Raw genomic sequence first — 72,089 nt, 5'->3', positions numbered from 1 at the left:
CCATCTTGCAGCTATAGAACTTGTTGGAGACTTCATATCTCTCAACTCGGGCATTTGCTTGAAATATTAGCTTCAACTCCTGGAACATCTCATATGCTCCATGATGTTCAAAACGTCTTTGAAGTCCCGATTCTAAGCCATAAAGCATGGCACACTGAACTATCGAGTAGTCATCAGATTTAGCTTGCCAGACGTTCATAACGTTCGGAGTTGCTCTCGCAGCAGGCCTTGCACCTAGCGGTGCATCAAGGACGTAATTATTCTGTGCAGCAATGAGGATAATCCTCAAGTTACGGACCCAGTCCGTGTAGTTGCTACCATCATCTTTCAACTTAGCTTTCTCTAGGAACGCATTATAATTGAAGGGAACGGTAACACGGGCCATTGATCTACAACATAGATATGCAAAAACTATCAGGACTAAGTTCATGATAAATTTAAGTTCAATTAATCATATTATTAAAGAACTCCCACTTAGATAGACATCCCTCGAGTCATCTAAATGATCACGTGATCCATATCAACTAAACCATGTCTGATCATCACGTGAGATGGAGTAGTTTTCAATGGTGAACATCTCTATGTTGATCATATCTACTATATGATTCACATTCGACCTTTCAGTCTCCAGTGTTCCGGGGCCATGTCTGTACATGCTAGGCTCGTCAAGTTTAACCCAAGTATTCCGCACGTGCAAAACTGTCTTGCACCCGTTGTATGTGAACGTAGAGCTTATCACACCCGATCATCACGTGGTGCCTCGGCACGACGAACTATCGCAACAGTGCATACTCAGGGAGAACACTTATACCTTGAAATTTAGTGAGGGATCATCTTATAGTGCTACCGTCATACTAAGCAGAATAAGATGCATAAAAGATAAGCATCACATGCAATCAATATATGTGACATGATATGGCCATCATCATCTTGTGCCTTTGATCTCCATCTCCAAAGCACCATCATGATCTCCATTGTCACCGGCTTGACACCTTGATCTCCATCGTAGCGTCATTGTCGTCTCGCCAACTATTGCTTCTACGACTATCGCTACCGCATAGTGATAAAGTAAAGCAATAACATGGCGATTGCATTTCATACAATAAAGCGACAACCATAAGGCTCCTGCCAGTTGCCGATAACTTTTACAAAACATGATCATCTCATACAATAACGTATATCACATCATGTATTGACCATATCACATCACATCATGCATGCAAAAGCAAGTTAGAAGTCCTCTACTTTGTTGTTGCAAGTTTTACGTGGCTGCTACGGGCTTCTAGTAAGAACCGTTCTTACCTACGCATCAAAACCACAACGATTTTTTGTCAAGTGTGCTGTTTTAACCTTCAACAAGGACCAGCCGTAGTCAAATTTGATTCAACTAAAGTTGGAGAAACAGACACCCGCCAGCCACCTTTATGCAAAACAAGTTGCATGTCTATCGGTGGAACCGGTCTCATGAACGTGGTCATGTAAGGTTGGTCCGGGCCGCTTCATCCAACAATACCGCCGAATCAAAATAAGACGTTGGTGGTAAGAAATATGACTATGATCGCCCACAACTCTTTGTGTTCTACTCGTGCATATCATCTACGCATAGACCTGGCTCTTATGCCACTGTTGGGGAACATAGCATGCAATTTCAAAAAAATTCCTACAATCACGCAAGATCTATCTAGGAGATGCATAGCAATGAGAGGGGGAGAGTGTGTCCACGTACCCTCGTAGACCAAAAGCGGAAGCATTAGCTAAACACGGTTGATGTAGTCGAACGTCTTCGCGATCCAACTGATCAAGCACCGAACGTACGACACCTCCGAGTTCTGCACACGTTCAGCTCGATGACGTCCCTCGAACTCTTGATCCAGCAAAGTGTCGAGGGAGAGTTTCGTCAGCACGACAGCGTGGTGACGGTGATGGTGATGTGATCCGCGCAGGGCTTCGCCTAAGCACTACAACAATATGACTGGAGGAGTAAACTGTGGAGGGGGGCACCGCACACGGCTAAGAGAACAATTGTTGTGCTTTGGGGTGCCCCCTTGCCCCCGTATATAAAGCAGAGAGGGGAGGAGGCCGGCCCTAGGGGGCGCACCAATTGGGGGGAAACCTACTAGGACTCCTAGTCCTAGTCGGTTTCCCCCTTCCTTCTCATGGAGGGGGAAAGAGGGAAGGAGAGGGAGAGGGGAAAGGAAAGGAGGGCCGTGCCCCCTCCCCTTGTCCAACTCGGACTACCCACGGGGGGGCACCCCTTGTGGGCTGTCCTATCTCTCCCCTATGGCCCATAGTGGCCCATTACTTTCCCCGGGGTGTTCCGGTAACCCCTTGGTACTCCGATAAATATCCGAAACGCTTCAAAACCATTCCGGTGTCCGAATACTATCGTCCAATATATCAATCTTTACCTCTCGACTATTTGGCGACTCCTCGTCATGTCTGTGATCTCATCCGGGGCTCCGAACAATCTTCGGTGACCAAAACACATAACTCATAATACAAATCGTCATCGAACGTTAAGCGTGCGGACCCTACGGGTTCGAGAACTATGTAGACATGACCGAGACACATCTCCGATCAATAACCAACAGCGGAACCTGGATGCTCATATTGGTTCCTACATATTCTACGAAGATCTTTATCGGTCAAACCGCAATGACAACATATATCATTCCCTATGTCATCGGTATGTTACTTGCCCGAGATTCGATCGTCGGTATCCTCATACCTAGTTCAATCTCGTTACCGGCAAGTCTCTTTACTCGTTCCGGAATGCATTATCCCGCAACTAACTCATTAGTCACATTGCTTGCAAGGCTTATCGTGATATGCATTACCGAGAGGGCCCAGAGATATACCTCTCCGATACTCGGAGTGACAAATTCTAATCTCGATCTATGCCAACCCAACAAACACCTTCAGAGAGACCTATAGAGCATCTTTATAATCACCCAGTTACGTTGTGACGTTTGATAGCACACAAGGTGTTCCTCCGGTATTCGGGAGTTGCATAATATCATAGTCAAAGGAATATGTATAAGTCATGAAGAAAGCAATGGCAATAAAACTTAATGATCATTATGCTAAGCTAACGGATGGGTCTTGTCCATCACATCATTCTCCTAATGATGTGATCCCGTTCATCAAATGACAGCACATGTCTATGGTTAGGAAACTTAACCATCTTTGATTAACGAGCTAGTCAAGTAGAGGCATACTAGGGACACTTTGTTTCGTCTATGTATTCACACATGTATCAAGTTTTCTGAATAATACAATTCTAGCATGAATAATAAGCATTTATCATGATATAAGGAAATATAAATAACAACTTTATTATTGCCTCTAGGGCATATTTCCTTCTGTAACCATGTCAACAAAACCACCAGGGAGAGGTTTCCTATACATGTCATTGTAGCGCTGGATATCCTCCTGGGTGGCCTTGTCGTCTGCAGAGCAGAAGCCCCCCATCTGTAGAAGGACAAACAAAGCCTTCTCCATGGGCAGGAGGTCTCTGGTTGATTTTGCAGTGAGTCTTCCACTGTGGCGCGCCGCACCCAGCCCCGCCATGGAGCTGGGAGTCCTTCCCGGCGTCGATTGGGGCAGATCCGAGGCCGGCGACGGCGTGGCTGGGGTCATGTCAGAAGGCGGCACAGTCGGCGGCGCAGGAAGGAAGAGCGGTGGGGGTGGGGGGCAGATAGCTCTTGGAGAAAGGCGGCGAGTGGGTCAGCTGCCTGGGCCACTTCCGCTTGCCCAAGGCCTTGGTCCTGGGCTGGGTTACGAATGGCACAAGCAAGCCCATTGAGGAAGCAAGCAGCCCATCATGAGTGGGAGCCTGGTTCGGAACAGCTCGTACCAATTCATCCCCTCCCATCAGCAGGCGAGGCATCAGGCCCGCGAGTCTTGTCTTCCACCACAGCTGCTGCGGTCAGTCCCCCCTGCAGCATGGGGTCCTCATGAACAGTGGCATCCACATTTCCTGGGTCAGCATCCGGTCCTCACGTCTTCCAACAGCAGCCCCACATGTATCTTGGATAATAGCATGGTCCACCTTTTCCTTGCCCAGGTTGCAGGGTGCCATGTGCTCAGCCAAGCCAACATCACTTTTAGCAAGGGAATGGCAATCTGTCGGCTGGCCAAACTCGGATTGCAGCAGAACAGGGACATGCATCGGGGGAGCGCCCACGTCCATGTGGCAGGTCATCACTGGAGCCAGGACGAAAGCGGAGAACGGATCTGAGGCCGTGCCGCCCAAGTCCGTTAGGGCAGCATCAAGGAGCGGCGCCTGTCCGTGGGACAACGTCAGGTCGTCGGGCGGCATAGCCGGTGGCCCGCTCCGGCATGACTGGAGCTTGGTCCACCTTGGCTGCGACTGTCATACAGCCGGCGAGTCCATTGCTGCTGCCGTCCATGGGCGCCGCCAAGCCGGCCGCTGCCCGCTCCATCGTCGCTACCAGCATCGGGGAAGCACAGCCGCGAGTGGGCTGACGTCCTCGGAGGCGGGGGAGGGAACTCACTAGCTTCATACCCTAGGTACCAACGGTATCCCCAGCGTGTCGGCCAGGGGGGTGGAGGAGATCTCAGAAGGTAGACCGCTAACATCGCTGTGGTCGCTGCCAAAACTCTCCGGGCTTGAGGAAGAGCGACGAGTGAAGTCGATGACTCTGTCCAGGTGGATCAGGACGTTGTGGGCGAGCAGCTTGACCTGTCCCCAACGCATTGGCGCCTCGTCGAACATGCCAAGGTCGGGGTAGTGCATGTCCGGCGAGTCCCTTTCTCTCGGCTCCTCGAGACGCGGGATGCCATGGGTGCGCAGCTTGGTGACGTCGTCCATCCACACCCAAAGCCTAACACAGCCCGATTCCTCCTCGAAGCAGATCTCAGAGTCAAGGCCTTCGATGAGGTTGGAAGGGTCGAACAGCGGCTTGATGCTCTCAATGTCCCAGGCATGCCCTGGGACTCCCTCCAGGCACACCCGGACTCTGTAGAGCAGTTCAGCCTGGGTGGCTCTCAGGAAGCATGACCAAGGAGAGAGCAGGAAGGAGATGCCCCCAGGTGGAGCGGCCCTTGGCAATGGCAGCGTCGCGGGCGCGACCATCCTCGAAGATCATCGGATACTCTCCCGTGGCCCGCATGGACACCTTCACCGCCTCCAGATTGACCCTGAACCGCATCGCCATGGCCTGTGACCCACAATAGTGGCCACCACCGCATTCCTGTAGAGGTTGCACTCCACATCGGCCAGCATGGCCGACCTCGGAGCCGTAGCCACGATGAGGCCACGGCGGGACTCTACATCAGCAGCAGGCGCCTTCATGTCGCGTCGCACAGGCTCTTGAAGGCGCACAGCACACGGAGGCGGGGGGCCTGGAGGCAGCGGAGGCAGCGACATCGCGGGGGCACTGGTGCGCGGTGCGGTAGGCTTGGGGGTGGTCGACGGAGGGCACCGGCGCGCTTTGTGGCCCGTGCTCCCACACAGCAAGCACCTGGCCTTGCCACGGCAGTCAGCGATGCGGTGACCCTTCCTCAAGCACCGGAAACACTTGCCCCAGGCTTTGCGGAGAAGGAGCGCTTTGAGAAGTGAAGGTGGAGAAGGCAGATGCTGGAGTGGGGGTCGCGGAGGCCGGGGATTAGTAACGGGCCATCCTCCTCTTCCCACTAGTCTCCAACTACCGCCATCAATGCCCGGAGGCGCCAGAGAGGCATCAATGCCGCCAGACCGCGTAGGGGGATGGGAAGGCACAGAGATGATAGACCGGAGGCGCGGACGAGCGGTCGCATCGGTAGTGTCGGGAACGCATGCCATTGAAGGCGTGGCGGCGGCAGGCAGGAGCAGGGCGTCACGGTAGGGGGAGGGCGTGACGGGCGGGGCAAGCACGTAGAGGGCGGCAGGAGATGTCAGATTTGAGGGGAGGACACGCAGATCCGCCAGAGGGAGAGGAGGCTGGGAGGAGGAGGACGAGGGGTCCGCCATAGGAGAGCCGCGCCGCCGGCGAGGCGCCAGCGCGCAAGGGCGGGAGAGGGGAGAGGGGAGAGGCAGCTGTGAATCTGAGGAGTTGGCCAAATGCTTCATGGAATATGGAGTTCCTGGTTGCATTGTTCAAGAGTGACTGTTGAGTCCATGTTTGTGTTAATGAGTCCATGTTTAAACCTCATACAAGAAAAAAAAAGCAAGAAAATCAAATATAGAATGAAAGAAAATAGCAAAAAGAAGACGCAAACATGTAAAAGGAGCTTGCTGAGTATAAGAGCATCCAGGACTTGACAAATCCAACTCCTCAAACGTGACCGGGCACGTCCGTTTTGACCCCTCATTTTTCATGCAAAATAACCACACCCCCTACTTTGTCAGGGTATGCAAAACAGAACCGAAAACCAAAAACCGAACCAAAAAACCAAACCGAACCAAAATTTTGGTTTTTCAGTTTTCGGTTTCAGTTTTGAAATTTACGAACCATTTGATTCTCGGCTTTTTCGGTTTTGAAATTCTCACGTGTTGCTGGCTACGTGCTGGGACTATTCTCACGTGGTGGGACTATTCTCAAAAATATATATAGGAGCCAGTTTTTTCGGTTTCAGTTCGCGTGGTGAGAATAGTCCCATTTCGCATGGTGGGACTATTCTCATGAGGGGGGACCAAAGTTTCACGTGTTGGGACTATTCTCAAAAAAAAATATAGGAGCCATTTTTTCGGTTTTAGTTTTGAAATTTACGAACCATTTGAGGCAACAACCACAGTGGAGATTATTCATGTGTTAGGCTAGCGGGCTGAAGCTTGAGTAGACTTGATAATTAATTTTGTGCACGTGGGCTTGCTGTTGTGATGAGTCAATTAAGGTCTCTTTTTTGAGAAATTTAAGTCTTAGTTATTTGGAGACAACACCAATTTTCTTTTGAGAAAAAAATATATGTAATTCAAATTCACGTCAACTTTGGTTGTTTTTGTTATTACTGAAACCAAACCGAAACTAAATGGTTATTACTCAAACCGAACCGTATTTTGTATGAAACCGTATAAACTGAAGTATAAAAACCTTATAAAACCGAAAACCGTAAACCGAACCGAATGAAACCCAAAAAACCGAATGCACAGGGTGACTACTTTGAACCCCCGCTTTTGCTTTTACATGCAAACATTACATCGAACACTCTGCGTGCGACACTGTCGGATCTTCCGGAGAGCACGCACAGCAGCAACATCACCTGAACACACTGCAGCTCACTCACTTCCAGCCGGAGAACGCATCCAACGAAAGCACACGATGCCTGGCCTGGCCGAAGCGCCCATGCAGCAGCAGCGCATGCTGCCTGGCCGGCCGGAGGTGAGGTGGGACGGCGCGAAATCAAAGGAAGGAAACCAGCAGCAGCTAATAAATCCTGAAGAAATTAGACCAAGTGATTTGCATGCATGGTTGGCTGGTGGCCGCGCGCAATGCAGCGATGGATGGAGCACGACAGAACACACAGGCAGCAGCGGTCGGAGGATTGAGCCCGAGCAGCGCGCACATCCAGCCCGGAGGCTGGTGGCCTGCGCACGCCCGCGCGGCTACGGCGTCCGTCTAGCATGCCCGCAACGCCCCGCGCGGCTGCGACGGCCGGCCAGCGCGCCGGGGACGGCCACGCGGCTGCTGCTGCGGCCAGCCAGTGACGCACGGGGTCGCCGGCCTCCTCCGCGGCTCCGCCCACGCCGGTGCATCCTCCCCCGACGCAGAGATGAGAGAGAGCTTTGTGTGGCTGCAGGTGGGGCTGCTGTGACGTGGGTTTAAGGTACGCCAGGTCAGTCCGGACGTTTAGGGAGGAAGTAAGGGGTCTGGCTGGGTCATTTTTTTTTACCGGACACTGACTAGGCGGATGTTTCGGTTGTTGAGGAAATAGAGGGCCGACTGTAGATGCTCTAACACTTGGTAAAGTCATTTTTTTTTCTGATTGATATGTGATATGTGTGCTTGCCTCTGATTGGTTGAGAGGTAGTGCCACACACCTCTCTCTACCTTATCCACCGCACACGCACACAAGCCATGGCGGCCACTCCTAGCCATGACAGGCCGGTCACAAAGGCGGAGGGACCTACCTTCTTCGCCACACACGCACGCAAGCCACGGCGGCCACTCCCAGCCATGACACACGCACGCACGCGTAGGGCATGTATCCGATACCGGGTCCACTCCTTCCACTCCCTACTACGATGATAACCACGAGTCCACCTTCGCCTCCATCGGGTCCGATGCCAAGCAGGGCTAAAACAACTCTTCATGCTCCATGGAGAGCCTGCCTCCATCATGTTTGCCTCAGCAACTCTTTATTTGTGCTATTGATGCTTTCCATCCCCTCGCTCACCAGAGGCCTTGTGGTGCTCCTCCGGGAAATCCGCCTCCTTGAGCCCCTCCATTCCAGGGCTTGGTTGGTGGGGCACCAATTCCACCACCGAGGGAGGTCCAGGGAGTGCCAAGGACAGTGCTAGGGACAACGACTCATGTGAAGTAGAATATTTTTTAAAATTTTACTAAATTTGTTTCCCGAGTGTAATACTTGGGGAAGAAATTACCCATGGCCGAGGACAACGGTATTGAGGAAGAGCGTGCACGTCCGCGCCCCTTCGCACGAGGCACCCGAGAGGCTACCACCTCCATGTCCCTCAAGATGGCATCCCCCACGCCACCACCAGCCGAAGTCAGCGCCAGGCACCACAGGTGCTCCGACAGCGAGCACATGTTGGGTGTCCTGGTAGTTGGGAAGGCCGAGAGGACCTGCAGGTTGTTAGGAGAAGCCGCGGACTGCTGGTCTCACTGTCCATGTTGGGGAGCTAGGGGAGAAGAGCACCACGGTCTCCGTCAAGAGGGAGCTTGGCGGTAGCGTAGATGCCTCCTCGAGCATAGCCCCGATGCCCACCATCTCAACCGTGGCAGGGGATGTGGCACCCTTTGTAGAGTTGTGGGGCGGCAGCTTGGGGGAGGCGACGTCGGTGTCGGCGATGTCGTCGACATCCTCGCCCGAGCCCAGGGACTTGTCCTGGTGGCGGTGATGCCCCTCGCGCCCGCCACCACCACCCCCACGGCCCCGACACTGGGTCGAGTCATTTCCTTCCTCCGGTCGTAGAGCGTCCCCACAGTCCACTCCCTCCATCGAGATCTAGAAATCGTAGCCAATGTCATTGAAGAAGACTCTAACTGTTGTTTGTTGTTTGTATTCATCTGTGGTCTTCACCTTGACCCCCACTGCGTCGCCCTTGAAAAGAGAGCACGTCCATCACCACGATCTTGCCAAGGATCCGCGACATGTTCCGAATCACCCTTTCCATCTTGCATTTGGAGGGAGATTGCAGACCGACACCGTCTCAAGGACAGCCACAGCCAGCGGACCCACATTAGGAACCAAGATGTTGATAGTCAGCTTGTTGAGCGTCAGCGTGAGCTCCGCACTATGTATCCCATAACGGAGGCTCATCGGGTCGGGGAAGATTGTCGTGGACAACCGGTCGAAGAGTTGGGTGACCACGCAATCCCAATTCGGGTGGAACAAGTGGCGAAGCTCGTCGGTGATGGTGGCCGGGGACGCCGTCTTGTTGTCTGATACGTCTCTAACGTATCTATAATTTTTGATTGCTCCATGCTATTATATATTCTATTTTGGATGTTTAATGGGCTTTATTATACACTTTTATATTATTTTTGGGATTAACCTATTAACCCAAGTGATGCGGAGCATCCCTCGTCCATCCACATGGACACGCCATCACCATCGCAAGCACCGAGAGGACCGGCGACAAGAGCACGTGCACGCAACATCGACAACGAGGTCACTTCTTTCCTCTTCGAGTCTCGTTCGGAATCACTTATGAATCGGGTCCTACCTCAAACGGAGATGTTATGCATTCTTAGGTACTTGGGAGATCGTCACGAGGAACAGGAGGGAAACACCAAGTTCACCCGGAGACACAAGCACCTACGGTCGAGGAGAAGGAGGAGGAAGCGAGAAGAGAGAAGGAGGAGTGGCTCTGGACACTCCGGGTGCCCGGGCACTTTGGCCCCGGAGGCCCGGCCCCTCCCTGGCGCAGCTCCAGCCAGCCCCGGGTGCCCGGCCTGCAGCCTCGGGTGCCCGGCCTCTCTTGGCCCAGTGCGGCCCAGGCCACCCCCCGGGTGCCCGGCCTCGGGTGCCCGGCCAGCCACCAGGCCACAGGCCGCCGACCCGGGTGCCCGCACCTTTGGCCCCGGGTGCCCGGCCTCTCCTCCCTGGGCGCCAGCAGCGCCCCCCCCCCCCCCCCCCGCGGTGCCCGGGCTGTCACCCCCCGGGTGCCCGGCCCCCTTCAGCCACCCCTCGGGCGGTGGCCCTGACCGGTCCGGGTGCCCGGCCGATTTTACCCCGGGTGCCCGGACCCCGCCGTATGCCTGCGTGCATTTTGTGGTCTTTGACCATTGTACCCCTCTCTACCTCATGTTTCGCCTCTAGACTATAAGTACCCCCACCTAGCTCATTTAGGAGGATAGGAAAGTATATGATAGACATATGTGAGCTTTGCTCCATGGATCCACTCCACTAGGAGATCAAGACCTCCTCTTGGAGTGACCAACCTCAAGACCCCCTCATGGGTGGCCCCCTTCAAGACCTCATTCCTCATAGGATTGGGATGAGCTAGTACCTTGTATCTTTCCTTTGTTGTCTTTGAATCATTGTATCTCTCTTTGTGTGATTGATCTAGCATATGTGTGATTGGATCTAGTCAATTTGAGTGTTTTCCCTCTCTTGTGTTCTTCCTGTTCTTCGTGTTCTTGGGGATTTCCCCTCCAATTCGTGAAAGATCTCCATCTAGGGTTCCACCCTACAACATCTTGGTATCACGAGCCACGTTTATCACGAATTTGGAGTCCCCCCCCCACCGTTTGCTAGCCTAATTTTGTTGTGTTCTTCCCCAATTTCGAAAATTCCCCACCAAAAATAGCCCCAAATTTTTTTGTGATTCGTTGGTTTGATGAGGTTTTGTTGGATTTGATCCATGGCTTTGCTTGGTTTCAAGTGGATCTAGCATTCCCCCATCCATCTCCACCTTTCCCTCCATGAAATCCACCAATTTCTTCCACTTTCCCACGAATTTCCGCCCGAATCCGACACCCCCGGGCACCCGGACCTCAAACACCGGGCACCCGGACCCCCCCCCCCCCCACCCCCGCCGACCACCCCGGGTGCCCGCAGCCCAAACCCCGGGCTCCCGCACCCCCGGGCTGTTTGCCTCGGACCACCCCGGGTGCCCGCACCTTCCCCCCCGGACACCCGCACCCCCCAGAATCAGCCGCGTGCACTTTACGTTTTCACTCATAACTTTCACTCCCGAACTCCGATTTGGGTGTTCTTTGGCTCGTTGAAAAGCTAGAGACGTGCCCAAGCTGCTCATCTTGGTTTTACCACCATTTGACTCCATCAAAAATTTGGCATTTTGGCATCTTTGCATAGGCCATCCACCACATCACCCACAAAACCACCATAGCTTTCCGCAACCTAACCCAATTTTTGCTCCATATAGCATTTGTGGTTGCTTGAGGGGTGACTTGAGTCTCCTAAGGTGTTTCGGCTACTTAGGGATGGTCGCTTAGTCATCAACCACCACCACCACTTCCGCATTGCTAACTCCGGAACCACCATCGCATTCCGCCACCACCATTTGACATTTGCCTTTGGAGATTTTATGTTTGCGGTTTTTACCATTTCCTAAGGTGTTTCGGCTAATTAGGGACGGGTCTACATCATCTTGGTATCTACATCAAGAACACCACCACTCATCATCGCCACGAGGTCGCTTCGACATCGACCACTTCACCATTTTGACGCCCTAACCGTAAGCAAGAACGGTAACCTCTATATCATCTTGGTATCGTGGTATCCCTTCATTGTACATTCTTGCCATTACATTGTTAACCCCTTAGCCCATTTTGCGTCACTTGCCCATCGAGACTAGCCTTTGAGTATTGCCGGCAACGTTACTTGTGCACATTAGTGATCCATACCTTCCATTGCATACATACCATATCATATTGGTATCATCATATCATCACTTGTGTCACAAGATTGTTCCCGCATATACAAAATTGCTATCTTGGTTTGTGCATGTCGCATAGTGGCCATATAAAAAAAAAAAGAGAATAAGCTTTTAAGCAAAAAGGAAAAAAGAGAGCAAAGAGCTTGTAAGCAAGAGCCATAGCATCGCCACATTGCATACCATATTACCATATTGATCATCTTGGATCATCGTGTGCGAAACACCGGAACATCATACACATAGCATACTTGGGATAGAAAGCTCATACATTTTGCATCTTATAGGTTGTGCACAAGTGTCGTATCCGCCTATTGAGCAATCGTGCTAGCGTCTCTCTAGAGTTGTGCAACACGAGCGTTTTCCATGGATTCCACATTTTGTGCGCATTCATTGGTTGCACGACCCCATTTATCTATCCGTGTGTGTGTTTCCGTGTGCCGCATATTGCTATTGGTCTACTTGTTTCACTTGCGAATTTGTGAATGTTTTCCAACATTTTTGACTCTTGCTAACATTTTGCATCAAATTTTTGTGCCACTATCCTCACCGAGCTCCACCATAAGCCTTACTTGTGTAGGTGTGAGAATTGACAAGATCCGGTACCAATTGTGCTATTTCCTTGATACATTATTGAGTGATCATTGATCCATCTTCAACATTGGAATGGTACATTTGGTCTAGTTCTTTCCTTTCTTCCACTCACATTTGCTCGAGTCTTGTGATGGATAGGCAAGGCATTTCATCTCCGGTCTTCCACGACAACGACAACGCGAACAACTACATCACCACAACGCCCATCTTCGGACTACAACGAGCAATGCAAGGCATGGAGCGACTCGCCATCGACATTCGCCAAAACGAAGCAAGGATAAGGGACTACCTCGACACCAAATTGGCCGAACAAAGGGATCAAGTACGAGACATGGTGGCCAACTACAAGTCTTCTTCACCTTCATCATCTTCAAGGCGGCGACGCTCAAGTGGCCAATCTTCGGAACGTCATCGAGCTCAAGCACTACAACACCATCAAGATGAAGATGCTCGCGATGCGTACACCTACAAGTCCCAAAAAGCTCTACATCAAGCGACGGCCAAACTTCACGAGCACAAGAGAAGACCGCGAGACAAGCACCACCAAGACGGAGCTACGACTACTACGACCACTTCGGCATCTTCGCCAAGTGTCATCAAGGCATCTTCGCCTTTGGATGTATGGCATCTTCGCCTACCTCCGACGAGTACGCCTACATCGTCCTTCCTCCACGGCGACGGTGACGAGATGATCGAGCATGGGATTTTCCCTTCGGTCATGGAGGAGAGAGATGGTGTGCCATCTTTGGCCTTCATCCACGGCGACAACGACGAGATGGTTGAGCATGGGATTTTCCCTTCAACCATGGCGACGTATGATGACTTGAGTGACTTAGGCCACCATATGGAGAGTGAGAGTGCCTTCACCACTAGCCCCATATATGATAAGTTGCCACAATTCCCATGTGAGGAGAGCCACAACCCCCACCACTTGAGTGAGATGAGTGACTCCACCATATGTGACATTGAGTGCACCTACCTTGAGGGAGTGAGTGAGCCACCACCACATAGAGAGAGTGAGGAAGTTGATAGGGCAAGTGAGGCCATTTGCATTTCTAACAACTTGACCTCTACCTCTATTGTGTCTTCTCATTTGGTGCTAGGTCCCATATATGATGACGCGCCGATCCGCGACGACTTCGTCCTTCCTATGGACAAGACGATGGCCATGGTGGAATATGATGCACCCCCCACATGGTTCCATCAAGTTGATGAGGATGCCCACCATTTGGTCTTTGCCACCTCACCTACACCACTTGAGTGGAATGAACAAGGTAACATAGGTGAAGGTGATGCTCTAGTCCCACTAGTGGACACTCTTGACATTGATTGCTTGCATGATGTTGATCCACCTATTGCCATGCTTCATGCTAGTTCGACTTCCCCATGCGATGATTTACCCATTTATGATGGGTTTGATGATTGCCATGTGGAGTCTATTAGTCGTGATGCCATGTTACATAGGATTTCTTGTGATAATTCTCTCGGTCACATCATGTTTGACAATCCGCTTGACTTGTCATATGCTATGCATGAGATCAACAATATGTCATATTTGCAATCTCATCGTAGTGACTATGCATATGCCATTAAAATTAACCCAATTTGCACATATGGCATAGATGACAAGCCCATGGTTATTGACATTTGTTTTTCTTGTGATGATATTGATATGCTCCCTTTGCATCATTTATCCTATATTCCATGCCATGACCACCTAGCTTTGGATATGCATTGTTTTGGATGTTGTCCATATTCTTCATGTGATGTTTCCATTAATTCTCATGAGGAGACCCCCATAGTTTCCTCATACATATTAGGAGATTTTGATGCATTCCACACTTTGCATGATCCCACTACTTGTGTGCACAATATGCTTCCCATGAATAAAAATGATATGGATGTGCCATATACTTGCATTCTCAATTTGTGTCCCCATCGTGTCATACATAACAACTATTCTTTCATGATGGATGACATGTTCTTATACCATGCATCAAATTTCTTTGAGCGATGCTTATCTTGTGCTAACTCACACATGCACATACACATCATGATGGATGATGTGTATATTTACCACGCACACACTTTCTTTGGTTTGTGTCTCTTTTGTGTAGGTACACATGAATACTTGTCAATCTCGCAATCCCACAAGTTGACAAAATGAGCTCTAGAGAGCAATGATGACTTGGGATCCCTTGGAGTGTCTTGCCCACCGCTCTCTTCGCGCAAACACTTCGCGCATTTCTTCTACATGGCCCTCCCATGGTTATGGGTTATTGTCCATTACATATTATATGCCCATCTTGCCATGTTCACTTTGCATGACATGATTATTCATATGCCTTTGCCATGCATTTGTGACCCATGCTTTGCATTACACATGATGATTGATTCTACTACGTGTATGCGTATTTGCAAGCTTGGTGGAGATATTGCTTGTTATGGCCATGTTTTCTATGTGCCCCATGCCTGCGATGATACATTGATCTTGCTTTGTGTTCGTGCTTGCAATATATCATGTGCATTTACTATATCTATTATTTGCTCACATGACAGGATTGCCATGATTTCCTCTAGTGTGTTGCATCTTCGCTCCACTAGTTTGCACAACTTGATTTCCATGCTCTCTCATGTTGCATCCAATTCTCGGATTACTTTCTCCCATCATATGTTTGGTTGCAACAATGTCATTACTTCACATATTCCATGTCCCATTGCTTGTCACTTGCTTGACTTGTTTGCCTCACACATGATGAACAACTGCTCTTTCCATTGTGTTGAGTGCCACTCGATTTTCACTACACCCTATGCACATTATGCTTGGAATTTCTTGCACTTGCATGTGTTTATACATATCATCTTCTTTGGTGTTGTGAATGACTGTTATGCCTACCGTAGACCGTTCATTGAGAGTCTTATGCATGCTTGCTATGACATTGAGGTAGATGCTTGTTTACTTGTCCAACATATTAGCACCTTTACCTCACCTATGCATGCTTGTTTCCATGATGCTTTTCCATGTGCTCAATTTATGTGCTTACATGCCATGCCACACTCCCTTGTCACACCATATGTTACACTTGATGACGACACTTGTTTGGTGAATCACCTCGTGAATGCTTGGTTTAGCACTAATGCTAACCACATTTGTTTTTCCAAGTGTTTGTTATACTTGCTCCTTTTGAAGGAATCACTAGACGGTGCGACATTGGAGAGTGCCCATTTCAAGCTTGACGACGATGAGTACTTGCCGGTTGTCCACTCCTACATGGCGACGCCATCTCTTTCCCATGGTGATGAAGATCACGACCCGTGGACGGATCTCTCCCAAGGGGGGGGGGGAGATGATGCGGAGCATCCCTCGTCCATCCACATGGACACGCCATCACCATCGCTAGCACCGAGAGGACCGGTGACAAGAGCACGTGCACGCAACATCGACAACGAGGTCACTTCTTTCCTCTTCGAGTCTCGTTCGGAATCGCTTATGAATCGGGTCCTACCTCAAACGGAGATGTTATGCATTCTTAGGTACTTGGGAGATCGTCACGAGGAACACGGAGGGAAACACCAAGTTCACCCGGAGACACAAGCACCTGCGGTCGAGGAGAAGGAGGAGGAAGCGAGAAGAGAGAAGGAGGAGTGGCTCTGGACACTCCGGGTGCCCGGGCACTTTGGCCCCGGAGGCCCGGCCCCTCCCTGGCGCAGCTCCAGCCGGCCCCGGGTGCCCGGCCTGCAGCCCCGGGTGCCCGGCCACTCTTGGCCCAGCGCGGCCCAGGGCACCCCCCAGGTGCCCGGCCTTGAGGCCCCGGGTGCCCGGCCAGCCACCAGGCCACAGGCCGCCGGCCCGGGTGCCCGCACCTTTGGCCCCGGGTGCCCAGCCTCTCCCACCTGGGAGCCAGCACCCCCCCCCCCCGGGTGCCCGGGCTGTCACCCCCCGGGTTCCCGGCCCCCCTTCAGCCACCCCTCGGGCGGTGGCCCTGACCGGTCCGGGTGCCCGGCCGGTTTTACCCCGGGTGCCCGGACCCCTCCGTATGCCTGCGTGCATTTTGTGGTCTTTGACCATTTTACCCCTCTCTACCTCATGTTTCGCCCCTAGACTATAAGTACCCCCCACCTAGCTCATTTAGGACGATAGCAAAGTATATGATAGACATATGTGAGCTTTGCTCCATGGATCCACTCCACTAGGAGATCAAGACCTCTTGGAGTGACCAACCTAAAGACCCCCTCATGGGTGGCCCCCTTCAAGACCTCATTCCTCATAGGATTGGGATGAACTAGTACCTTGTATCTTTCCTTTGTTGTCTTTGAATCATTGTATCTCTCTTTGTGTGATTGGATCTAGCATATGTGTGATTGGATCTAGTCAATTTGAGTGTTTTCCCTCTCTTGTGTTCTTCGTGTTCTTGGGGATTTCCCCTCCAATTCGTGAAAGATCTCCATCTAGGGTTCCACCCTACAACACCAAGGCCCAGTGCAAATTGCTGTTTTTTGCCTATTTCAGTGTTTCGCAGTAAAGGAATATCAAACGAAGTCCAAACGGGATGAAACCTTCGGAAGAGTTATTTTTGGAACAAACGTGATCCAGAGGACTTGGAGTGGACGTCAAGAAATCAACGAGGAGGCCACGAGGCAGGGAGGCGCGCCTGCCCCCTGGGCACGCCCCCACCCTCGTGTGCCCCTCATGGCTCCACCGACCTACTTCTTCCTCCTATATATGCCTACGTACCCCGAAACCATCCAGGAGCACCACGAAACCCTATTTCCACTACTGCAACCTTCTGTACCCGTGAGATCCCATATTGGGGCCTTTTCCGGCGCTCCGCCGGAGGGGCATCGATCATGGAGGGCTTCTACATCAACACCATAGCCTCTCCGATGATGTGCGAGTAGTTTACCTCAAACATTCGGGTCCATAGTTATTAGCTAGATGGCTTCTTCTCTCTCTTTGGATCTCAATAGAAAGTTATCCTTGATCTTCTTGGAGATCTATTCGATGTAACTCTTTTTGCGGTGTGTTTGTCGAGATCCGATGAATTGTGGGTTTATGATCAAGATTATCTATGAACAATATTTGAATCTCCTCTGAATTCTTTTATGTATGATTGGTTATCTTTGCAAGTCTCTTCGAATTATCAGTTTGGTTTGGCCTACTAGATTGATCTTTCTTGCAAAGGGAGAAGTGCTTAGTTTTGGGTTCAATCATGCGGTGCTCGATCCCAGTGACAGAAGGGGAAACGACACGTATTGTTTGCCATCGAGGATAAAAAGATGGGGTTTATATCATATTGCTTGAGTTTATCCCTCTACATCATGTCATCTTGCCTAATGCGTTACTCTGTTCTTATGAACTTAATACTCTAGATGCATGCTGGATAGCGGTCGATGTGTGGAGTAATAGTAGTAGATGCAGGCAGGAGTCGGTCTACTTGTTGCGGACGTGATGCCTATATACATGATCATGCCTAGATATTCTCATAACTATGCTCAATTCTATCAATTGCTCGACAGTAATTTGTTCACCCACCATAATACTTATGCTATCTTGAGAGAAGCCTCTAGTGAAACCTATGGCCCCCGAGTCTATTCTCTATCATATAAGTTTCCGATCTACTTTTATTTTGCAATCTTTACTCTTAATCTTTATCATAAAAATACCAAAAACATTATCTTATCATCTCTATCAGATCTCACTTTTGCAAGTGGCCGTGAAGGGATTGACAACCCCTTTATCGCGTTGGTTGCAAGGTTCTTATTTGTTTGTGTAGGTACGAGGGACTCGCGCGTGGTCTCCTACTGGATTGATACCTTGGTTCTCAAAAACTGAGGGAAATACTTACGCTACTTTGTTGCATCACCCTTTTCTCTTCAAGGGAAAACCAACGCAGTGCTCAAGAGGTAGCATTGTCCAAAACAGAGATGCGTGCTGTCAACGAAGGGGTGGGGGTATCTGGCTCGTTGTTCTCAATGTGAAAAAACCCCATCCCCTCGATTTTGTGGCCATAGAGCATGGGTTCTCCCTCGATTGACTGCTCGGGACACAGCAAAGCCGGGTGGCCCGGGCGTTTACATATGCAGCAGGAGAGGAGTTCGGCACCCCACTTGATAGTGGCCCTCCTCGCCACAATTGAAGCCAAGAAAATTCACCCTCCTTGTCGAAAAAGGTGAGCTGATTTCAATATAAAGAACCTAACCAACTGAACTGTACAAAAGAAAAGAGAAGGGGACTCACATAGGAGTATCACACATACACCAGTCCACAGAGCACAGGACAATTGTACGTTTAAATTCGAGATTTTTTTCGAAACTATGATGATTTTTATAGCAAATTCGGAAACTATACGCCCCAATGCATAAAAATCGAAACTATGACCCCGTCGGCCTTCTGTTGGCCGAAGAGGGACTTTTCGACCAACCGTTGGCAGAAGTGGGCTCTTCAGCCTCCCGTTAGCCGAAGTTAGTATCTTCGGCTTCCCGTTGGCCGAAGAGTGTCAGGGGCACAAAACGTAATTAAGATGATCTCAAATGAAAAAGCTATCAACATGAAAAATCTTCTTCTCGTCGAAACGGTTGATTTTGATATAAAAATCGTCTTAATCCAAGGTCGTATGCAACCTGTAGAGTCAAAACAAGGTCAGGGGCAGAAGCTGCAGAGTTACTTCGGACATGCCGAATGGATGTCAGAAAATTTGTCATGGGACACCCGGTGCACTCGGTGAGACCGTGTGGAATACAGAAGAGTACACAATTTTGGTCACGTTCACTCGGTGAGACCTGACGTCCCTTGAAGCAACGTCGGTATTTCCCTAAAGAGAAAGGGATGATGCAGCACGGCGGCGGTAGTTATTTCCCTTAGATATGAAACCAAGGTTATCGAACCAGTAGGAGAACCAAGCAACACAACGTAAACAGCCCCTGCACACAGATAACAAATCCTCGCAATCCGACGTGTTAAAGGGGTTGTCAATCCCTTCCGGGGTATGACGTCTCAAGATAGGCAAAGGACGTGAGGTAAATTTGTAGTAGATTGATAGATCGAATGCCAAATAAAATAAATAAAAATAAAACACAGCAAGGTATTTTTTATATTTTTGGTTTAATAGATCTGAAAATAAATGCAAAAGAAAAAGTAGATCGCAAAGGCAAATATGTGAGAAAGAAGACCCGGGGGCCGTAGGTTTCACTAGTGGCTTCTCTCGAGAAAAATAGCAAACGGTGGGTAAACAAATTACTGTTGGGCAATTGATAGAACTTCAAATAATCATGACGATATCTAGGCAATGATCATTATATAAGCATCACGTCCAAGATTGGTAGACCGACTCCTGCCTGCATCTACTACTATTACTCCACACATCGACTGCTATCCAGCATGCATCTAGTGTATTAAGTTCATGGGAAAACGGACTAATGCAATAAGAACGATGACATGATGTAGACAAGATCTATCTATGTAGAGATAGACCCCATCGTTTTATCCTTAGTAGCAACGATACATACTTGTCGTTTCCCTTTCTGTCACTGGATCAAGCACCGTAAGATTGAACCCACTATAAAGCACCTCTTCCCATTGCAAGATAAATAGATCAAGTTGTCCAAACAAAACCCAAATATCGGAGAAGAAATACGAGGCTATAAGTAATCATGCATATAAGAGATCAAAGAAACTCAAATAACTTTCATGGATATAAAAAGATACAACTGATCATAAACTCGAAGTTCATCAGATCCCAACAAACACACCGCAAAAGAGTTACATCATATGGATCTCCAAGAGACCATTGTATTGAGAATTCAGCGAGAGAGAGGAAGCCATCTAGCTACTAACTACGGACCCGAAGGTCTACAAAGAACTACTCACGCATCATCGGAGAGGCACCAATGGAGGTGGTGAACCCCATCCGAGATGGTGTCTAGATTGGATCTGGTGGTTCTGGACTCTGCGGCGGATGGATGAATATTTCGTCGACTCCCCTAGGGTTTCTGGAATATTGGGGTATTTATAGAGCAAAGAGGCGGTCCGGGGGGCACCCGAGGTGGGCACAACCCACCAGGGCGCGCATGGGCCTCCTGGCGCGCCCTGGTGGGTTGTGCCCCCCTCGGGGCACCCCCAGGCACAGCCAGAGCCCGTTGTGTTCCTTCTGGCCCATAAAAATCATCATGAAGTTTCGTGGCATTTGGACTCCGTCTGATATTGATTTTTCAGCGATGTAAAAAACATGGAAAAACAACAACTGGCACTTGGCACTATGTCAATAGGTTAGTACCAAAAAATGATATAAAATGATTATAAAACATCCAAGATTGATAATATAACAGCATGGAACAATAAAAAATTATAGATACGTTGGAGACGTATCAAGACCGAACCAAACCACTCGGAGGCTCCGAAAAATTGCCAAAGATTTTTGGATCGAATTTTTAGTCCTTTTATTGTACGGGAAGTCCAGCCGCCTCATAAATCGATGTGGGCATTGTTCGTCTGCACCGGGAAGACACATGCCGGCATTGAAGAAATGTCTCTGTTGCGATGGCAGGAATTGAGACCAAAACTTTCGGCGGTGGTATCATCCACCATGCAAAGTAGAGGCAATGGTCACCTCTCAGGCCCGTCACCGTGTACCCTCGACGCCGGTGATGATGCACACAAAAACGTCACCGTGTACCCTCGACGCCGGGGGTGATGCACCGTAACTCACGTCGAAGGAGACCCGTCCGGAAGCGCGGTACGCAAGCAGTCTTCCCGGTGCAGACGAACAATTTTTCGGATCAAAAATCCTAACTTTAACTCGGTCAGGAATCTTTGGCAATTTTCCGGATCCATTCGGAGCCTCCGAATGGTTTGGTTCGGTCTCACCGAGTGAACGTGACCAAACTTGTGTACTCTTCTGTATTTCATACGGTCTCACCGAGTGCACCGGGTGTCCAGTAACAAATTTTCTGACATCCATTCGGTCTGTCCGAAGTAACTCTGCAGCTTCTGCCCCTGACCTTATTTTGACTCTACAGGTTGCATACGACCTCGGATTAAGACGATTTTTATATCAAAATCAACTGTTTCAACGAGACGAAGATTTTCATGTGGATAACTTTTTCATTTAAGGTCATCTTAATTGCATTTTGTGCCCCTGACACTCTTTGGCCAATGGGAAGCCGAAGAGTGCTCTTCGGCCAACGGGAAGGCGAAGATACTATCTTCGGCCCAGCTGCGCACTCTTCGGCCAACGGGAGGCTGAAGAGCCCACTTCGGCCAACGGTAGTCCGAAAAGTCCCTCTTCTGCCAACAGAAGGCCGACGGGGTCATAGTTTTGATTTTTATGCATTAGGGCGTATAGTTTCCGAATTTGCTATAAAAATCATAATAGTTTAAAAAAATCTAAATTCGAACCCAGACGCGCGCACCGGATAAAGAAAATCAAGCAATACAGCTATGCGAATAATACACACAGTGTGTGGTGCTAAAATCCCAATCAAAACTGACATAAAGAAAATCAAGTGATTGATATAGCATGAGAATAATACACACAGCGGGTGCTAAAATCCCAATCAAAACTGACTTAAATAGAAAACAGTTGTTATCAGCAGCCCAACTTGTCATAAATAAGAAGCTAGCAGTTGCCAAAAACAACACGCTTTTAAAGGACCAAACGAAACAGAATGCACATTCACTCGTGTTAATCATATCACTATCAAGGTGATGCCGGGGCGGAATATAATTGTCACATTGACGGCAAATGTGGCAAACTGAACTGTTCATATCCTACATCTAAAACCTACTCCCTCCGTTTTAAAATAAGTGTCTTAACTTTGTATTAATTTTAGTACAAAGTTATACTAAACTACCGGTTGCCAGGGCCACCTCCGGGCGAGATAGACGAATGGCCTGGGTGGGTTTTGGGGCGCTGGCGTGGGCTCTATGGACCACAAGAAACAAGGCTTTGATAGAGGGAATATACATCAAACACCCGGCTGATCTATTATACAAACTGGTGTCTTTCTTGCAGCTCTGGAAACCTTTGTCAAGGGCGCAAGACAGAAGGCACGTGGAGTGGCTCGCAGCAAAGGTGTGAGCAAAGTGTACCGAGCTTCGTCGAGCAACACAAGGGGCACCTCTAGGGATGGCAATGGGGACAATCCCCTATGGGTATCCTAGAACATCCCCATCCCCATCTATTCCCCATCATCCCATTCACATCCCCGTTTACATGACTGGGGATGAAATTTCCCCGTACCCATGCCCCACTAGGGAACGGGGCCCCATTAGGGTCCCCATCCCCATGAACAAATGATCATATACATAATGTGACATACTATAATCAACAAATATAAATGGCATTGTTCGTGTTCTGCTAATATCGATATAGGTCATACTCACTTCTTGGTCATGGTGGCGGCTGAGGTGAGGATGTGGGTTAGGTTTAAGGTTTTCCTTAGATTTTTTTGTTTTCACAAGTTTATTTGTGAATATTTTAAGGTTGACCGCAATGTCATAGTTAAAAAGTAGCTCCCTGATGGGTATTGGGTATGGGGAGCATAATATCATCCCATCCCCGTTGTACCCTATGGGGAATAAATTAGTTTAGTAAATATTCCCATGGGAAAGTTTTTCGCCCATCCCCGCCCCCTAATAGATGAAATCCCCGTGGGTTTGGCGAGTATGGGGCCCCATTGCCATTCTTAGGCACCTCCGGCATGACACCTGACTATGCTACCTCGAGAGCCCGATGTTTCCCCTTTTGGCTGGGTGCTGCGTCGTTTATCTTCGCCTTCGGGCTTGTATCGCTTGTATTTCCTTTTCCGTACTTCGTGCTACTTATTCGGTCTGGAACTCGTGTTGGATCTGTAAGGGCCTCAGTCTAAGGCCGGGCAAGAGCCTCTTTTCTAAAAAAAAAAGTTATACTAAACTTGAGACATTTATTTTGGGACGGAGGAAGTACATAACAACAACGACGATGACGACGACGATGATTTACCCTTTTTCAACAAACTGAGCCTTGCTTTTTTCTCGCTGTCCGACTTCTCAACTAGTCCACTCCCTGGTTGTAATTTTGAAGGACACCCCATTTTCTAGTTTTAGTTTTCAAGAAGTGTCAACTGCTATTACTTATGTAACAATGCAAATATTCTAGTCTTTTTTGAAGCATTACAAAAAAAGATACACCCTCCGATCCATATTAACTGTCACTGACATAGTATATCACCGACTTAGTACATATTTTTATTACTAAAGTTGTAATACTAAGTCAGCGACACTTAATATGAAATTATGGATATGAGGAAATACCTTTTCCCCCAAAAAGAGCAAAACTACAATGGAATTATTGGCTCTAAATTTTGTTCTCGACAAGAAGGATAATTGGCCTGCATAGTAGTGGCCGCTAATAACCAGCCCAACTAGACATAAATAAGAAGCAGATGTTAACCACCACTGTCAAGTTGGTGTGGGCCGGAATACAGGTTTTCTCCACGTAATATCAAATTGTTACAAGATTCCCGCGCAACTTACATTTGTTTATTGGAAAACCATACTATATGTGTTTTTAAGTTTTAACTAACCTTTGCTTTGTTTAGCATGGTATATACGCTTTGCTTCTATGTAGCATTTGGAGAGCAAGAATGGAAGCCCCAACATACAAGCAGCAAGCAGCAAGCAACCAAGTATGAGAACACCTCACGCAGCGCTCCTCTTGCTCTTCATCCTGTCGTGCTCCCGCGTTGCCTACTCCGGTGGCGGCCGGAGCCGCTTCACCTCCATAATCAGCTTCGGCGACTCCTATGCCGACACGGGTAACTTGGTCAGGTGGGCTGATCCCGTCCTTCCCGGCCCGAACCCATTCAACAACCTCCCCTACGGCGAGACCTTCTTCGGCTACCCCACCGGACGCGCCACCGACGGCCGCCTTGTGCTGGACTTCATCGGTAACCTAACCACAAATGCACTGCCAAACTTAGTCAATCTCTGTTGATCCTGACTAGCTAGAAGACATATGGACAGAGAGCTTGCATATAACGGTGCTTCATTTTGCAGCTCAGGCTTTGGGTCTGCCTTTGGTGCCGCCGTATCTCGCCAAGGGGAGCAACTTCTCCGCCGGAGTAAACTTCGCCGTGGCAGGAGCGCCGGCTCTGAACCTGACATACCTGCAGGGACAGAATTTGACCGTGGAACCTCCGATCAACCGCTCCCTCCACGATCAGCTCGACTGGTTCCAGAAACTAAAGCCTTCGCTCTGCAAGGGTAGGCTGCTGCTAATTATACATCAGTCCTTAATCACCACATGATTTTCATGTCCAAGTGAAGTGATTTAGCTCGTCGTACGTCCATGGCATGTGCAGGAAAAGGTGCTGATTTCTTCGGGAGCTCCCTGTTTGTCATGGGAGAGTTCGGAGGAAATGACTACAACTTCCTTATGTCGTGCAACAGGACCGTGGAACAAGCCAGAGTTTATGCTCCTCAAATTGTTGACAGCATCTCCCGAGGCGTAGAGGTACTACGGATGGAATTCCACTCTTCCTTTAATTCCCACATCCTGCACATGTTTTTTCTTTTGACTTTTTGAATTCTGTAACGCAAAGCTTCTTATATGCTTCTTTTTTTGCGGGATAAAGCTTCTTATATGTTGGTTGCGGGCTTGTGGCACGTCGTGACCATATCGATATCATTTGAAAAGTCTGTTCTTGATATGTACTCCCTCCGTTCGGAATTACTTGTCGCAGAAATGGATGTATCTAGACGTATTCTAGATACATCCATTTCCACGACAAGTAATTCCGAACAGAGAGAGTAGCTAGGATCAATGGAGTCATGGACTCTTTTGGTCAGTGCACCAGCAGAAGAATTTCCAACATTTAGTTTCTAAACTAATTAAACGTTTTTTAAATGAGTCAAACAAGACTATTGAAATAGATATTTTGGCACTATGATAATGTAAAGTATGTTAATTGTAAATATATTTTTGTAAACTGAATTAAAGAAATAAGTACTCTCTCCGATCTAAAATAAGTGTCGCAGTTTTGAACTGGAGCTAGTTCAAAACCGTGACACTTATTATAGATCGGAGGTAGTAGTTTTTTTTTTTTTTGCTTTGCTATAGTACCAGTTCAAATATGTATTTTGAGATGCACTGACCAATAACGTGGCCACGCATTGTTAACAGACATATATGTCCTTTATCTCTTTTTAGAATTAGATTAGCATGGTGGCTCGCACAAATGAGTGAGCAGCCTCTCTTACTTTCCAACTTTAATTTGTAATATCATAACCAATAAGAGTTTTCTTACATGTAACCAATAAGAGTATTGCTTCCATTCTTAAATAAACGGCTTGGTAGAATGTGTGGCGTCAAAAGTTTTATTACTGATTAATATATAAAATTTTCAAAATTATAAGTAAAAATAGTGTATTTAGATTACTCTTATTTTTTCATAATTCAAATTTTCACAGATTTTATTGACATCTACTTAAAAATGGTCTGCAACTCAAAAAAAATGTCAAGGATGCATAAGGAAACCAGGTCGATATCCCGACGTTATACATTTGTTTCTAAGAAAGGAGGAAGTGTTTAGCATAATTTAAATAGACGACGTGCCAACCCGAGCGACTGCACACCAGCTCAAAAATACTTTGGATCCGAACACATTCATACATGTTATAGTATGACTCAAGATAAACTAAGAAACTGATAACCCTCTACAGATACTGATCCAGCACGGCGCCAAGTAGTTGTGGCAGACATCTTCCCCATTGGCTGCCTACCGGCAATTCTCACGATGCTCGCTAGCCCAAACAACATGGAGTATGATGGGCACGGATGCCTGAAGAGTATGAACAAGCTGGGACGCTACCAGAGCTCTCTCCTTCGACGACGGATCAAGGTGCTACGGTACAAGTACCCACATACGAAGATCATTGCCACCGAGTACTACCGACCGGTCCTTGCATGCGTGTTGGTTGCTTAGCTAGAATAATACTCGTGCATGTGGTTGAGGATTGGATCAAAGAAAATACTGAAGGAAATATGCCCTAGAGGCAATAATAAAGTTGTTATTTTATATTTTCTTATATCATGATAAATATTTATTATTCATGCTAGAATTGTATTAACCGAAAACTTGATACATGTGTGGATACATAGACAAAACACCGTGTCCCTAGTAAGCCTCTGCTAGACTAGCTCGTTAATCAAAGATGGTTAAGTTTCCTAACTATAGACATGTGTTGTCATTTGATGAACGGGATCACATCATTAGGAGAATGATGTGATGGACAAGACCCATCTGTTAGCTTAGCATATTGATCGTTCAGTTTTATTGCTATTGCTTTCTTCATGTCAAATACATATTCCTTCGACTATGAGATTATGCAACTCCCGGATACGGGAGGAATATCTTGTGTGCTATCAAACGTCACAACGTAACTGGGTGATTATAAAGATGCTCTACAGGTATCTCCGAAGGAGTTTCTTGGGTTGGCATAGGTCGAGATTAGGATTTGTCACTCCGAGTATTGGAAAGGTATCTCTGGGCCCTCTCGGTAATGCACATCATAAAAAGCCTTGCAAGCAAAGTGACTAATGAGTTAGTTACAAAGATGATGTATTATGGAACGAGTAAAGAGACTTGCCAGTAACGAGATTGAACTAGGTATGTGGATACCGACGATCGAATCTCGGGCAAGTAACATACCGATGGACAAAGGGAATAACGTATGTTGTCATAACGGTTCGACCGATAAAGATCTTCGTAGAATATGTAGGAGCCAATATGGGCATCCAGGTTATGCTATTGGTTATTGACCGGAGAGGTGTCTCGGTCATGTCTACGTAGTTCTCGAATCCGTAGGGTCCGCACGCTTAACGTTCGATGACGATATAGTATTATATGAGTTATGTGATTTGATGACCGAATGTTGTTCGGAGTTCAGGATGAGATCACGGACATGACGAGGAGTCTCGAAATGGTCGAGAGGTAAAGATTGATATATAGGACGATAGTACTCGAACACCGAAAGTGTTCTGGAGGGTACCAGGTACTTATCGGGTCACCAGAAAGGAGTTTGGGCACCCCCGGCAAAGATATGTGCCTTATGGGCCAAGTGAGGGAACACACCAGCCCTGGTGTGCCCCTATAGAGGACAGCCCTGTGAGGAGGAGAAGGAAAGAGGGGAGGGCAAGGAAAGTGTGGATTAGGATTCCTACTTCCTTCCCTCTCCCCCCTCTTTCCTTCCACCTAGATTATATATGGCAGGGGGGGCTTGGGAGGGACTCCAAGTAGGATTCATCCTACTTGGGCGCCTCCTATGGCTGCTCCTCCCTCCCTCCCACCTATATATATGAGGAGGGGGCGCCTAGCACAAGACAGACAATTGCCTAGCCGTGTGCGGCGCCCCCCTCCACAGTTTACATCCTCGGTCATATTTTCGTAGTGCTTAGGCGAAGCCCTACGAGATCACTTCATCATCACCGTCACCACGCTGTCGTGCTGACGGAACTCATCTACTACCTCGTTGTCTTGCTGGATCAAGAAGGTGAGGGACGTCACCGAGTTGAACGTGTGCAGAACTCGGAGGTGCCGTGCGTTTGGTACTTGATCGGTCAGAGCTAGAAGAAGTTCGACTACATCAACTGCGTTGTCAAACGCTTACGCTTACGGTCGAGAAGGGTACGTAGACACACTCTCCCCCTCCTTGCTATGCATGTCTATGGATAGATCATTGTGTGTGTAGAAATTTTTTGTTTTCCATACAACGTTTCCCAACAAATACTCGTGCTAGTTGGTTGTTCATCCTTGCGTACGTTGGTAACCTCATCTGGGCTTATTGTTTATGTTTCTCTATCAAGGTAAATATACACCTCCCGCAAAAATTATTATTATTGTTGCTCTTTTGCTATTGAGCACTCGCCTGATTATTTTTAGTTCAGTTAATTTTTTTCGTGTTTTTATAGGTGTTTGGTTTTTTTCTTATCTTTTTTAGTCAGTTTTCCTTTTTTTCCTTTATGTATATGTGTGGACGTTGGGGGTGTGTGTAAATTGTTATAAACATAATAACTATACAATACATTTGTAAAACAAATTAGATTATAAAAAATGCACTATTATATGCATATTCTTATATTACAAAAATTACAATTTACATGCCAATTGTGTGTAAATATTTTCCTTCATTTGTTTTAATTTTTTTCTTCATTAAGGGTGATATCAAGCCACTAATTCATTATTTATTAAAAAATATTTTTAGCTAATGTTTAGATTTTGCTTTTAGTATAGGGTAAGACCAATACTCCTAACTATTATTATTTTCATATCCTTTCTTCATTAAGGGTAATACCATTGCCCCTAATTTATTCTTTCTTAGGAAATTTCATTTCTTGTCTTTGTTTTAGTTTAGTTTAGTTTTAGTGTATGGGGGAGAAGAAGGCAGCTGAGACTTTGGATCTCGATAAAGCAAAATACAAGAATATATATATAGTAAGATTATTCATCACTCATGGCTTCACCCGAGGTAATCTTACGGTCGTTTCATAAATAAATTATATTTGGAACACAAATAGTTACAATTATATTGATACAGTATGTAAAATTTGGCATCAGAAAACAAAAAAATAGGTCATAAGAGTAGAAAAAACATGCATTTTATGTATATTTTACACAATGTTTTTACATAACATAAAATATTTTTTACGATGATTATATATTTTCTTACGTTCTCTTTTTACACATGAAAGAAGACAAAAATTACGGAACGTAAAATTACGGTGCATTGGTGTTAAAATAGAGGGAGGGGGTGCAGACTAACAGTTCGACACCTAGGGTGACGAATATTTGAAAATGTTAAACTAGCATTCGGAAAAATGTTGAATGTGTATAGAAAAATCGTTGATCATGTTTTAAAAAATGATGAAATTTTTTGATCGTGAATATATAAATGTTAATCAAGCATGTTGAAAAAATATTGAACAAGTATTTAAAAAATGTTAATCAAGCATTCGGGAAATATTAAATGTGTATAGAAAAAATGTTGACCATGTATTAAAAATGATGAATTTTTTTTGTCATGTATATAAAAATGTTAATAGAGCATTTGAAAAAATGTTGAACAAGTATTTTTTAAAATGTTAATCAAGCATTTGGAAAAAGTTAAATGTTTATAGAAAAATTGATCATGTATTAGAAAAATTGTGGAAATCCCCACAAAAAAAATTGTAGAAATATTTGATCATTTATATAAAAATGTTAATCAAGGATTTAAAAAAATGTTGAACACGTGTTTAAAAAATGTTAATCAAGCATTTGAAAAATGTTGAATGCGTAAAGAAAAAATGTTGGCCATGTATTAAAAAATTGTTAACCTTTTTATTTGAAAACTGTTAATCATGTATTTAAAATATATTCAAAATGTATAGGAAAAATGTTGAATGTTAATTTTGTATTTGAAAAATGTTTAAAGTATGTATAGAAAAATGTTGACCATGTATTACAAAAATGTTTAATTTATATTGGAAAATATTAGACGTGTATTAGAAAAATGTTGTTGGCATGTACAAAAAATGTAAAATAATAACCAAAGAACAAACAAAACCGAAAAAGGAAGTAAAATAAACAAAAGAAACATGAAATTGAAAAAATGCCAAAATAATGAAAAAATGGAGAATAAAAAATGATTAAAAATGGCTCGAATAGCCTCAAGTAGGAGGAGCCTCTACAACTTACCACGATAAGTACCCTGGCGGAGTGACTAGCAGCACCCGTGATCTGCTTGGACACTAGGGATCGATCCCCGCTTCTCCCATTTGCAGAAGTTCCCTCTCGTCTTGCTTAATGCGAGATATAGACGCTGCGAAATCTAATCGGGTGTAGGGCACGCAGCAGATCGATTCTTACGAGTCACACGACCCCCGGCCCCATGTGATTCTGGACCCCTGATGGGCTGGGCCAAATCTGTGATGCAAATAAAGGTGCAACAAAACAAATGTACTACATGAGATGAAAGTACCCCTAAAAAACATGAGATGTACACATCTATCTATCTATCAAGCGAGGGTTTGCAGCGCCGCCGCCGCCAGGAATTTTTTGGTCCCCTCGCCTCCGGCTGCCATCTTGGCGCCTATAGGTGGGGGGGACCTCGCATCTTCAGAGTGCTACGGTCTTCATCATCGTCTAATGATCATTGTATTTTGTGAGAATAAATTTACTCTCGTTCTTTTGGCGATGCCATGAGGTTAGAGAGCTTCCTATCCTCGCAGATCCGATTATTCGGATCTGATGAGTTTAGCTTGGTGTGTCAAACTTTTTCTGTTGGTTTGATTCTTTGTGAAGTTGAAGTGTTTCATCGATATCATGGTGAAGGTTTTGTGATCCGACGTCCAGCACTTCTAGGGGACCATCCCCGACCCAAGTACGTTCACCGATCAAGGCTTCCCATCTTTTTGGATGGGCGACTCAAGGTGCTTTCAAAAATCATTATTGGTAATGTTCGTACGGGTGAAAGAGTGACAATATCGTTACTCCAGTCTAATTGCAGCCTTTTTACCGAAGTCTTTGGAGTCTTTCTTTTCACAGAGATTGATGTAGCGAAGAAGGTGTTTCCAAGAAATATCATTGTAATTCTTAGTGATAGGAGTTACTTTGTATTTTCCTGGATTTTAGATCCGAATCAATGTACCTGTAATTGTTATGAGTATGAATAAAATTGCAGGTGTTTCTAAAAAAACACTTTAGCTATACGTAAGTCGTCTGAAAAATAATTTTGGGTCAGTCAATGTTTCGGCCATTGATTTTTTGCTTTAGATTCGTACTGTACTATAAGCTGGCTAAGATTTTGTTTTTAACTGACCACATGCTTGGGTCAGTCAACTTGCCACTGGGCGGAAGCCCACGTATGTTCCCAGTCCTCCCTTCTGCCCCTTTGTGTTTCTTTGAAAGAAATATGTTTTTATGTGTTTCTCCTTTTTTTTTGTTATTCTTTATTTGTTGGATTTTATTATTTTCTTTTGTCGGTATTTTTGGGTGTTGGGTGAATGTCAATGTATACATACAAATACTATCAATATGTGTGAAAATTACACTATCATATGATTGTTATTTGTATACTACAAAAAGTGCAATTTTAGTGCAAAGTTGTGTGTAAGTTTTTTTTAACGTTTCATCATCTTTTTTCTTAAAGAGGAATACCAATGCCACTAATTCATTGTTCTTATAAAACTTATTATTTTGATTTTGATTTAGTTATTATTTCATTCTCTTTCTTCATTAAGGGTAATAATGATGCCATTGGTTCATTCCTTCTTAGGATTTTCTTTTGCCAAAATTTCAGTATTATATGCTTATTCTTGCGTATTTTAAAAAAGCGCAATTTTTGTGTATATTGTGTGCAAATTTTGTCAATGTTTGTTTTATATATTTTTTATTTTCTTTGTATTAAAGGGTAATACCAATGTCACACCAATTCATTCTTTCTTAGAAAACCTTATTGTTTTGATTTTGTTTTAGTTTGACTTCATTTTCTTTCTTCTTAAAGGGTAATACCAAAGCCAGTAATTTATTTGTTTCTAGAAAAATAATTATTTTGATTTTGTTCAAGTTTTTTCTTTTTCTTTTTCTTAAAGGGTAATACCATGCCACTAATTCATTCTTCCTTAGAAAACTTCATTATTTTCAATTTTGTTTTAGTTTTTGTTTCGAGTCCAGTCTGCCTTAATGGTAATATGAATGCAACTAATTCATTCGTTCTTACTTAGGAAACTTCTTTTTTATGCAAATTGCACTATTATATGCTTATTTTTGCATACATAGAGAAGTGCAATTCATGTATAAATTGTGTGCAATGTCATTATTTGTTTTTTTATTTCATTTTCTTAAAGGTTTATACGAATGCCACTAATTTATTCTTTATAAAACTTCATTTTGACTTTTTAATTTTATTCTATTTCTTTCTTCTTTATGGGTAACAACAACGTCATTGATTCATTCGTTCTTAGGACACTTCTTTTTCGCGGAAACCCCACCATTATATGCTTATCTTTAATATTATGGAAAAGCACATTTTTTTGTTTAAATTTTTTGTAAATTTTATCATTATTTGTTTTAAAAAATTCTTAAATGGTAATATCAATGCCACTAATTTATTTTTCTTCTGAAACTTCATTATTATTATTTTGTTTCAATTTTTTACTTTAGTATACTAGTATAGGGATGAGAATGCTAGACAAAGTAGAAGCTTTTATGTTGTATGATGTTATACATAGGTGTATAATATTTTTTTTCTTTTTTCTTTTTTCTTTGTTTAGTTTAGGAATAAGAGTGTGATTACGTACAAATATGTGATTGAGCATTAGCACTAAGACTAGCCACAATGGAGAGTAACATACACTAGTAACATACACATATCCCTAGAGGCCTAGACTATGTTACTACCTTCATAGTGGGTAGTAACATAAGTATGGTAACACGCGAAGCCTCATTTATTAGGTTATAAGCTCATATTGCATTTGGACATGTGATGTTACAGTAACTAGCTAAGTTATTCAAACTACCTCTCTCCTCATTAACTCATTGCCACATAAGCAAATTTGCTGAGTTGGACTCGATGTTACTGCTGAAATTACTCCTGCGTGGGAGCATTAAGTACAGAGCTTTCACCAAGCCCGATGCAGTACAAAAGCCCTGCCTATGAACTAGCCTATAACTGCTGCGTTTGTTGGAGGAAAAGGACTCGATAGGAACAACACAGCATGCACATCCTGCTCCGTGAGCTGCGCGGCCTCAGTTGCAAAAGGAAAAAAATGACTGACCCAAGTTTTAAAATCAGTCTCCTGACCACTGGCCACTCCCAAAAAAAAAACATGAGATGAAAGTAACGTGTGACGTGAGCATCTTGCACCCTGCGTGTGCTCTGAAAGTGACTTGTGTCGACGAAAAGGAAAGCACCGGCACATATGCATGGAGACAAGGAATAGGTGAAGAATAAACGCACTACGTTGCTTCTCTTTTGCGTGGCAGAGGAACCGATCCTTACCTGCGGTGCTACTCAAAGCGATCGAGCAGCTCGAACGCTCAATATAAAGAAACACACCTGATCGTCCATCGTCATATATTGTTCACAGACGGAGAGACACCAGGACACCACCAAACTATAGCCTCGCCAATGGCGGACGCGCTGATCGGGCCGCTGGTGGGGAGGCTCCAGGAGCTGGCGCTGAGCCAGGCGCGGGCGCTGGTGGCGGTGAACAAGGACATCCGGAGGCTCCGCGACAAGCTCATGTTTCTGCAGGCCTTCCTCCGGGAGGCCGACGCCAAGCGCCACCTCTTCTCCGACGAGATCACCAGAGTGTGGCTGCAGCAGACGCGCGACGCCGTCTTCGACGCCGAGGACGCCGTCGATCACTACTACCTCCAGGTCGACATGTCAAGGTAAATATACTTATGTTAGTTGCTGCATGCTTGTTTACATAGAGTGATTCTCCACTGTCCGTACGTACCCAGCATGTCTTGTCTTACTCTCGTGGGTGCGCTCCAAATGGGGTGGTCGGTTAGTTTTCTGACTCGAAGAAAATTTGCTAGCAAAACATTTGCTATCCACTGATTGACAAATATTGGCAAGAAAATTCAACTAGAGTGGGCAAAGATGCAAATTTGGACACGATCCAAACAAATTACAAGTAGATGGCGATGACAAAAATATTGGTAGGGTAGCTTTTGGCCACAATCCAAATATACCCCAAAACCTCTACTAGTAAGGGCGTCTCTAACGTTGACCCTCAAACGGACCACATCTATCCGGACCTAACGGTCCAAACGTGTTTTTCCATACAACATGGTACCCCAACCGTCTGCCCATAGGTCCGGACGTCCTTTTTCCAGCAAGCCGCGCCGGGTTGGGGGTGGGGGCTTTGCCGCTTCCTCGCACATTCCCGGCATACTGTGCTTTCTTTCCAACAGGTGCACCGCTTCCCGTGCCACATTCACGCCGGCCCAGAGCCGCAACGGTCGACATTGTTGCCGTGCGATGTGATCGGATGGCAGGCGATACTGACGGCCGCGACAAGACGGGCGACGCCACTTCTATGCAGACGTGTCATTCCAAGAAACCAACTCCGTCCGCAACGCCGCATTGAAGCGAGTTGGCCATCCATTCGCCTAGCCGCAGCTATTTAAGCACGACGTCGGCGCCATCCACGTCCACATCGCACTCTCCACTCCACACATCCGCGCACCTCCATCACTCCCCTCTTCATTCACTCATAGGTGCCAGGCAAGTCCTGGGCCTCAGCTCCGCAGGCGGCTCCAAATCGTGGCGCCGCCGCCCTCACTCTCTGGGGTTGTCTTCCTCCATGACGGTTGGCTCCTCTGCAAAGAAGGAGATCGTCATCTCCTCCAACGACGTGGAGGACCAGCCACAGCAGCAGCTGCTCGTCCTCTCATAGGACGCGGTGTATGCGATGACGGACGCCAAGTACGAGGAGCAAATGGCTTCTCCGCGCCATCAAGCCGGAGCAAGCGCCTTGAGGGCGCAGGAGTTCGCGGATAGGGAGCGGCTACGGCAGGACAGACACAACGCCACGCGGGGCGGAGTTTACTGACTCCGATGTCCCGCCGCCACAAATCCTCAATGACCCAGAGCTCGCAATGAGCAGGACCCTCGACCAGGCAAAGACGACAGCGGAGACCACCACCGCCTCTGGCAGGTCCCATATCCCACGTTCATGGTGGCCGCATCCACACTACGCGTGGCATGGGAGGAAGCAGAGAGGTTCATCCGCGAGCGCTAGCCGGCGACCGGGAAGCCCCGCCGCGACCCCGCGCCCTTCCGTCGCTCGAAGCTCGACGATGACTCCGACAACGGTAATGGGAAAGACGACCAAAGTGCCGTTGTCCAACCCAACATGGTGTACGAGGTCATCGTCAAGTATAGCGTAGATTTTTTTTTTAGTACTTTCTTCTGGCTTTATTTAAAAATTACCTAGATCTTTTCGTTAAATAACGTTCGAAACATGATCGGACATTTGCGGTTAGCTTTGGATGACTGCCTCTCGTATCAGTCTCTAGACACCGGCCCGCGGATAGTTGGGTTTTACACTTTAGGGGTCCGTGTTGAAGATGCCCTAAATCATCCGAATCAGCGAACAGACTTGCCGCCTCTAGGCTCTAGCCACCGGTACAAAGATTGGTACAACAAGCTATGTTGCACCCTTAGTGACAATACATAGTAGGCTTTACAAATATCTAAGTTTATTGATTGAGTAAAAGTAGTGCAACCTATTGAAGAAACCAACATGGTGATACGCGATCCCCCATGTTGCATCGTCATAGTCAGGTGTATCGAGAGTCGGGTGGGACACATGAGGAGTGGTTCAGATGGGCTTAATATATTGTCAAGGATGACAAGCCATGTCTAAATTAGCTCATACTGGAGGCCCGGTACAGCCAGGGAATGGTGGTACGATGGCACATGAGGTTTCTATACCCACTATGGCACGTCCTGGGGAGTATTCCCTAAAAAAACGTCCTGCGGAGTCACAAAGGTCAACCCTTCGTAGCCGAGCAAGGGGGGATAGGGATGGTGAAAAATGGTTGCTTCCTAGGCTACTATATAAAGAGGTAAGGGGAAGCCGTCCAGCGGAGAGAAAAGGACAAAACGGGGCAAAGAGAGAGCTCATTGCACCATTTCTAAACAATGAGCTCGACCCTCTGGAGAACCACAGGAAACTCATAAAGCACGGGTAGCGTATTACACCGCGACAGTGCCTTGTACCTAGGTAAACTGCCACGTCATGTTCTTTGGTGTGTTTGGAGTGTTTTAACCCTTGTCCGAACAATCTAGGAGTTACACCATAGCTCTGAACTCGACGATCACCGCCAACAGTCGCATTGCGATGTGATCTTCGAGTGAAAACCAAGCTCCGTTGGAGCGGGCAGTGGCGACACCCATATTGTTTCCTTCTTGGAGGTGTTGCCCTTTGGTCCTTAACCCTTGTGGCGCGGTGGGTCGGCAACAATTGTGCAAGATGCTCAGTGGTCTATATCCATGGATGCTGGAGAGCGACTCCTAGCTAACGGTGGATGTGCGCCAAGACGGTGGGCCCAGGGCAGGACCGCAACTTTGCATTGCATGGGCGGAGACCTTGTGTTGCGTGGGTACCGAGTTCGTCACCCAGTCGACGCAACAGTGGCGTAGCTTGGGCCAAATCTTTGGAGGGGCAATGGGCTAAGGAGGGGCAAAAGTATGAGATTTAGCCTGTTTTTATTGAACATACAACACAAAAACTAACAAGTAGTAGGTGATTTTTTTCTTCGGCTGGGGGGGGGGGGGGGGGGGGGGCCACCGCCCAGGTTGGCCCCCATGAAGCTCCGCCATTGCGACGCAATCTGCAAGGTTGGTATTGCTGGTATGTCGGGGCAACGGCCCCCGGAAGTTTGGCACAATGTTCATAGTCTATGGGCGGTTGTCTCGGTTAGCATGAGCTACAAGGCGTCCGAGTCATTCACCATTGTGGCTCACATACGAGCAGTGGATGTCAGAGCACTGTCTGCCTAGTGTCAAGTGTCAACGAGGCTAAGCTGCTCGTGCAATTTTCAGCCTCGTTTTCCTTATAAACTTGACCATTCTATTTGGTTTTCAACCCAATTTTACTTATAAACTGGATCAATACCTTTTCTTGGAATGAGATCAATATTCTGGTGGGAGCCCCTACCCCAGTGACGATTTCAAAAAAAAAAACTTGAAAGATGTACAACACACATGCATGAACAACAATATTCTGCACTTATACACATATATTATACTGCAAACAGTGCCCCCTCGTCAAGTCATGCATGTTATAATTTTTTGTGTAAAGCTGTCCATACAAACAATGCCAACTCATCAAGTCATGTATGTCTTTTTCTTTTTCTTTTGAGGTAGTAGAGTGGCACGTTAGTCACAAGTTAAAAAAATTATGTTAATTGCAAGGACGCTATATGCGTCGGATGCATGGAGCAAAAATATGTAGTCCTTTTTTTTTGCGAATAAGCAAAAATATGTAGTCCATGCTTCACATTTTTGTTAAAAGATGATGTCGCATTAAGCAAGTTTCTCTTAATTACAGACAACCATGCATGGGAAAATGCTTAGTATGTATGTATATATATATATATATATATATATATATATATATATATATATATATATATATATATATATATATATATAGATGTTACAAATATGCAATCAAAAGAACAAATGATACTTCCTCTTTATTATCAGTCCAAAAATTTCTCTTTTATACAACCAAATATCACAAATATATTAGAACCAGACCCCACAACAACCCGCGAGATATCATCTACTCCCTCCATTCCACAATGTAGTGCTTCCTCTATCTCCGTGCTTCAACTTTGACCGTAAATTTAACTACCAAGACCGATTGCGGCGGGAGCAAAAATTATATCAGTGAATTCGTATTTGAAAGAAGTTTTTAATTATGTAATTTTTTCACCTGCCGCAGTCGGTCTCGTTCGTTAAATTTATGGTCAAAGTTCGACCTCGGGAAGCGCGGGCGCACTATATTTTGGAATGGAGGGCTAGATAGCTCATTGAAAACCACGCTCACCCGGAACAAGGCTCCACGAGGTGCGACTTTCCTCAAAGTGCATTGTACTCACTTTACCGGGGAGAGCATACATTGGCATCTACACTACGTGTCACCAGCCATCTACCACCACCGGAAACCGGAGAGCATCAAGAAAATGTAGCGAGAGTGACTGAGAGAGAAATGCAAGTCTGGCGGTGGTGCCATGCCCATATACTATGGATTGTCACATGAATCTTATTTTCTACGCCTCTACAGGACCCGGATTTGATGAACATGGTTCCAGACGCACCACTTATGAATAGTAATTTCAAAAAGATACTAGAAAAAAACTTAATATTTTTGATAATATACATAGTCGACCGGTATACTCACATATGAAGTTTCACGAAGAAATGATATCCATGGTATTCAAGGCAAAAATATCAAAATCGAAGCTATATCAGAAACAATATTTGATGAATACTAATGTCTCAATTGTATTTTTTTTCACTAAAAATATCACTGGTGTCAATACTTCACACGTGAGTAGAATGATCGACCAAGTTTGATACGCAAAAAATTTAGAATTTTTAAAATTTTCCTAGTATTTTTTTGAATTTACTATTCACGTGAGTACACACGGAATCATGTTCACCTTTGTATTTTTGAAAATCACACCGCTAATTTCCATTGTTGTAGCCCTCACGTGACTGGGGGCTGGTCCATTTAAGCGGCTTTAGAAACCTTTCACATGAGAGTGTGGCTGGTTTTAGGTGCGGTGACTATATCTCACTTATATCGAGTTGTATCATGCATTCGTCCGAGAGAATTTTTGAGTCGCATTTTAACTGGGGCAATGGTCGGTCGGTTTTTTTTATCTTTTTAGTTATTCTTTTTCGGGGTTTTCTATGTTTCCTCTCGATTTTCTTCATTTTCCTTGTTTTCTTTGTTTTCTGATCAGTTTTCGTCGTTTCTTCCTTGGTTTCACTAGGTTTTTTCTCTTTCTTTTTTTCTATGTTTTCATTCTTTAGCATTAGTTTTATTTTTATTATTTTGGTTTAATTTGTTTCTTTTTTCGGCTTCGTTGGTTTTCTTTATTTTTCATTGTTCCTTTGCCGGTTTTCATACGTTACTTTTTTGTTCAATACCCGTCAACTTTATTCAGTATACAATGTACATTTTTAGTGTACATGTGAAACAGTTTGTTGATACACGTCGAACATTTTTCAAATAGATGATGTCCATTTTTTCATAAATACAAGTTGCGAACAATTTTTTTAATTCATGGTTAACATTTTTAGAATAGACCGTGACCAATTTCTAAATTGAAAATAAATATTTCTTCACACACAATGTATATTTTTCATATACATCAGGAACATTTCTTATACATATTTAACATTTTTTAGATACAACATTATCAATTTTTAAATATATGTTTTGATGTCTACTATAACTTGGTGTACGTTGTATTTTTTTTGTATACATAAGGAACATTTTTTGTACATGTTTAACATTATTTAAATACATGATCACATTTTTCTATATATTTTCCGATGTCTATTGTTTTCATACACATTGTATATTTTTGGTATACATCAAAAACATTTTGTGTACACGTTTAACATTTTCATGTAGAAGATTAACATTTTTTTCCAAATATATGTTTTGATGTCTACTTTCGTCATACACATGACATCATACATTTTTCGTATTCATGTGAAACATGTTTATACACTTTTAACAATTTTTTGAATTGTAAGAAGATATTTGTACATTGTATAAACATTTAAAAAATTCATGTACATGTTTTTTAAACATGTGAACATTTTCTAAATGTCACGAACAATTTTTTTTTAAAATCATCAACAGTTTGATAAAGTTACGCTAACAAAAGAATTACATTGGCAGACAAGGCATGCTACATGTTGAATTTGTTGCAAATTATACTGTAGGGGCCTCCCTTACATTCTTTTTGTCAAAAAAAGTACACTGCATTTTTTTTGAAAATTCGTAATTTTAAATTGTTTTAATTATATTTCTGTTTTGAAATATATATATTTTACAATATTTTCGAAAATAATGATTTTAAACACATGTTCAACATTTTTCAAAAATATCATGCCCATTTTTCAAAAACATGCCAAAATTTCTCAAGTGTTTTTTAACATAATTTTTAAATGGCACGGGCAATTTTCAAAAAATGGTAATTTTAAAAAAATATACATGAACAATTTTTAAATTTTCATGAAGATATTTTTAAATGTGCGGGAATTTTTTAAATGATAGCATATCTTAAATGGTACGAAGCATTTTAAAATTTTCCAAAAAAGTTTATGTTTCGTGAACATTTTTAATGTGTGGTGAACATTGTTAAATTTATAAGTGAAGTAACTTTCGGAATGTATATTTAAAATATTTCTGAGTATAAACAAAAGAAAAAAAATACAAATGAAACTCACGAACGAACGCGAGCTAACAAACTAACACTACTGGGCGGGCCCACTTCACGCTTTTCTTGAGGCGAGGCGTGCGTTTGTCTCACAGGAAGCAAGACATAAACTTGCCCTGGGAACGCTTGCACGAACCATGACGGGTGGCTATGGATTATGGAGTGCCGTTGTATATGCGTGGAGCTTTATGTTTGGGCTATAGGTTTAGTTCCACCCTGTAGTTTTATCATTTTAGGATTCCAATAGATATTTGGGTAGTACTTATATGCTTTTCGGGTCGTAGACCTAAATTAATGGTTTAATTTGCATATACAATCTACTCTAATATTTTTTTGTGCAAATTATTTGTTGTAAAGGTATCCGTGGTGGGCTCGTCCAAGTATGAGATATGTTGCAACCTTTACAACACAAGTAAGCATGCGACACAAATTGTCTGCAAAGGTAAAGGATATCAACTCAAGGCTCGAGGACATCATTGAAAACAAAGACAAATACAGAATGGAGGACACGAATAAGAAGTCTGAATTAACATGGAAAGCTTCTACATCAATATCTTATGCCCACAGAAAGTTGTAAGTGCAACTGGTTTTTTATTTAGCTATATTATCTATGATTAGTTTACTGGTAGTTAGTGTGGCGATTAATAACCTTTGCCCTTTAGGTTTCAAAATTCAGATTTGGTTACCGTTTGTCATGTATACCTCATCATTATGGCATTCTCTCCATGGTTACTTGATGGATGCATTTGTGATCGTGCATATAGGTTGTATTAGATACTTAAAAGTACTCCTCCCATTCTGTAATGTAGTGTGTGTCAGTTTCTTCGAAATTCAAGCTTCTTGATGGCATGATAATTTATTTCAGCATTCATCTAATTGTATTGATTTGATAATCTAGATGTCGATATTTTTTAATAAACTTGGTAAAAGTTTACAAATTTTGACTTTTAAAACACCCTAATATGCACTATATTTTGAAATGGAGGGATAATAGGAGAATAAATTAATTGTACGACTCTTATATGCTCTGTTTGATTACGTGTGTGTATCTGTTTATCTTTCTATCTTATAAGTATGAAATTTTATGACAGTTATGACATTAATCAATGAAGACAAAAATCCAAAACAATAATTTAGTAGGAGAGAGTTATGATGTCCTATATTTATCTTACAAGATCAATTGAGAAGAATTTAATCATGTTAGCTATGATAAACATATTTGGTTCCATGCTTGTAGCTTGTTGAAAGAAAGAGTGCAAGTACATTCTAATCGTAGACTTGTTAAATCTTCACTTTTCAAAGGAAAAAATATGGAGGCATCAAGTAAATGAGACTGGAATATGATGGCTTTAAAATATAAAAAGAATAGTAATTGACTGCGAAAAATAAAATTTGATTCCATCTATAATTTTTCATGTAGAAAAGTCTAGGTAGATGGTCGCATTAGTTTGATTATAGACCGTAGGTTTTTATGTTTCGATGAAAGTATAACAAGATCATGAAAATATACATACCAAATATAAATTTAAAGTCAAAAAAGCATAAAAGTACATGGGGTGCAATATAGTAGCTTATTCTACACCTATTTGTGACTATTTTCCTTTATATGAAATGTGGACTCACCACAAATTTTACTACATACTCCGTTATCACATTTGGTATACTACATGTATGACTATAAAATGGTCCAAAATGATTCTCCAAAATAATCATTGCCACACACCCTTTCCTAGATACCCTTTTTACATGTTGTCGTATGTAATGTATATCTACCATGTAACTACCACCATATGATGACCATACCGATATAGGATGCCTAAGGAGATTTCTTGGTTTCGAATATTGTAGTTGGGCTTACTCGGGAAGTTCTCTGTAAGTCCCAATAGCTATATAGACTCTACAAGGATAAGGAATGGTGCCCCTACGACTATGGAAAGAGGAGACACACTCCGGGAGGAGCTTGTGCGTACCACGATCCATAACACGTTGACCTTATATGAGGAAGCCAAGGACCCATGCAAAGGAAAATAGGTTACGCGTCCTCTATAGGGCATTTCTGACATCAAGCGACATCATCAGGTTGTAGCATCCTAGTGATCTTCTGCCCTAGCTCTAGATTGGTTGGATAGGAATTCACCTCTCGACTACTAGGTAGTAGATTCCATCATGCCTCATCAAGAATACCCATTGTAATATGTCCGCAATATAGCTGCTCCTCAGGGAGGCTCAAACATGTATACATTGTGCCCCGAGTCTTCATTGACCTGTTCCAGGCACGACGCGTCACACCCCCCCCCCCCCTCACATACAGAAGGGTATATGTAAAATCTACCAATTGTCAATAGCAAGCGTCGACCATGCATCGACGATTAATGTACCACCAATCTTACGATGTGCTGACGTCATAGAAGATAGTAGAGGGAACAATGGTGCCCTAAGGGATCTCAATGATGATGATGGTGACACATAGTTTACCAAGTTTCAGGTCCCCAATTGGGTAAAATTCCTAGGTCTTGCCTACTGAGCTTTTTATGAATAATGAGAGGATTACAATGGCTACTATATGGGAGCTAGGTTATAGGTATGTTCATCCCGAAGTTAGTTGCTTTTGGACGCAGGGTCGTCATCCCTTCATATAGATTGATGGGTGCAGCTAATTAGGTTGCTATGTTCAAGGGATACGATAGGATCTAGATCATGGATCGACGACCTCACACGCCCAGCCAAACAATTGGCTTTGACTAGCCCTTGCATATCTGTTTGGATGGCCACAAAATATTGTCCCTACAAGGTCTAATTTCCCTAGGATAGACCGCACTGGACAATCAGGGCTATTACTCTAAGCTGCATAATGTGCGGATCCACTCTAGTAGTAGGGCAGGACATGGAGAGATCCTTGAGGTTAAAAAGTAGGTCGGAACCTCCGCTGTCGCTCGTTATGGTGGACCAGGGTGCAAGACCCCCACAACCTCTAATCAAGTTGAAGAAGGCGGCAAGGGTGAAGCTCATGACTTCCTCAAAGGCCAAGAACCCTCCCCCATGATATCCCTCGATTTCATCTTTGCTTTAGTTGGATAGTGCCAAACAGGTCCATCACCTACATGTAGGCTAGATCCAACTCTTTTGCCGATGGGAATGCTGGTAATTTGGGCATCTTGGGAAGTGGTGTTCTACACTTGGCTGCTTTAGGACTCGACAATTAACTGAGCCTCCTAGTTAGATCTTCCAGCTAGTCCCTGGGAGATCACGAGCCTCCTACTCAAGGACCCGGTCCCAATATTACTTATGAAAAACTTGTCACTGCCACATGCACCTATGAAGCTACCATCATCTCCCAATCACATGCCTGGAGTTTTTTTAACGATGTCGAGGTTCAAAACCAGTCGCATGCTCAAGTTCTAAATCTAAGGAGGTATCATGTAGAAGTTATCAGGGTTAACCAATACATGAGACGCAAGGTTACTCTCCTTTGACCCTTTGAATACCCAAGGCATGCCATCAATCAAGTGGCACAACTAATAATAGGAAGCCTTGTGGTTGTAGCTGGAAACTGCTAGGCACTTCACCCAATCACCACATCCTTTGAGGGCCATCACTGGTCGTGGCATATATGGCAGATATGTTGTCCTTGGGGGTTCTCGATGAGCTTCACCATTTAGTTTGTGTGGATGTCTCCTCTAACAAGCCATCTTCAGCTGCAAGGGCCATGCCCTCCCTGAAAGATGATTCTACAAAGAATGTTGGAGCATGAGAGGGGTTCAGCTTCCTTGCTGGCCACAAGCCATGTCATGTATGTTTCGTATCGAGGGGGCTACTCAACTGATGTTGCCCCTCCTCTGTATATAGTGCTCAATTAGTGGGAGCGTTCTTCGGTCTTTGCCGAGGGGCTCTATCTGAGTGCCCGGAGCATATGTTGTCTTTAGGATGCGCAAGAAGTTTTTTAGGCCCTAGTTTGGTCCCTTAGGTAATGTAATAAAGGTGGAAAATAAAAGGACTTGAAATGAAAACATGGGTAAGGTTGCTAAAGATTGATGCAGTACTGTTTTGGTGCAGTACTGTAATCTTGCCATAAATTTCCAACGAGAGTTAATTATCAAAAGGACGAGAGTTAAATATCAATTTTCAATGATTCTGCTGTAATCTTGCCATAAATTTTGGTGCAGTACTGTTTTGCTTTTGTTGTGATCAAAGGTTGACGGTGTTTGCAAACATATGATGGTTTTGTTCTATTATTAATAAAGTTGAAAGAGAAATATTGGCACCTTGAAAAAATGTTGCAATCATTATTAAGAAATAGTTATTTCTTAGGCACATGATCAAAGGAAACTAGAGATTGCTCTTCTTACTATAAGAATATAAATTAAATATTTAATAATTATTCAAAGCATGGTTTTTCCCTACACGACATGCATTATGAGTAGGTATTAGAAAGGAAAGTTACCTAGGTTCAACCTTCAATACTACAAGTCCGTAGAAAGGATTTATAACGCACTACAATAATATTGAGATGTAACATGATGCATTTAAAGTTTACTTACTAACTACTATGAATTACTAACAAGTAACAATGGTTGAATTAAATGGATGATTTACTACCACCACATGTGCCATACATGAAGATGACCAAAAGAAACTAGAGAATGTTCTTCTTACTCCCACCGAACATAGGAATGTTGGCTTATTCATTAAAAATATACTTACTAAATACTACTAAGTACTGACAATTAATAATGTCTGAATTGCAGGGATGATTTAGTGCCACCACATATACCAATACATGATGATAACCGGAAGAAACTGGAGAATGCTATTCTTCCTCCCACTGAAGAAGAGGATGAATATCATCATCATCCAGTTCTGATATCGGTGGTTGGAAAAAGTGGTGTTGGCAAGACAACTCTCGTTAGAGATGTATATGATAAGATAGATAAGAAAATTTTTATTGTTCATGCAATGGAGAGTTTTGCACCTTATCTGACGGCAACCAATATTCAGCGGCAAATTGTTCAAAAACTAAGAGAAGGTGGCAATAATTTCACAAGAAGCGATGTCAACAAAGCTTTTGATGAAAAAATAAGAGGTCAGAAATACTTGCTAGTGATAGATGGTGAAGTTAGCAGCACTGATTGGAAGGACATTCTGCTTAGCCTCAAAGTAGGTGCTAAAGGCAGTAGAATAGTGCATATCACGCCGCATAAACCTGAAGAGCCACCTATCGGCTATCTTCATGTCATTATTAATTTAGAATCTCTTGGACAAGAGACTGCTGTACAACTATTCCACAAGAGGCTGATTCATATTGAAGTGCAAGACGGGATTTCTCATGATCGCCACCAAGACATCCACAATATCACCGAAGGATTGCCACTTGGTATTGCTCTTTTATCAGGTCTTTTACAAACCAAGGAGTTCCCTTGTGAGTGGACCAATGTATTTGACTATCTAAAGTCCAAGCAATCAAAGCGAATACATAGGATACTATCTGTGTGCTTCGATGATCTTCCACATGAGCTGAAATGTTGCTTCTTATACTTTGCTGCACTGCCGGCCAACATCAAGATTGAAGCCCGCATATTGGTGTGCTTGTGGATGGCAGAGGGATTCCTAAGACCAAGAGGTGGGAAGACAATGGAGAAGGTGGGCTACATCTACTTGAATGAGTTGATTGCAAGGAATCTAGTTAAGCCTGTGCATATGGATGAGGAAGATAAATCTAGTGTTGGGAGTATCTTTGTCACCATCCAGAACAAAGTCCATGAATTTTTGCAGTTTGAAGCACAAGAGGCAAGTTTTGTGGAAGTCCACAGCGGTGATGACATCCCCACATTAACAAGTGCTCGTCGCCTCTCTCTACAGAACTCCACAGATAAATATGCCGTGCTGGCCAGTTCTTTGCCAAAGCTAAGATCCATCTTCTCACATTTTGAGCAAGATCCCAAAGATCCTAGAGAAGATCAAACTTATTTATGTTGCTCGCCTCAACTTAGGAAAATCTCTAAGTGGAAGAGGAACAAAGACATCAAATCTCATATACAAGGATTGTTGCATAGATCTGAGTTCCTTCGTGTGATCAATCTGCAAGGCATCGAGATTGGTAAGAGGTTGCCAGATGAAATAGGCAATGTTGTGCATGTGCAGTACCTTGGAATTACATCTTGTTCTTTGGAGGAAATCCCAGGATCCATCGGAAGTCTCACTAGTCTTCAAACATTAGATGTGAGGGAAACTAGTGTTCGAGAGCTCCCATTGTCCTTCTGGACAATTAAGACACTAAGGCATGTTTTTGGTGGTTTCCTGAAATTTCCTAAGAGAATTGGCAGGTTAAAGCACCTACAAACACTTGACTCCGTACAACTTGATACATTGGATCAAGATTTGGTTGGGACGTTAGGTGAGATGATCCATCTTGAGTACTTAAGGGTTGGGAATTCCTCGGGAGGCAATGTGGTGGCTCTCTCGAAGGCTCTTGACAAGCTTGAGAACCTCAGGACTTTGATCATCAAAGGTGAAAATATTCCATCAAGTTTATTCACTAGTTACACCCATCGCCGCCTCAAGTTCATAGTGCTAGACGGGAAGCTGGATTTGCCATCTAACTTGAATGGTGGCTTTTTTCTTCCTAATCTCATTACACTTTCACTGGCGAGCACAAGTATATCTCAAGAATTCATTGACAGGCTGGCTCAATTGCCCTTTCTTGCCACCTTTTCCTTGTATTCTAACTCCTACAAGGATGACAATATTGCCTTCTCTCCTGATGGATTTCGTTGTCTGAAGAAGCTCATGATTGATGTGGAAAAAATAAAGAGATTTGAGGCAAACAATGCGCTTCCAAAACTCGAAGAATTGGATATTCACTCCCAATATATTGAATATTATCATGTCTTTAAGGAAAACGTCGATCATAAGAAGACTATTGTGGTTGATCTTATGAAAATCTTGTGAAAAAAGGACAGTGTTGAAAGGAAAACGTCGATCATAAGAAGACTATTTGGTTGACCTTCTGAAAAAGGAAAGTGTTGATGCCTGATGAACAGCTATAAATGACACCCATCCGCTAAAATTGTATGATTTACCATGTTATTATTCATATGTACTATGTGGCTACTGGACTCGTTTTATGTTTGTGTGTGTGTGTGTGTGTGTGTTGATAATGTGAACTATGTATTGTGTTAAAGGTTCCGTGTATTCACCTAACTCAAGCAGTCAAGCATGTATAATATGCTAAGTCTGAATTGATTGTAATATTCGTTTGTCATAAATGTTGTCGTAATAATGTGGCAAAAAGTGTGATTGCCATGTCCCTCAAACTCAAAAATATACACTTTAGAGTTTGTTATGGATGATTCAAGGAGAACAATGGAGAACATAGGTGCTTGATAATTGCTTGGGTTGTCGTTGGTTTGAGCATCAGCATCAGCCCTATCAAACATGTTTGTAAATGTCTTGGGTAATACTAGTATGTTATGAGTGAGTGAGGAGTGTCGGCATTTGGTTATGAATGGCAGGGACGTGGCAGTTCAAAAAATGACATGTAAATTGTAGCAGTATGCATGATATAGCCCCTAGTTTAGCACCATGCTTTAATGACATGATAATTTATGTTCTTATTGGTATAATAAAAACAAAAGAAGTCAATATTAATCCTACATGATTATTTTCCATGCTTACAAGCGATAATAATAATACTAACCATCGGATGACCCTTTAAGAAAAAGCATCGATGACGTGAAATGGACGGTTCATATTAATTGGGAGCATCTGAAAACTTCTTAAAAAAAACATGATAGGGGTTTGAAGCACAGTGACAGTGGACCATCTACCTGATTAGAAGATTCTAGAAACATGATTACATGTTCCTCAAACTCACAAACATACTCTTTAGGTCCCGCTTGGATTGTCGGTTGGCTTCTAAATCCACCTGTAAAGATTACAGACCTCAAGGCATCGTTTCTTTTTTCAGTCGAAAATCAAGGGCAGCCGGTAATATACACCTGTAAATTAAATCCGGATGTATAAATTTACACCCGTACCAAGCGGGGCCTTATGTTTGTTAAAAGTAGTGGAACGTAGGAGAAGACAACAAGACCATAATACCCGACTAGAAGATTCTGGAAATAACAGCGGAGAGAGAGAGGCTAATTAATAGTACTAGTGTAGTGACAAACAAACAATTTAGCATAGTACCACTTTGGCCAGCTCCAAATCAAGCGGCGAGCCGAGCCAGATTCCAGAAGCTACGCCAGCGTCACCGTACCGGTGCACCGTGACGCGGATCTCCCAAGCGGCCCGTTCTCTCTCCTGCAATTTGGCCAGCAAAAGCCATGGGACGTTGTTGGTGCTATTTTAAAGCTCCTTCTCACCTGATGGCCATTCCCTTTTTCCCTCCCGGCGAAGGGGACAGGCAGTCAGGCATCCATCCCCGTCGACATGCCACCCTGCCTAGCTCACACGACTTTGTTTTTTACCACTAACATGTCTTTTGTGTGGTCGACAGACATAATAGAGAAGCTCACGCCCTTTCACGAGCCGCATAGCTGCTATACTACTAGGGTCATTGGTCTAGTGGCAGTAGTAAAACAAATAAATATCCAGCAAAAATAAAATATCCCGCAAAAAAAAAAATCGGAACCGGACAAAGCAGGCGAGTAGAGGCGGGACCGGGCCGGACCCGGCGCGCACCCGCAGAATATAATCCTGTGCGCGGAGCGGCTTATCTGATGTGAGCGCAGCCCGTAGTGGATTGCCACTTCCTTCCTTGCCTTTTCTCTCTCGGGGCAGACAGGCTGTGATTTTCTTCTTGTTGTTGTTCTCCTTGCCGGAGAAGGAGGAGGAAGAGGAGATAGACTAGGGAGGCGGCGGCATGGACGCGGAGATCCAGCGGCCGCGGGAGGTGGGCAGCTGCAGGGTGGTCAAGGTGGACAAGGAGGCCGCCTGGGACCTCTTCACCACCCAGGCCGCCAACGAAGGCCGCACTGTGCGTCCTCTTCTCCTCTCCCCCCCTCTTCTTCTTCTTCTTCTTCTGGTACAATTTCGTGTTGATTCTCCAAGGCCGGATTCTCCGCGTCTTCATGCCGTGGATCCTCGAAATCCCACATTTGTAGCCGGAGATCTTCCGCCGTAATTAACCGCCTTTGCGTGTTTGAGCCCCCCTTATTAAGCAACTAGGAGAAACTTTTTCCTGTCCGGCTTGCCTGCTTCTTCATGCTCCCATCCGTGCTCTCACTTCATCCTATAGCTGCACTTCATCCTATAGCTGTCTTTTTTTCTTTTACCTTTTTAATCTAATCATCTCCCCCTAATTTTAAGTTTAAGGGGATGGGCATGGATGGGCACACGCGCGGGGAGCTGGCAAGTCTCGTCCATGTTCCATCCTCTTCTTCTGCTGCCTGCTTGTCTTTTACAGATGCAGAAAAAAAAATAGTACTGTTAATTGATGAGAAAATGCATGGCATGGGCCTGATGATTACTTATTGTGTTCTGGACTCAGAGTGCCGTTTTTTCATGTCGACTTCACGGGTGACTTTGGTTACATTATCCCTCCATGTTGTGCAGGTCGCTGCTCACTTTGGGGCGTCTTGGTGCGTCACGTCCCTGTCCATGAACTACAAGTTCGAGGAGCTCGCCCAGACCCACCCCGACATGCTCTTCCTCTTCGTCGACGTCGATGATGTCCCGGTAACCAGTCATTCATTCATTCCCCTAATTATTCTCGCATCATGGCTTATTATTGTTTATATGCTTCAAAACATCCCATCATTCTTCCACAACAAGATTTAGACTAAACTTTCTTCAGACTAAACAGAGAGACGCCATGATATGTTTTATGCAGGGCGTGTCTTCCAAGCTGGGGGTGAAGGCCATGCCCACCTTCTTCCTCATCAAGGGCAAGGAGGTGGTGAAGAAGATCGTCGGCGCCAACTCGGACGAGCTCCACAAGATGGTGGACGCCTCCGACGACGATTCGCTCGGCTCCGCTGTCACCACTCTCCCTGACATAGTCATCGAAAAATAGCCGTTTTGCCGTCTCTGAATCTTCTCCGAGTGCTGTTCGCTTGGTTCCGGTGTGTGTGTGACTCTGAATCTTATCTGATCTGATGTGTGTGCCCCTTCCCGCTAGAGGAGAGTAGGGCGTGTGACTTGGCTGCTGGTTAAGGTTATTAATTGTTGTCGATTAGTGCATGCGTGTGTTCTTGTTTTTGGGTTGAAAATATGATGGTTCAGTGTACTGTTCTCACACTTGCCCGTTAATACAGTTGTGTGTGTGTGTGACTGTCTGACAGGTGCTTGCTCTTCTTTGCTCCCATTGTTACATCTTACTCCCTCTGCAAACTAATATAAAAGCGTTTACATCATTAAAAATAATGATGTAAACGTTTTTATATTAGTTTGCAGAGGGAGTACTACATGTGAGATGAGAGTTCGCTCTGGGGTGAACTAATAAAGGGAAAAGAACGATGTGATCTCTGCTGCATCACCACAAAAGTGCAGATACAAAGCCAGATGATTTGGTTATTATACTGAACTTCCCCTGATTATGTAAGCAGCTGCTACTGCTATCTTGTTAGCTATGTGGGTGGGTAGGTAGTATCATATAATGGATCTCGGTGTTGGTACAGGTGCATCTGAATCAGTATAATTTTTTTCAAGGGTGCATCTGAATCAGTAGGCAGATTCCCACTGAACCTAATCACCTTGGAATGAACAAATCTGCAAGCCTGTTATTGGCCCAGTGCATCTCTGATGCCATCATGTGACCAGATCCCCAGACCAGCCACGTGTTGGATTCAGCTCCGTGCTGCGGCCAGCGGGTACTCAATCATCCAAAGTAAAAAGGCTTATTAGAAAACCAAAAGAGGATGCATTATTGGAGAGACTTTTTATCAACTGTGCTACACACCACACAGTGAAAGCCAAGTAAAGACTTTTTATCAGCATGAATAACTCCCTTGCCGTGCCGGCAGGCAATCATCACTAGTTAGTTGCCTTTGGCAAAAGGCACAAATTTAACCTCAGGCCAAAATTATTTCACAAACTAAACTGCTTTTAATAGTATTTCACCCAGTTGATCTCTAATGTGCAGTGCACAGCAACTCCCTCTACTGTGCAGCGCCTAACACTCAGGCGCCACACCTGTGCAACGCCTGACCAGCTAGGCACTGCACTACACTGTGCAACGCCCAGCTGTAAGGAGTTGCACAGTAGAATGCAGCGCCTTTGCTGTCGGCCGCTGCTTAAAAGGGTCTGCGGTGTGAAATATTTTCAAAAACAGTTTAGTTTATGAAATACTTTCGCTTTAAGGTTAAATTTGTCAATTTTGCCGTTTCCTCCCTACTGATTACTGACAGATCTTTAGTTTCTCTACTCTTTACTTGGAACTCTAGTAGCTTAGCGACGAGGTAAAGCGCACATCGTTTCTCTCTTTTTTCAACGTACGCCACATACTACTCTCGTGTGTGTAGCTTAATCTCACTTGGCTGTTACTCCTACTTAATACCGTTGTGAGGCACATGGTTGATGTAGTCTTCTCAAATGACGCCCATGTCCTTCAGCTCCTATTCCTCCTTTTGGAACACAAGTATGGTTTCATGACACATAATACCCATGTTTTTTAAGAGATTAGATGAAAAGAATGATGAGATAATCCACAGGCGCGACATGCATGCTTCTGAATTTTATTCGACCCTAGGAGACAGCAAAGATCGACCAAATTTTCACGGCAACGCCATCGAGGCAGAGAGGCTACTAAAGTCTTTATGCACAAGCTCGACGTCTCAAACCAGAACGGGCACTCCACAATGCACACCACTAGGTACTCTACTCACAGATGAGGTCCATGGAAAGCTCGAGCCAGATCACTTCTCCCTGGTGCTGTCCTTGAGCCACTCCAAGTACTTGAGGTTACCTCCACTGATGGGCAGCGCGATGACTTCAGGAACACTGCATGAAAAAGACCAGACAGTACAAACCTCCGTTCAGGACAGCCAACGTGTTTGATTATAACCTGTTGGTCCATACTTTGTACTGACAAATAGATATATCTTGATAAACAGTACAGAACTTACTCGTACTCATGGTTAGCTTTCACATGTTCAGTCAAGGCGTTTAGAAGAGATTCTCTGGTCTTGATGATGAGCAGCTCTTCAGCATCGGTTTGCACCTGAGGAATCAACAGGTTGTGGACAACTACTAAATATATGTGCTTTTGTAATGGATTGGTAAGACATCACATGTAAAGGAGTTTCATGGTTAGAAATGTGGCTCTAGACCATGGTCCGCCTGCACCCACGCTCGGTACCATTCATCGCCTTGCACCATTTCTTGAGATATGTGACATTCTGCCCTCCTAGTGTACGTCAGGAATCATCAACCACTGATTATCAGGTCTCTGGTTTTTAATCAACCTACTACATGGTGAGAGATATAAGGGAATAAAATAGGAGGGACGCGTCGTTGTGCACAATCCTGTCCCCCATGCGGCATGACCATTTAAGATTTTTGTTGCACGCCTTATGCACAACAACCAGGGGGCTATGGCTTGCATGCCATCGTTTTTAGTATATTGGGACCTAAGCATTTTGTTTAAGGTGTCTGTTTTTTGTTGTTATCTTGTTGAAAAGCATGTATGTAAGTACCTAAATGCACTTTCAATGTTTCGCCATGTGATGCGGTGCCTAAAACCTAAATTGACCTGTGCTGACCCTCGCAGACAAACTTTAAAAATGTTGACATTAGCACAGGACAAGGAGCTGATGATAAGATTGGTTTTTAACAATCTCGGTGTTGGGCTCATATGCTAGAGTAGTTTAGCGCACTGAGCCAGCCACGTAGTTCAAAAAAAGGTGAGTGTGCACAGGCCTGCACATGGAGCTGGTGGTGGACCAGATGTCCGAATTAGCATAATCTACAAAATTTGAATCCTAACCTGACCCGTATCTAGTATCCACATGGTAGTAGTGTTACATCTAACGACGCAAAGCATAGGTGTGGGTGGACCATGGTGCAGAAATTCTCTCGTTTCATGGTGAAAAGCGTTGATTGTAACAGGCACTGCAAATTAGCCAGGCCAGGAAAGCATCAGTAGAAATGTACCTTTCCCTCCCACCAGTAAACAGATTCAATTCCTGGAAACAGAAACGATCATCAAATAAGATGATATGATATGATGATGACTGAAAATAAGATTTCTCAGTAAGCTATATACAACAGAAATCGTGAGAAGATGAGGCAGCTTACCTGTTAATGGACAAATGCATATCCATCAGTTTAATGCATATTTTTATTGTTAGTAAAGAGTACAATTTGATAAAAGATTTCGTAATCATTGCACCCATATGTTCTACACAAACAATCAAGTCACCCATGTGTCAACTTGCCCACACATCACTATGCCCACAATTAGTCCAGTTGACTATGGTCTACTGTTAAAGGGGTCTTGAAGATCTCGATGATAGTCAGACGTTTGGTTAATTCAAGTAGAAAATCTCAAACAGTAATTATGTTGAACCTCTACAGCAAGTTGCTCTATCATATAAATATTTTTTATCATTGACCAAGCAGAGTTAGCTATCAAGCATAACATGTTTATAGTTTATACTCCATCTCTAATACCATCGCTAATCCCTACTTCTATAATTATTAAGATAGTTCCCTTCAGCCCTTCATTTTCACCATGATTTTCACTTGAGACCCCATAAGTGCCGTCAATTGAATCCCTTTCATCAAGTTTAGTTCCAACAGTGGTGATTTCACGATGCTGCACCTGACAGGTCACATTTTGGAAAACTCAAATGTTTAATGGTCATCCTGGTCCACTGATGACATTTGGTTCAAGGCAAGGGGTAGACAAGCCAATTTGCTAAAGTGCACAACATGGGGTTTGTATGGAAACTGGAAGAGATGACGAGGTTCAAATGATAACTGAAAACTACTGTAGAAGATGGTCAGTTGACAGGAGTCAACTATTCCACGCGAAAAACAAAGGAATCAGTGTCTAGCGGCACAGAATAAACAGAAAGAGAACACAGTTCCTACCAGGCACTATGTTCACACAAGCAGCAAGTTTCTCACTGATAATGCTTGCTGATAGCTTTTTCCCTGCAGAAAAGGAAAAATAATAATAAGATTATAGAAAAAAAAACAGCCATTCAAAATTTCTTAGCGCTGCTTAAGAAAGAGATCAATCTCGCCAAAATAATACCATATAGCCATCTATAATTGGACCATTGAACAACATAACTCAAATGCACTATCAGATGTGAAACTAAGTTCAGTTGGTCAACTGATAGTATGGCATGTATCTGTGATTAATTAATGGCAATGGTAGCATGAAACGGTAGTAAAAAAAGACCAACGGCATAGGTAAAGTACCTGCTTCCCGATTCGGAACTGTCACATAGACAACAATGGAAGGCACGGTCGTGGAAGTAGACTCCATTCGAGCAGAACTTATTGCCCTGTAAAGTTTCAGAACTGATCATTGATTATACCAACTATTCTACATTAGGAGAAACAAAATAACCACAGGCTCACATAGAAATCACAGTGGTGTAAATATTAATGTAGTACTACTTTTAGATTATCAAACTATTAGCATTAGTCAAGCACAGAAACACATCAGTTATTATCTGAAAACCTATGCGATGATTTTGCAGAAATATGGACCAGAACTAATGGTTGGAAACAGATGGGCTTGACTAGAAAAAAAGATCATAGATACCAGTTCATTGAAGGAACGCTGCAGTTCATTGGCTCCCCTTGTTATCTTTTTCCCGTGTACACAGACAAACATTGTTTTATCCGGCCAAGCACACCGGGACACAGGTTTCAGACACTTAGGCGACAGCAATCCATGGATGACTGTAAAATTGAAGCGCAAGTGATTGCCTGACTGGTTATTTCCAAGCTAACATCGACGGGGTTGCAGCGGCACGACAAGTCCACGAGCTAGGAACCAGAAAAGCTAAATATGCTACACGCTGAACCATCACAACCAGCAAGCGCGCCCTTTTGGCGAAATCCCATGAATCTGGGCACGAATTGTTTTTTCTTTTCGAGAGTACGCAATCGCGTACCATAGATTCGTAGAAAGCAGAGATATTTACAAGAATCTAGGCACGAATTGTTAATTGAGGGCAGAGGGAGGGGGAGGAGGGAGGGGTATGGAGTACCGGAGGAAGGGGACGCGGCGGGTGGAGAGAGCGCAACCAGCTACGGCTCCTAGGCTGAGGAAGAGGAGAGCCCCCGCGAGCGGCGGTCGACGGGGCGGCGGCAGGGCGGAGGTGGAGGAGGCGGCGGTGGTAGGGGAGAATAGGGCTCGGAGTGGAGCGGGGAAGAGTGGCATCTTCTAGTATCTGCGGCCCCACTTGGCTGGGGTGGGCTGGTTAGTAGTGCCGTGCATTCGGTACATTCTGTTCAGTAAATATGTTTTTATTCAGTAAATTTTATTTTCGCTTATTTTTCCTTATAACACAGTACAGACGCTCATACATACGCGCACACACCATCCTTATAAACACCTCCGATAGACTGAGCCGGCACATCATTTTAAGATTGACGACATCATCACATACACCTTCGTAGTCAATCACGGGGACGTCTCCTTCTAGTGAACGTTAACGTACATCGTCAGAAAATCTGAAATAAGGCAAGCCTCCTGCGTTTGTCTCTCGTCCCTGCGTCTCTTCTTCAAGGAAAGATGGCTAGGCTTTCTGCCTTCCGTCGGCGGCGTCGCCGATCTGCCACGTCTCATGTGGCCTTAGGAGTTAGGACCATGGGTGCACGGTGGATCCCGGTCCTTGTGAAGGGTAGGCTCCGTTTTTTAGGTGTTTCTTCAAGTTTTTGTTAGGGTTTGTGTCCTGCTCTGGAAGACGAGCGGCGCCGACTTCTTCAATATGGAATAAGGTTCTCCTCGCCTAGCCTCCATTATGGTGGTGCGTCTAGCATCGTCGGAGGGCATGTGGAGGTGTGTTTTCGGCAGATATCATGAGATTCGGGCGGTGGTTGTCTTTCGTGGATGTACTTTGATCCGGTCTTTGTTCGTCTTTGTTCATGTGTCTTCAGGTCGGATCCTTCTGATCTAAGCTTCTCTTCATCGGCGACGGTTGCTATTCCGGTGTGTTGGTCCTATGGGGTCTTAGCACGACGACTTTCCAATTGTCTACTACATCAAGTTGTGCCCGGCTCGGACGAAGGCAGGGCGATGATGGCGGTGCGCCTTCGACGCGCTTCAGTGCTTGTAATCATATCAAAATTTGAGAATTAAGTAATCTAACCGATAATTCATATTCTTAATAGACTAACGGAAGGGGAAGGAGAAATCAGAACGTCAGAAGGCGTGCAACTCGCACTTATAACAAAGCAAGGCGTGTGGTGGTACTTCTTTCAAGACTATCCTTAACTACAACACGGTTTTAAAACAGAGGCATTTTCTAAAAAGCATTAAAAAATGCCTTAGATTATCTCTCTTTAAAGGCGTTCTCAACAAAATGCCTTTAAAGGCCCTTGTTAACAGGCACTAATGAAGAACGCCTCAAAACATGCTTTGATTAATGGCATTTTAAAAAAAATTACAGTAATATGCATTAGATCTAAACACTTTTATATTAGTTTACGAAAGGAGTATGTAATAGCTTACGAAGCGTTTTACAAAATGCGACTGCATAGTTAGAGGCGTTTATATAAAATGCCATAATATATCAAAGCATAGGGGGTGTTTTAAAAATTACCAGGACACACTTTGAAAACATGGTTAATAATACAGCTAACGGTCGGCTATAAGAAGTTGTCATATCATTTAAAGCCAACCTCTTAGCAGGCACGTACAATAATAAGTTTAAAATATGTACTAGTTTATCAATAGTTGGTCCACCTTATATCCTCACAAAGCGTCTTGGGTCTCGTGTTGCAGCTGGCTACTAACCAATAACCCACTTATCTTCTCTCTCTTCTTCTCTCTCCTCCAACTAAGTAAAGATATACTATTATATTCCTTATAGCCTGCTTATGTCACCCTATTATACTTGCTCTCAAGGCGTTTTGGAGAAAAACGCCTCGTATTCCTGGTGTCGTGGAATTGTCACGGCAAATGTCCTTAGTGTGAGGACTTAGTCGCGAGGCCAACGCATTTATGTGATAACTTGAGAGGGGTTGGGCGGAATCGAGAGATGCAACACAGGACAAGGATTTAGACTGCTTCGGGCCCCAGGAAACATCATCCGGTAATAGCCCTTGCTGTTTGTGGCTATGTCTCATTATGCTCATGAGGGAGTCGCCACATAAGCCGGCTCCCCTTTAGTTGTGTCTAGCCCTAAAGATTATTGAGCTTCTTCCTTGTCCCTCCTTGGGGTGCCCTGTCCCTCCTTATATAAGTTGAAGGGGTGGGTTACATGACTAGTCCTAGTAGGATTATGATTACTCAATTACAAGTGGAGTCCTAGTCTTGCTTCCTTTGTAAAGGAATATTCCTTACGCTTTCCTCTTAAGCCGGCCCACCACAGTATAAACAGGCCTGCTGGGCTTGGGCCTTGTCGTCCGTCTGATCCGCCCGCCGGGTCTCCAGTGAGTCACAATGTCCAGGCGGGTTACATGTAAACCGCTATATCCGGGCGGATCGCCAGTGAGTCGCCTAGCTCCAGCCGGGTCTCTCGTGAGTCGCCAAGTCCGGCCGGGTCATAATTCCGGCCGGGTCATACCGCGGGGTATATCCCCGACATTAGCCCCTAGTTTAATTTGGATTTATCCATGGTAAATTGATCCTGTAAAATAAACACAAGAAGAAACTTGACAGGTAGTGCTCCGGGTTAAATATTCTTGTAAGCCGGCACCTGAATATCCTTAAGTCCTTGTCATTTCCTTCATAATATGTATCTATGATCTCATAGCAAACCTCCTTTAGCAGATATGTTCAAACTTTGCCAATGCAAAAAATCCGGGCACTTCTTCTGAAAAAATCCGGGTTAACAGACCAGCTTCATAATCAATTTGCTGACATTGTTTTCTTGTAGAAAAAATATTATAAAGAATAATCCATTTGACTTGGCTTCCAATGCTCTAGCTTGACAGAAATATTGGTCTTTGAAATACTCATATGATTTTCAGCCGGCTTAAAGATGTAAAACTTGCCGGTTTATTATTGCCAAAACTGCCGGGTTATAAAACAGATGATGCCGGGTCATAACTGTTGCAGACGCCGGGTCATGTAATTGATCTTCTTGAGTTATTCAGGCCAAGACTGATAATATGATCCCTGACTTACTGAAAACTGATAATTTTGGAGACATTCCTTCCTTATATGCTTATTACCTGTAGCCCCCAAGTCTTGTGATAGCTTAAGACTTGCTTCAATATAAATGTTGCAATTTTGAAGAAATCCAGATTGTTCATCTCAATCATTAGTCAAAACTGAATATTCCACATATGTAGCCCCCAAGTGCCGGGTTGTCATGCTTGCAGCAACCTGGGACTTGTAATTGCCTGATGCCCATAAAAGCTTCAACCAGTGTGGCCCCCAAGGGCTGGGTCATTATGCAATAATGAGTAAGGACTTTGTAAATATGATCATGTAGACTTGAGCGGCAACGTGTAGCCCCCAAGGGCCGGCTCAGTAAGATAATACTGAGCTGGGACTTTGTATATAATTCATTGATAATAACATCATATGATGTAATCTCAACCATGGGGCTTGAACCCACGTCCATAAGGTTAAGAGCTTTGTACTCTACCAACTGAGTAGTGGATATTTCAATATAATGGACTGAGGCTTGTGTACCTTGAATTTTTTTACAGGAGCAATTGGTAGCCCCCAAGGGCCGGCTCATTACAATGGGATGAGTCGGGTCTTCAATAAGTTGATCAAAAAATGACTTTACATTAGCCCCCAAGTGCCATGGAGCATGCTGGCAGTGGCATGAGACTTGTATATTTGATGTAATCTCAATTTGAATAATGTAGCCCCCAAGTGCCGGGTCGTAAGCCTGCAGCGATTCGGGACTATTCCCTCCATTGTAAAAATAAATCATGTCCATTAATAAAATAATAACCATTGCGCTGAAGCGACTTTGAAGACCTCCATCATAATATTGGCTATTGATAACCATAATAAAAATCCATCCATGTTGGCTATTAAAGATTTGAATAATATAATCCGGTTTGGAAAACCGGTTCCTATGATATTGAATCGTACTGCCGGTTTAGGATACCTGTGCAGTAAGGGTGATAACCCAATCTTTAGAAGCCAAAACTTCCAAATGTTTATGATTGTCATATGATGGCGACTTATCATCCAAAGTCAAGCCGGGTTAATCGAAACCACATATATGCTTCAGATATGAACAAAAAGTCTAAAGACAAACCCAAAAGACTGTTTTAAAAAAACTTAACTCAAACAAAGAGAAAAAAGCGAGGCTTCTGATTCGAATACGATCAGTAAGCCGGACCAAAAGGGGTTAAGCTAGGATTCGAATACGATCGGGAAGCCCCCTAGTGGTTTTGGCGTTGCGCCGATCAAGAGGGTACCGACAGCTATGTTCTCTTTAGTTCAAATACGACCTATGTTTGAACAGGAAGCCCCCAAATGATCTTGAGAGTTTTTTAACGACTCTGATTCGAATACGATCAAAGTCGGACCCAAAAGGGGTTAAGCTATGATTCGAATACGATCAAAAAGCCCCCTAGTGGGTTTGGCATTGTGCCGATCAAGAGGGTACCGACAGCTATGTTCTCTTTGATTCGAATACGACCTATGTTTGAACAGGAAGCCCCCAAATGACCTTGAGAGTTTTTTAACGACTCTGATTCGAATACGATCAAAGTCGGACCCAAAAGGGGTTAAGCTATGATTCAAATACGATCAAGAAGCCTCCTAGTGGGTTTGGCATTGTGCCGATCAAGAGGGTACAGACAGCTATGTTCTCTTTGGTTCGAATACGACCTATGTTTGAACAGGAAGACCCCAAGTGACCATAGGATAAGCCAATCAGGCAGAATACCCCTGTTTGAACCGCGCATCATGGCAGCAAGCTCTCTTTGGCAACCTTTAATTTTTCCTGAGAACTCAACTTTGCAAGAGATAATATTCTTCTTGAACCGGAATTTTGAACCGGATTTGAGAGCTTCAGAACTTTGTGGGAGAACAGATTTCCCTTGAACCGGATTTTAAACCGGAATCTCTTTTGATAACCCTGAACTCTTCTATTGAGCCGAAATTTTTTTACCAGGCACCTTTTTAAGCCGAAAAGTTTCTGACGGCCTTTAAATTTTCATCAATGCAGCAGTAGCCTCCGGGACCGGGTTATTTTTCCCTCCAATGACCCGGAGTTCTTGATTCGCTGATACTGGCCAATTTTGCCTAGTCATATCATTGTAGCCCCCGAGTCTTAAGACGACTCGAGGAAGTTGTCTTGAGATTCTCCGTATTTGACCATAGCAGAAGGTGTATATCATTGGCATTGATACCGCGATGTGAATCCACAGAATGTTGAGGTGACTGCGGCGGGTTATAAATGATCCCGTATGAGCCGTGTCAGCAACTCGGCCAATGGTTCCTTCTAACTGGCTGTTTGAAGTTAACCAAACTGTAATGGCGGCGACTTGCGTGCATGCCCATTGATCCATCCAGTGCAGATGGCGGCTGATAATACATGATAATTGCCTCCAGTTTGTTGGAAGAAAACCGGGCTTCCCAAGCAGTGACTTGCTCATACTCAATAAACAGCTCATGCAGACAGGTGCGGCCCGGTGTGTTGATGTAGACCAAGCCGCGAGAGACGGACGGTAAAGACGACCGTAGCATCAGAGGCGGTACACACAGATGAATCGGCCGCGGTGTTGTAAGCCGGCGCGGACAGGCGAGCCAATCGTGGGCGCGGTAAACCGCGCGGACGGGCGAGGCAATCGCGGGCGCGGTAAGCCGCGCGGACGGGCGAGTCAACCACGTCGTGTTGATGTAGTGAACAATTGTCCTGCATCAAAAACATCGCAGGCCAGAGTAATTGTTCTTCAAAAGAAAAAAGTTAATATGTGCTATTTAAAATAGTCTGGACGGATATCACCTGATGTGTTAGGTCGAAAATTATCCGCCGTGGAGTTAATGATCACCACGGTGAAGCTAAAATCAATCAGGGACGAGTCGTCCACAGGAGCAGACGGATGAGTCGGCCGTGGCATTGTAAGCCGGTGCAAACGGGTAAATTGTCCTCCTCGTTGTAAACCGGCGCAGTCGCGAGAGATGGCCACGGCGTTGTAAGCCGGTGTGGTCCGTATCCGCGCTATAATGCCACTTTTGTAGTAAATAGTTACCCTGCATATAAAAAACACCATAGAGCAGAGTAGTTGTGCTCGAATGAATTAATATATGCTTTAAAACTAAATAGGGCAAATAGCACCTGGTATTTTTATCGGATGAATACAGACACTGATGGTGGATAATGCTGGACGTAGTTGGTCAGGAAATAAACTGCCTGCATGTACGTCTAGCTGATGTAGCAGTAGCACCCCATGTGGCCTTTGTGACTGCCGCAATGATTCATTGCTTTTTTTATTCCGTCCATAAAAATTCATTTGTCTTGATGAGATGAAGAAACGGCAGTACTCCCTCCTTTCCGGTTTATAAGGCTCAATTTAAAAATCTCACTAACCAAGGTAGATGGTGAGTGGTGGAATACTTTTTGTAATTCGCAAAAGCACCCAATTAATGTTCTTGTTTCCCCCCAAAAAGTATGCTGATCAATGCATTAATTGCAATGCATGCATGCACAAATTATATGCATTGGTCAATTTTCTCTTAATATTTGCATGCAATGATTTAATGCACCTTGGAATCGGAACATGTGATGGAAGCAGCCAAATTGAGCCTTATAAAATAGAAAAACTAAAATTTTGAGATAAGCCCTATAAACCGGAAAGGAGGGAGTAGCTTTTAATCTCCATGTAGTACTAGCAGTACTATATAATGTATCCACAACACCAGTGTTTTGCAGTCTGCCTTCGGGTGCACTTTGTGTAACCGTATGTAGACCAGATAAACAAGGCTGCCACTGTCCCTCGCCACCGCAGGAGTCCTTTGATCAGTCAACGCACCCGCGGGATGCATCCAAAAAGAAACAGGCGCGGCGAGCCATGAGTCAGGCCCGGCAAGCCTTTCAGCAACTCAGTGCGCGTTGGTGAGGGCAGCTTAAAACACGCTACAACGGTGACGACGGCAGACGGGTCAACCCAGGCGGGTGCATTGAACCAAAGTGGCACTGAAGGCAGGCTCGACGGCGGGTCTCAATGGAGACAGGCCACAACAGGCGAGGCGGGTCGCAGCAGGGCCCAATCCGGATGACTCGGGGCGGAAGTGATGATGACCCGGCTTGCGGCAGGGGCGGAAAACGGCGGCTCTGGGACAGCCCGACAGAGATCAGTCAACTAAAACCGGCTCAATATCAACTGACCTAAAAACAGCCGCCACACAAATGGTGCTATGCCTGATTTACTTTTGATGGTAATAGTAGTGGAGGCGGAGACATAGTTTCATGGGTGCAAAATTGACTTTGCCTTTTGAACTTGTGCTCAGATCTGACCGGATTAATACTACTAGTAATAGTAATTTTCCGTTGCTGTCTCTGGCATCACGTGCCTCCTGTTTCAGATCGGAAACAATGCTTGTTGCTATTTTGGTTTTGACTGTGCTGGACAGACTGCTCCAGCGGCGGATCTATCTCCTGGCGTATCCTTTCCTTTTTTATTTTATTGCGAACCCGACTGATCTAGCTTGTCCTCTGTCTGGACTCGGTCAATGTATTGACAGTAGAAAAATATACGGACAAACTAATGCTCACATATATGGGCGTTTGCACATCACCCACACGTCTTCATCATTACTCATTTTATCACGTATGAACAGATGACATCAGCAGATTTTTTTTGGTTTCCGGCTTAAAAATGTTTTATCTCCTAATTAAAAAAGCAAATTAAAAATCCGTTTTCACCATTAAATCCGTGTTGACGAGATCTTCAAAACTAGACCCCATGTTCGGAACGGGTCGACGAAATTTTTTTTGCCCAAAAGTTGCCATGATGTTTACACTGTGGTTGCCATAGTGCTTAAACTAAAGTTGCCATGTGGCAATTTTAGTTTGTAGATCATGGCAATTTTAGTTTTTCGATGATGTCAATTTCAGTACTTTGATCATGAAAATATTTTTTTATGAACCATAGCAATTTTAAGTGCATGTATCATGGCAATTTTAATTTCTGGTGCATGGCAAGTCTAGTTTCTTAATTTCCCGTTTTATAATATGTCAAAATTTACTTTTAAATGTAGAAGAAAATAGCTGAAACATATCATGGCAATTTCAGTGTAAACATCATGGCAATTCATGTGCAATAGACACGGCAATTTTTAACCAAAAAAAATTCATCGAAATATATTGATATGAGATCTAGTTTCGAAGATCTCGTCACGAGGGATTTAATGGTGAAAACGGATCTTTAATCGGATTTCTCATTTAAGAGATAAAACATTTTAAAAACAGAAAATCCAAAAAGATTTCCACATGCATGCATGCGGTGACATGGCGTAGTCTGTGTGCTATAGGGTGTGTGGGCGGGTTTAGCTCCGACCACACGTGTGGGCGTTAGCGTTGTCCAAAATATATGGGACATTGGAGCAGCAAACTCGGTGACTGGTACGCGTACACAACTCCTGTCGGTTTCGGTCTCTTGCACGCGGTACTTCCAACATCGATCTGGCTTCAGATCATTGGTGACTTGACGGCTTGATGGATCGCCAGATGCCACGCACAACAATCGTCGAGAAAATTTAATCACGTCCCTCCGATTGCACAATGACGCGAGGATTAAATTCCTGTTGGCCTCTTATATCGGCAGATTGCCCGATGACAGCGATGGACAAGTTGTAGCCCTAATTTTCTTGAACCTTAAATCTCACAGATCTAAAATCTGGTTTGATGAACTGAAGTTGATGCACACCCTTCCAAACCGGCTCATCCGGAAAATTGCAAACTTCTCAATCCCTGGAGAGATCCCTCCAAGAACTCAACACCATCGTGCGCAGGCCCCACGGTGGGCGCCAACTGTGATGGAATTGTCACGGCATATGTCCTTAGTGTGAGGACTTAGTCGCGAGGCCAACGCATCTATGTGGTAACTTGAGAGAGGTTGGGCAGAATCGAGAGACGCAATAGAAGACGAGGATTTAGACAGCTTCGGGCCCCGGGAAACATCATCCGGTAATAGCCCTACATGCTGTTTGTGGCTAGGTCTCATTATGCTCATGAGGGAGTCGCCGCATAAGCCAGCTCCCCTTTAGTTGTGTATAGCCCTAGAGATTATTGAGCTTCTTCCTTGTCCCTCCTTGGGGTGTCCTGCCCCTCCTTATATAAGTTGAAGGGGCGGGTAACATGACTAGTCCTAATAGGATTAGGATTACTCAATTACAAGTGGAGTCCTAGTCTTGCTTCCTTTGTAAGGGAATATTCCTTACGTTTTCCTCTTAAGCCGGCCCACCAGAGTATAAACCGGCCTGTTAGGCCTTGGGCCTTGTCGTCCGTCTGATCCGCCCGCCGGGTCTCCAGTGAGTCACAATGTCCAGGCGGGTTACATGTAAACCGCCATATCCGGGCGGATCGTCAGTGAGTCGCCTAGCTCCAGCCGGGTCTCTGGTGAGTCGCCAAGTCCGGCCGGGTCATAATTCCGGCCGGGTCATACCGCGGGGTATATCCCCGACACCTGGTTAGATTTATAAATTAGCCCCTGTTGTATGAAATATGTACCAATACGGTCTTCCATGTGTACGAGGCCAAATGTGCACACTACAAAAGTGGTAGAGCTTTCTAAGCACAGATTTATAAATTAGCCCCTACTGTATCAAAGGACTTAACTAGGTCAGGAAACAACATCACTACATTGCCATTTTTTCTTTGAACACAGTATAATCGAAGTCGGTACTGATGCCCAGGGAAATTTTTATGTTTTCTACTCCATACTGTGAACACAAAGCACTCACGGCCATCAAATGACGATGTGTTCCTTCTTCCTGGGTACCGAACTCCAAACATCATATATCAAGATAAGCCAAAATAATACTTCTAGTCTGTCTGCTTTGGTCTAAAATTGGAGGGCCTAAATACCTACACGCACACACACACGCACACACGCAGGCACACAGGTGCTATACTAATAAATGACACTAACTCTAGATCATGTTAATCTAAAATTTGAGCACCTAATCAGGAAAACACACAGATGCATGAGCTGCGGGAATGACCGCGTAATACCTCTTGGTGAATCAGATCATAGGGTGAATGGGTGATATAGCGGCAAAGATCAAGATATACCCACATATAAGATGAAATGTTTGACACGATTATTCACGGTAGGCATTCGATAAAAACGGTACATATAATTACATGAAATCAGTACTACTAGCATATATGATTTTAACAACATAAAACCGGATGGGGCCTCTGGAAGGCACTGAATACTAATCTTTGAGGAATAAATATGCTATGCATCTAAAGTACCGACAAATGCTGTTGACGATACCAATACTCACAAATTTACTAAAACTATTTAAAGTACCACACAACTGTGACTCAAAGGTGCACCATCCGAGACCGACACTGCAGGGAGAACCACATCTAGACATAAACCTTTGGAATATGCAGTGTCTTTTGATGCATTTCGTGTGTGTCCTGACTTCTGCAATCCTTGTGCAAGTCCTGCAGTGTGAGCTTCTTAAGGGCTTCATAAGGACCTTAAATCCTTAACCAATATGTTAATTATTTAAATAGTATGTTGTATACGTTCTAAGAAAAAGAGGATAACCTCCGGCCTCTGCATCTGAGAGATGCATGCAACCATTTTATTACTTATTCACAAAGACCTTATAAAGTACTCCCTCTAAAGAAATACTCGCTCCGTTCCTTTATATAAGGTGTATTTGTGTTTTTCAAAAGTCAAACGAGTGTATGTTTGATCGAGCTTTTAGAATAATATATTAATACCCAATATAAAATGTATACCATTTGATACATCATGAAAAGTAGTTTCATATGTTATATATTAGGTATTGTAGATGTTGTTATTTCATTTTATAATCTTGGTCAAACATTCCAATAGTTGACTTGCACGGAAATCAATACACCTTATATTCTGGAACGGAGGGAATATAAGAGCGTTTAGATTACTAATTTAGTGATCTAAATACTCTTATATTTCTTTACGGAGGGAGTAGTACTACTAGTACATTAGATAGTCTGAAGCCATCATCTTAGCAACATCTGTCGCTACTCATATCCACTTGATGAAGGGGTGCCGATAGTCCGAGCCTAATACCAAACAGACATAGCACGAATGCGTAACATCTAAAGCCGGAGGCCCCAACCAAGCCACATTCTGGGTTTGGGACGCAAACTGGTTCGACGTACTCTCATAGGTCGTCGCCGTCATCTTCCACTGATCCATCTTACGAGCATGTTGTATATGTACCAAACGAAAATCCTAGACTTATGGGCAAATAGTCACGGAAGGGGCGTCCGGGATTACGTGTCGCCACATTAATCTCCCCCGTCCCTCTGACTTATGGTGTGGGAGGAGAGCCTTACCTCAGATTAACTAGTCGTTGATGCCTAGTAGAGTCATGCATGCAGATATCTTGGCTACGAATAGCCGATGAGTGCACATGCAGCAGCAGCAGCATCGAGTTCCACTCAAAGCTCCAACCTCACGAGCAGACATGGTGATGGCGCGAGAGCTTCTGCTTGTGGTTCTCCTTCTGGCGGGTTTGGGTAGGGATACACCATGAGGTTTGGCTTCTCGTTATACTAGCTGTAGCTGATGCTTGATTTTGCTTCTCTCGGTTTCAGCGGTGTGGTGGCTGAGGACAAGCCCTGCAGTGACCACGAGGCGGGGTTTTCGGTCGGACGACGACTTCACGTGTCCGGCGAAGTTCTGATGATACTCAGTTGGAGTGGGAACGACTGGCGGTCGCCCTGTTGGCACTGGCACTACGCTACATAACTTACAAACTGAAGAAAAATCGCCCTGTTGGCAGTGGCAGGAGCCACCATGGTCCTTGTCCTCCACCTCCAACGCCACCACGGCGCCGCGTCTCCTACTTCCCTGGATCTGGAATTCAGCTTGGAGTGATCACACCATCCGCCCTCTCCGAGCGCCTAAGGTAACACACGCACCCCGCCATGCTTCTGAATTCGGTAGTGCGGTGTTCAGTTCAGTGCGTTTTCAGAGTTGCTTTCCGTTTTCTATTCAAAATTAGAAGCTGGAATGTCAGGGCGGACGACTCCAGCAGCAAGCAGCTGGAATATGCATGGATGTGAGCTAGACATGTATTGTGTGCTCTGTGCGTGTGTCGGGCCGGCCTGCAACTCCCCTCCATTTCATTCCAGCCGTCGATGTCAAAACCGGCGGATCTCGGGTAAGGGGTCCCGAACTGTGCGTCTAAGGTTGATGGTTACAGGAGACGGGGGACACGATGTTTACCCAGGTTCGGGCCCTCTCTATGGAGGTAATACCCTACTTCCTGCTTGATTGATTTTGATGAATATAAGTATTACAAGAGTTGATCTACCACGAGATTGTAATAGCTAAACCCTAGAAGTCTAGCCTATATGACTATGGTAATGAGTGTGTCCTTTTCGGACTAACCCCTTCGGTTTATATAGACACCGGGGGGATCTAGGGTTACATGGAGTCGGTTACATAGGAAGGAATCTTCATAGTTGATCGCTAAGCTTGCCTTCCACGCCAAGGAGAGTCCAATCCGGACACGGGTACAGTCTTCGGCCTTCATGTCTTCACAGCCCATCAGTCCGGCCCATGGATAACAGGCCGGACGCCCGAGGACCCCTTAGTCCAGGACTCCCTCAGTAGCCCCTGAACATGGCTTTAATGACGAGGAGTCCGGCGTGCAGATTGTCTTCGGCATTGCAAGGCGGGTTCCCCTTTTTCCGAACTCCAAGGTAGTCTTCGGATGCGATGATAGTATCCAGACCTGTCACACACACACCATGCACAACCGCAGAGAGAATATGTTTTTACACGAGTTCTATCCGCCGACAACTTTTTTTTTGCAGCACGACATTACGTCTAACCGGTCATAATTCCAAACCGCCCTTGTGTTCAACGCCCCATGTCCCGAGACGCGGTTGCCATTGGCACATCTTGTCAAAGCAGAGATCGTGTCCCCTTATCGCGAGATTCTCATCAATGCGGGCATGGGTAACCCAACCGTGCCGTTTATACAGCCCATTGGGAATAGGCGGATCTTAAGGCGAGAGAGGAGGCGTTCAATATTTGCTGCCTTTATAAGGGGATAAGGATTCCCTCTTCCTCTCTCACGCCCTCTCTGTCTCCGCCCTTCCAATCTCGAGCTCCAACGCCCAAGTTCTCATCTCCTTTCCAGTCAAGCTAGCACTCAACCATGTCCAGATCCGGAGGTCAGGGCAATTGGATGGTCTCTTCCGTCAAGGAGGAGGACGTCACTGAGCTTCGGGCGGCCGGATATTTGGCGAAGGAGATCGCCCACCGTCTGCTGGCCGAGGGACAAGTCGTCGCCACGCCGAAGCCCACTGAGAGGGTAGTATTCATCCCCCATTTCTTCCGCGGGCTAGGGTTTCCACTCCACCCTTTCGTCCGCGGGCTGATGTATTATTACGGGATAGATTTCCATGATCTGTCCCCGAATTCCTTCCTCAACATCTCGGCGTTTATCGTCGTGTGTGAGGCTTTCCTCCGCATCCAACCCCACTTCGGGCTGTGGCTCAAAGTCTTCAACATGAAGCCGAAGGTGGTGGATGGCCAGCACGCGGAGTGCGGAGGAGCCATGGTCAGTAAGCTGTCCAACGTCTCCTGGCCCAAAGGCACTTTTGTGGACACAGTAAAGGAGTGGCAGAAGCAGTGGTTCTACATCACAGAACCTCGCGGCACCACCTGGGCCGCAACTGCCGAATTCCGCTCCGGTGCTCCCATGCGACTCACCTCCCGGGTCGAGAAGAGTCCGGACTAGTGTTCACCTGACGAGCTGATAGCGCTGCAGACGCGCGTCCAAAGCATGGTGACCAAGAATGTCAAGCTCGTTGACGTAATCCAGGTGATGCTAGTTCGCCGGATTCTTCCGTGCCAGCGCCGAAGCCGTCCTCTGTGGGAGTTCAATTCGAAGAAGCACCAGACCTTGGTGAGGCTCTTCGAGACTACTCACGAAGGTGCCTGGAAGTTGCTCTTTAAGGGCAACGAGAAACCGCCGGCCGTAGATTTAGATCGCGGGCACGACACTAAGCACCTCGCCAGTGAGGTATGTCATTTTTAATGTATTCCCTAGTTGTTTGTTTCAAGGATGATGCCAGAGCTTTTATTATTGCCTTTTCAGGACTGGATGGAGAGGGCGAAGCGGATCCGGTGTCCGGCTCCACTGCCCGAAGAACCGGTCATCCCGCGTCTGGCGAAGATGCTGGTGCCGGCGCCCTATAAGGCGCCGGAGAAGAAGGCCAAGGGGGGCAAGAGTGGCCCCCGTCGCAAGGGCACTTCGGACGTGACGTCCGAAGACGACGAAGCCCATTCCTCTGTCCCTGAGGACAATGACGAGGAAGAGGAGGAGGAGGAGAACAACCCTCCCCCTGAGGAGAGAAAGAAGAAGAGGGCGGCTTCCTCGCATCTGGAGGCGGAAACGCCAAAAAGGGGAAGGGCGTCCCAGCGGTCAACACCGCGTGGGACGTTGACAACAGTCCGGAACGACGCCCCCGCACTAAGCCCCAGGCCGCATCGTAAGTGACATGGGGCGCACATGCGCACATCCGGCCCTTTCTCTTCATTATCTTGATATAGTTAACTGTATTATTGCAGTCCGGCCCGCGACCTCATCCAGCGATCCTCACCTGGAGGTTCGTTGGATCTGGCGGAGATGGCGAGCATGTCGCCGCGACCCGCTTATTCCCCCGGGGCCAGGGACGACACCGAAGTGTTGTCCCGGAGGACCGCTTGGAGCCGGGGAGGAACCCAGGACGCTGTCCGGGAGGCGCCACAAGGCGAGACCTCCACTGCCGGACACATGGGGGAGCAGATCCCCATGGAGACTGGCGAAGAGGGCCATATTCAGTTCGGCCCTCAGCCGAATACGGTTCCGGAGACCCATATGGCTCCGGAGTCGGGCGAGCAGCCCCCTTCAAAGGAAGGGTGCGCTGATTCCACCGGTGGCCCCTGTCCATCCAGGGGCGCCGGATAACCTGATGGAGGCGCTACGAGGCGCCTCCGTTGTGGAAGAGCACCGTGTCCTTATGGGTGCGGTGATCGAGAAGGTTCAGTCTGCCAAGAGTGGACTGAACGAAGCCTGCAGCAACCTGTTGACAGGTTTCAAGGTAAGTGACGTAGAAAGAGAAAAAACCCCATGTAGTCAGTAGCCCCTGAGAAACTGTCCGGTGTTCGTCGAGAAGAACCGGACAGAGGATCAATCCGTTGTTATAGGAGACTAACTTAACATGTATCAATAAGCAGGCGTCACTGTTGGCCGCAACCTCGCATGCTGCCGAAGTCTCTGAACTGAAGCAGAGGCTGGAGCGGACCGAGAACAAGCTCGGCGAGGTTAAGGTTGGGCTCCAGGAGAAGCAAGAGGTGAATGACGACTTGCTGTGTGTTCGGAAAGAATAAGCGTTGTATATTGACCGTAGTGTCGTAATATGTGCAGGAGCCGCGACCGAGGTCGAGGCCCTAAAAAAGGCCCTGGGTGAAGCCGAGGGGAAGGCTGTCCAGCAGCAAGCCGCCCGAAAAAAGCTCAAGGCCCAGGTCAAGGAGGTCCAGCAGGAGCTCCAGGACGCGGTGAAGAAGTGCAAAGCCTTGGAGCGCGAGGCGTCGGTTCGAGAGACCGAACTTACCAAGGTTCGCCAGGGTGAGGAGGCCGCACGGAATGAGGCCCAGGGCGCCCTCCAGGAGATCCAGGAGGCCAAGAAGGTCGCAGCGGGTAAGGCATTTAACATGCAAGGCAACTATGCAGAGAGGAAGTACCTTTTACTAACCCGGATTCGGAGTTGCCCAGGGGCGTTTGTGGATCTGCCATGCAGCGTGTCCGATGCTGCGGAGTTCTTCCGAGCCAGAGAAGGGAGCTCCACGGAGAAGCTGTTCTGGTCGCAGTACGCTGCGCCAGAGCATCTGGTGCCATTTACCGACCAGCTGAAATAGCTGGTGGAGCTGCATAGGGTGGCCGAACTGGCCATGAACGATCTGATAATCCGGCTGTGGCCAGCCGAAGCTATGCCTGACAGCTACTTCGGCCTCGTGAAGCGGTTGGTGGAAGCCTGTCCGCAGCTGGACACCGTCAAGCGATCAATCTGCATCGAAGGTGCCCGCATGGCCTTCGGCCGTTGCAAGATGTGGTGGGCGAAGATGAACGCCGTTGAAGTGGCCAGAGGGCCGCCGGAGGGCAAGGAGCACCGCACACCCGAGCGTTATTTTGCGG

At 45.2% G+C, this 72,089-nt stretch overlaps 3 protein-coding genes and 1 pseudogene across 3 annotated transcripts; 3 read left to right on the top strand and 1 right to left on the bottom strand.

Moving 5' to 3' along the window:
* Positions 1-24,161: 24,161 nt before the first annotated feature.
* On the top strand, positions 24,162-26,847 carry LOC109736859 (GDSL esterase/lipase At1g28600-like; annotated as a pseudogene).
* A 4,587-nt stretch (positions 26,848-31,434) lies between these two features.
* Positions 31,435-47,912, top strand: LOC109736860 (putative disease resistance RPP13-like protein 2). The gene is made up of 3 exons (XM_040399843.3): positions 31,435-34,030; positions 40,979-41,194; positions 45,367-47,912. The coding sequence occupies exons 1-3, from the start codon at positions 33,765-33,767 to the stop codon at positions 47,564-47,566; spliced, it is 2,682 nt and encodes an 893-aa protein (XP_040255777.1). The 5' UTR covers positions 31,435-33,764; the 3' UTR covers positions 47,567-47,912.
* A 1,377-nt stretch (positions 47,913-49,289) lies between these two features.
* Positions 49,290-50,901, top strand: LOC109736811 (thioredoxin-like protein CXXS1). Its single transcript, XM_020296023.4, has 3 exons — positions 49,290-49,598; positions 50,177-50,299; positions 50,454-50,901. The coding sequence occupies exons 1-3, from the start codon at positions 49,485-49,487 to the stop codon at positions 50,634-50,636; spliced, it is 420 nt and encodes a 139-aa protein (XP_020151612.1). The 5' UTR covers positions 49,290-49,484; the 3' UTR covers positions 50,637-50,901.
* Positions 50,902-52,361: 1,460 nt separating this feature from the next.
* Positions 52,362-55,996, bottom strand: LOC109736812 (protein CutA 1, chloroplastic). Its single transcript, XM_020296024.4, has 6 exons — positions 55,792-55,996; positions 54,992-55,077; positions 54,656-54,718; positions 53,714-53,745; positions 52,687-52,781; positions 52,362-52,561 (listed from the first exon to the last, which is right to left on the bottom strand). Exons 1-6 carry the CDS (start codon positions 55,962-55,964, stop codon positions 52,477-52,479), a joined length of 534 nt encoding a protein of 177 aa, XP_020151613.1. The 5' UTR covers positions 55,965-55,996; the 3' UTR covers positions 52,362-52,476.
* Between the last annotated feature and the right edge of the window lie 16,093 nt (positions 55,997-72,089).

This window comes from Aegilops tauschii, chromosome 2 (genome assembly GCF_002575655.3).
Source record: "Aegilops tauschii subsp. strangulata cultivar AL8/78 chromosome 2, Aet v6.0, whole genome shotgun sequence".
NCBI lineage: Eukaryota > Viridiplantae > Streptophyta > Magnoliopsida > Poales > Poaceae > Aegilops > Aegilops tauschii.
This window is presented reverse-complemented; position numbering and strand designations above follow the sequence as displayed.

Bases quoted from the DNA above. Each gene is read 5' to 3' on its own strand.
- LOC109736812 (XM_020296024.4), bottom strand. From the start codon at position 55,964: ATGCCACTCTTCCCCGCTCCACTCCGAGCCCTATTCTCCCCTACCACC. The intron at 54,719-54,991 runs GTACTTTACCTA...CCTTTTCTGCAG, and splicing joins AGTTCCGAATCGGGAAGCAG to GGAAAAAGCTATCAGCAAGC. The intron at 52,782-53,713 runs GTACATTTCTAC...TTGATTCCTCAG, and splicing joins TTTACTGGTGGGAGGGAAAG to GTGCAAACCGATGCTGAAGA.
- LOC109736860 (XM_040399843.3), top strand. From the start codon at position 33,765: ATGGCGGACGCGCTGATCGGGCCGCTGGTGGGGAGGCTCCAGGAGCTG. The intron at 34,031-40,978 runs GTAAATATACTT...TTTGTTGTAAAG, and splicing joins CTCCAGGTCGACATGTCAAG to GTATCCGTGGTGGGCTCGTC. The intron at 41,195-45,366 runs GTAAGTGCAACT...TCTGAATTGCAG, and splicing joins TCTTATGCCCACAGAAAGTT to GGATGATTTAGTGCCACCAC.
- LOC109736811 (XM_020296023.4), top strand. From the start codon at position 49,485: ATGGACGCGGAGATCCAGCGGCCGCGGGAGGTGGGCAGCTGCAGGGTG. The intron at 49,599-50,176 runs GTGCGTCCTCTT...CATGTTGTGCAG, and splicing joins CCGCCAACGAAGGCCGCACT to GTCGCTGCTCACTTTGGGGC. The intron at 50,300-50,453 runs GTAACCAGTCAT...TGTTTTATGCAG, and splicing joins TCGACGTCGATGATGTCCCG to GGCGTGTCTTCCAAGCTGGG.